General features: G+C 45.8%; 2 protein-coding genes across 5 annotated transcripts; one reads left to right on the top strand and one right to left on the bottom strand.

Annotated features, from left to right (window-relative positions):
• The first annotated feature begins 41,408 nt into the window (after nucleotides 1–41,408).
• Nucleotides 41,409–43,645, top strand: LOC124665616 (GATA transcription factor 23-like). The gene is made up of 3 exons (XM_047203011.1): nucleotides 41,409–41,629; nucleotides 41,765–41,863; nucleotides 42,886–43,645. Exons 1-3 carry the CDS (start codon nucleotides 41,609–41,611, stop codon nucleotides 43,153–43,155), a joined length of 390 nt encoding a protein of 129 aa, XP_047058967.1. The 5' UTR covers nucleotides 41,409–41,608; the 3' UTR covers nucleotides 43,156–43,645.
• A 7,992-nt stretch (nucleotides 43,646–51,637) lies between these two features.
• On the bottom strand, nucleotides 51,638–54,675 carry LOC124660705. 4 transcript variants are annotated; one of them, XR_006989946.1, is made up of 9 exons: nucleotides 54,365–54,675; nucleotides 54,205–54,271; nucleotides 54,069–54,108; nucleotides 53,865–53,997; nucleotides 53,425–53,496; nucleotides 53,241–53,321; nucleotides 52,696–52,757; nucleotides 52,397–52,600; nucleotides 51,638–51,880 (listed from the first exon to the last, which is right to left on the bottom strand). XR_006989946.1 is itself a non-coding variant. In XM_047198520.1 (8 exons), the coding sequence occupies exons 1-8, from the start codon at nucleotides 54,632–54,634 to the stop codon at nucleotides 52,531–52,533; spliced, it is 795 nt and encodes a 264-aa protein (XP_047054476.1). In that variant the 5' UTR covers nucleotides 54,635–54,675; the 3' UTR covers nucleotides 52,324–52,530. The 4 variants fall into 4 exon arrangements, 1 of the variants encoding a protein (XP_047054476.1); XR_006989947.1 differs by having other exon boundaries at nucleotides 51,638–51,863; XR_006989945.1 differs by lacking the exon at nucleotides 51,638–51,880 and adding an exon at nucleotides 52,057–52,291.
• Nucleotides 54,676–72,089: the final 17,414 nt, after the last annotated feature.

Here is a 72,089-nt window from a genome sequence, read left to right as displayed (position 1 = left end):
GACGAACCTCCAGAGCTCAACTCCTGCAGCTGGCTCAGATCGTGAGAAGCAGACGTGGCTAGCTAAGTATGCCACTCCAACAAACCTCCAAAGCTCAACTCCTGCAGCTAGCTCAGAGCTTGAGAAGCAAGCGTGGCTGGCTAAGTACGCCACTCCAGCGAATCTTCAGAGCTCGACTCCTGCAGCCAGCACCGCGGATCAGATCAGTACAATCTTGAGAGACCAGTTCGGCATGGTGCCGAAAAGGAGGGCAATCGGCTATTCCAAGCCGTACCCCAACGAGTACGATTTGATCCCACTACCACCCAAATATCGGCTCCCTGAATTCTCCAAGTTTAGTGGGTCGGATGGCTCCAGTTCAATCGAGCATGTGAGCCGATATTTGGCGCAGCTGGGCACGATCTCAGCATCAGATGAACTACGTGTGAGGTTCTTCGCACAGTCCCTCACAGGATCGGCTTCGGGTGGTACACATAGCTGCCACCAGACTCAATCCGGACTTGGAAGCAGTTGGAAGAACATTTCCACATGCAGTATCACTCAGAGGCTTCCGAGGCTGGCATTGCCGATCTAGCACAAGTACGACAGAAGCGCGGAGAAACGAGTGTCGGAATACATCCAGCGCTTCGGGACCGTTAGGAACCGATGCTATTCGGCTCGTTTGACTGAAAAAGAAGCAGTCGAGTTGGCGGTGGTGGGTCTCGCATCACCGATCAAGGATATGGCTTCCCAAGCAGACTACCCTTCACTGGCGCATATGGTTCAGAAGCTGTCATTATATGAACAGCGCCACCCAGAGTTGTACCAGGATAAATTCAAGCGTGCGGTAGTCCTGGTTGAGGCAGATGAAGATGAAGGCTCTGCGGGAGATCAAGAGGTAGCAGTGGCTGAATGGACTCGGGGGGCAAGCCCCGTGTCCTGCAAATGGGTTAAGCCACAAGGTCCTCCAAGAGGGTTTGACTTCGACGTGACCAAAGCTGAGCAAATTTTCGACCTCTTACTTAAGGAGAAGCAGCTAAAGGTACCCGAAGGCCACAAAATCCCCACGGCACAGGAGCTGAACGGAAAGCCATACTGCAAGTGGCATAACACGTTCACCCATACCACCAACGACTGCAGGGTGTGGCGTCAGCAGATCCAAATGGCGATAGAACAAGGGCGTCTAATTTTCGGCCAGTACGCCATGAAAGTCGACACACACCCTTTCCCCGCCGTTAACATGGTGGAGTGCACTTACCCTGGGAGGTGCCAGCCAGGTTTCTCGTTCAGCATCAACATGGTAGGACCTGGGCACCACTCTGGTAAGGACGGAGACGAGGGCAGCCGCTCTCATAACAAGGACAAAGAGGAAGCCGTTCCACGCGATCGGCTCCGGCACGATGGCAAGCGCTACATCACGAGAGGGAGAAGTGAAGAATGTGCGATATCGGCGACCTCTCTCGATCACCTCCTCAACAAATACGTGAGTCAATACGACCAACGCCGACGATACGACGACGATGACGAAAGAGATCGTCTGGCTAGCAGGGACGCCAGGAGACATCGTCGGCATGATCGCGACGAGGAGAGATATGAGCGCCATGCCAAGGAAAAGTCAAGTGAGCAAGACGACGTGGATAGGCACTCGGGACTGTCCCTTCTTCGGTACACCGCTGGGATTCGGGAATGAGCCGATTGCCTACAATCGGCAACTGCCCATAATGTAGACAGAAGAAGAAGGGTGCAGGAGACGTGTCAGTATTCAAACGTCTAGGGCCTCTCCCATCTCGGAACAAGCACGCTGAGTCCTCTCGGGTGGAAGATCTCGAGGAGTTAGAAGACGACGATGAAGAAGAAGAAGATAAGTACCACCGGCCAAGGTGGTGCCCTGATGGACTCAGTCGTTCCCAAAAGCGTAGGGTTCGGCGACTACGTGGTTTGGAGGAAGCCGAAAGGTTATACCTGCACACGTTAAGGAAGGCGCGGCCTGATCTGGCCGCGAAAATTCAGCGAACTCTGGACGAAGAAGGTCGACCACAAAAGAAAGAGTGGCGCCCCAAACAAAGGAAAGTCGATGATGAGACATCGGCTGGCACAAACATGGTGTTCATCCTTCCAGCGGAGTTTTGTGCTCCAGGATTAGACGAAGCACCTATGGCACAACTTGACTGCGGCCCACGGCCAGTTATCTTTGAGAAGCCACGAGAAAGGAGCTACAGACACCTGAAGGCCCTGTACCTACGAGGTTATATCAATGGGCAGCCTGTCAACAAGATGCTGGTGGACACCGGAGCGGCAGTCAACATTATGCCATACTCCATGCTACGTCGGTTGGGACGCTCTAGCTCGGATCTGATCCAGACCAACGTTACACTGAGCGATTTCAACGGCCAAGCATCTGAAGCACAAGGTGTTCTGAATGTGGATCTGACCGTAGGAAGAAAAACCATCCCTACGACGTTCTTTATTGTCGATAGCAAGAGCACCTATGCTATCCTGCTAGGGAGAGATTGGATCCACGCCAACTGTTGCATTCCATCCACGATGCACCAATGTTTAATACAGTGGGATGGAGATGAAGTAGAGGTCGTCCACGCAGATGACTCAGCCGAGATTTCAACATATTGGATGGAATGTCGTGAGCTGATGACACATTTTCGGTACATCAATTTCAATTGGGTCCCAAGGTCTCAGAATACCGACGCCAATGATCTCGCACAGATGGCGTCAGGATACAAGGACATACCAGACGGGTCAGAAGTTCAGGTGCAGTTCCTGGAACAGGATGACTGGAGAGCCGATATCTTCAATTACTTGAAGGATTCGGCTCGGGGGGCACCTAAACGGATAAGATACAAGGCTATGAAATATGTCCTTATAGGAGATGACATGTTCTACGGGACGTTGGAAGGGTTACTACTCAAATGCCCGGGACCAAGCGAGTCTAATCGGCTCTTACATGAGGTGCATGAAGGCGCTCGTGGAACTCACCAATCGGCTCATAAAATGAAGTGGCTGATTAGGCGATCAGGGTTTTATTGGCCCACCATGCTTGAGGACTGCTTCAAGTACTACAAGGGATGCCAAGCGTGTCAGATGTTCGGGAAGATTCAGATGGTACCCGCATCAGCGATGAACCCCATCATCAAGCCTTGGCCATTTCGAGGTTGGGGCATGGATATGATCGGCAAAATCCATCCCGCGTCGAGCAAAGGCCACGAGTGGATTCTGGCCATTACAGATTACTTCACCAAATGGGTGGAGGCCGTTCCTATGAAGAAGGTAAAATCGGAAGATGTTATCAATTTTTTCAAAGAACACGTCATTCATAGGTTCGGGATTCCCCAAACCATCACGACCGATGGAGGTTCGGTCTTTATTTCTAAAGAATTCAGAAAGTTCTGCGATGACATGGGGATTAAGCTGATCCGATCATCTCCATACTATGCTCAAGCCAACGGGCAAGCTGAAGCGTCCAATCAAAGCCTGATCAAGCTGATTAAGAGGAATTTTGACGAGAACCCTAGGGTGTGGCATGAGACATTGTCAGAAGCTTTGTGGGCCTATCGCATGTCATGCCATGGAGCTATAAAGACTTCGCCATACCAGCTTGTCTATGGGCAGGAAGCCGTATTACCTTGGGAAATTACGGCTGGATCGAGACGTGTCACGTTTCAGAATGACCTGACAGCTGAAGAATATGCAGCCCTGATGAGTGACACTATTGAGGATGCAACGGAACTTAGACTTTGGTCCTTGGAGAAGATTAAAGAGAACAAAGCCAGGGTAGCTCGTGCATACAATAAGAAGGTGAGACCAAAGGAGTTTCAAGTTGGTGATCTAGTATGGGAAGCCGTGTTGCCACTAGGAACCAAGGATAAATCATATGGTAAATGGTCTCCTAATTGGCACGGTCCTTACAAAGTCGTCCAGGTTTTGAAGGGTAATGCATACATGCTGGAGCAGCTGGACGGCGCTAAGTTCCCAGCAGCTGTCAATGGTCAACATCTCAAGAAATATTTCCCAAGCATGTGGGATGACGAACAGTGAAATGTGGGGGCCGATTCATGAAATCGGCCAGTAAAAAAAAATTTATACAAATCACAGCCGATGCGCAGACATCGACTTGAGAAATAAGTATACTAGTACAGCCGATGCACGGACATCGACTTCAGAATAATAAAAAAGCCGATGCATTGCCATCGACTCTAGAGGAACAAGCTCAATTGAGCAGGTTAACAGATCGGTTTCAGGCCGGAGATCATGACATCCGAGATGAATCTCCCAGTGGATTTGCTGAGGAGTTGAATCTGCGCGTTTGAGGTTGGAGGATGGTTTGGACATGGACTGGATCTGTTTGACCGTGTGAATAGGCAACTGTTTGGCCTCAAATCGTGTTTATAGTGCAGGCCGATGCCCTGCCATCGGCTCTTTGTGCAGCGACTTCGTTTGACAATCGGCAAAATTGACAAGAAAGCAAAATTAATAGGGGAATATTTTCTTCATTAATAATAGGATTTCTTACAAAGAAAGAGCCGATTGCTCAAGGGAGGAAGAACAAAAGAAAGGTCTATTGACCAATCTGCTACTACTACTACTAGGCCTGTACTAGTAGATCCTAGTCTACGGGCCGTCGCTGCCCTCGTCGTCGTCATCAGAGCTCTCGTTGGCGTTGCTGCCGGCGGGCTCCTCGTCGCTGCTCCAGTGGCCCTCATTGGGGGCCTCCTCATCTTCATCATCGTCGTCGTCGTCGTCGTCGTCGGACCCGGCGCGGAAGCGCTTCGCCGGCGGGTAATCCTCGAGGGAGTCGTCGTCGTCGTCTTCCTCCTCCTCTTCCTCGGAGGAGGTGTAATCGTCCCAGGAGAACGAGTCGTCCTCGCTCTCCGATTCCAGTTCCCCATCAGCGAGGAACTGGAGGTCTTCATCTCCGCTGGTCAAGGACTTGTCGTCCTCGGACCAGACGGAGGAGGCGTGGTCCTCCTGGTCCCACTCCTCTGGGGCGCGCTCGTCGTGCGCCGCCATCAGAGCCGCCATCGGATCCCACTACGGCGTGGGTTCGCGGGAGGAGGAGGAGGAGGAGGAGGAGAAGGACTGGGAGGAGAGATCCGACGAGGCGGAGGAGGAAGAGGAGGAAGACATTGCTCGAGATTGGGGTTTCTTGGTGCCGATGGCCGAACAGAGCAAGGGGATGAAGTGGCGAACTGTTTGGAGCGGTTAAATAAAAGGGGATATAGTGGAGATTCAATGCCACAGCAGTTTCCGAGGAAGTGGTGCCCAAAGAAAAAAAAATTGCCAGGTCACGCGGAGAAGTTGAGAAGGCAAGGCATCATGATGAAGGGTACTGCGACGATTCTGCTCTGCCACGACATGACCCGACGAAGAAAAAGCAGAGTGATTTTGGAATTATCATTTCCAAAACCAGGGGGCATGTGTTATCACCAGAATTTGACCGGATCAGAGGTGGGCCGCGATTAAGATGGGCTTGAAGAATATACACGGAAGATATACATGAATCGGCCTTGTATACAAAGTTTGGGCTAGTTTGCCCGTGTATCTCGTAAATATAGTAGGATACGTGTCGGTTAGATAGAATTTGGCTCGTGCACGGTTGGGATTATTCCCACGTTAGAAAGTCTACGGACTATAAATATGTATCTAGGGTTATTGAGAAAGACAACAATCACGTTCATCACAAACCAATCTAGGGCGCATCGCCAACCCCTTGTTTCGAGGGTTTCTTCCGGTAAGCATCATGCTGCCTAGATCGCATCTTGCGATCTAGGCGATATACGTTTATTCGTTGTTCATGCGTTGCTCGTGCTGAAGCCTTGTTGATGGCGAGCAACGTAGTTATCATAGATGTGTTAGGGTTAGCATTGTTTCAGTCGTGTCACATGCTTTTGTCCATGCAACCCTTAGATGTCTAGCCGCCCTTACACCTATCTTAGGTGTAAGGGCGGCACCTCGCTTGATCATTGTTTAGTAGATCCGATCCGTTATGATTGCTCCTTGTTCTTCAAGGATTAGTTTAATATCTGCATAGTTAGGCCTTGCAAACGGGTTGAAGGATCCGAGTAGCACGTAGGGTGTAGTTTGCTAGCCCTAGATGAGATGTTCGGGGATCAACTTCATGTTGGTTTTTAGGCCTTGTCTAGGGTTGGTTTATTATCACCGTGCGTGGCTGCCGGGCTCAATCACGCGTAGGATGTTCCGATTATGTGGTGAAAACCCTAAATCGTCGTAGGTCGTTTTAGCTTTATATTGATCAAGCAGGACCACCATGTGATCGTAGACCTCATACGAATCATGGGTGGATCGGCTCCTTGAGCCGATTCACGAGACAACCCGAGAGCCGATCGAGGCTCGTATTTAATGTTTACGTGTATGCCATGCAGGAAACTAAGCGAAGCAAATTCATCACCTTCCCGACCGGTATAGGTCAGGTGGCACGCCCTTGCACCAGCATCGGACGTGCGTGCCGAGGCTTTGCGGGCCGTCGCTCGAGGGACCAGGGCCAGCCGCAGTTCTGGGAGCCTCCCGGCTCTACTGTGTTGCCCGTCGTTGCTCGCCAGTGGGTTTCTGACCGCAACAGGTACTCCTTTTAATAGAGTACCGGAGCAAAGCATTAACACTCCGTGAACACATGTGATCCTCACATCACTACCATCCCCTCCGGTTGTCCCGATTTCTGTCACTTCGGGGCCATTGGTTCCGGACAGCGACATGTGTATACAACTTGCGAGTAAGACCATAAACAATGAATATCATGATGAAATAATAACATGTTCAGATCTGAGATCATGGCACTCGGGCCCTAGTGACAAGCATTAAGCATAACAAGTTGCAACAATATCATCAAAGTACCAATTACGGACACTAGGCACTATGCCCTAACAATCTTACACTATTACATGACCAATCTCATCCAATCCCTACCATCCCCTTCGGCCTACAGCGGGGGAATTACTCACACATGGATGGGGGAAACATGGCTGGTTGATTAAGAGGCGTCGGTGGTGATGGCGGCGATGATCTCCTCCAATTCCCCGTCCCAGCGGAGTGCCAGAACGGAGACTTCTGACTCCCGAGACGGAGTTTCGCGATGTGGCGGCGTTCTGGAGGGTTTCTGGCGACTTCGACTTCTCCCCGTGCGTTTTTAGGTCGAGGGAGATAAGTAGTCCGAAGGAGGGCGTCGGAGGCCTGCCGAGGGGGCCACACGCTAGGGCCGTGCGCCCCCCTCCTGGGCCGCGCCGCCCTAGGGTGTGGGGCCCTTGGGCCTCCACCTGACTTGCCCTTCTGGCTCCGTGAGTTTTCTGGGGAAAATAGGGCCTTCGTCAAAATCCCGAGGTTTTTCCTGAAAGTTGGATTTCTGCACAAAAACGAGATACCAGAACAGTTCTGCTGAAAACAGCGTTAGTCCGTGTTAGTTGCATCCAAAATACACAAATTAGAGGCAAAACAATAGCAAAAGTGTTCGGGAAAGTAGATACGTTTTTGACGTATCAGTGCGCTCTCGGGTTGCGGTGCACTCGCTCCTTGTATCGCTGTCCCCATGACTCCAACTCCTGCCATGGCCATGTTATACAATGCTTCTCTGGGATCTCCTGCAGGTGGCTTAAATGCCAATATGAAAGCATGTGTCGCCATATATCATGCTTCCGGTGTTTTGGGGATGATGTGCCATCTTGTATCTATCGACATAAAGGACATGTCGAGATTCTGTATCAGGTTCTCTCTTTCATGCCCAGGCACATGAGCTAGCCGAGATGTTCCTCTCGCGCGTGCTGCTCGGTGACTATCTCCCGAGGTTCCTGAGTGTTGGCTCAAGTTGGCTCTGCGCCTACTCGACGCTGAGGCTGCAGCTTTTCTCTACTCCAGTACAACTTTTTCTTTTTCTATCTCCCGTCTGGCATGAGCGAGTCTATATTGATACACTTGCATCTCTTGTAATGTAGTTGTGGTGGTCATCGGCTCCATGCCATTCATGTCCCTTGCTGCTCTGTCCCAGGCTACCTGCGGAAGTTGTAATTTCTCGCGCGGTGTGGGCCTGATGTATTTGCTTCCCAATCCTCGCGTGAGATCAGCGGGATCGATGTATGGATTTCCCAAATCATCGAAAGCCTCTGATGCTTCATCATCCTGGCGACTTGAGTCACCAATTGCGCAGACTTGATGATATTTTGTCATTGTGTTTTCATCTTCGGAGTCGGTGACACCGTCATAACGATCGGCGAATACCTCCCGAATAGAAGTAGATCTGTCGATGAAGTCGAAGCTGTCGATGCTCTCCAAGTCGCTGTCCAGATCGGAATCCATGAATGACCCGAAAGACATGTCGCCCAGCGAATCGGCGAGTTCTCCGCCAGCGGCGGGCTTGACGTAGCTTGGCGGTGAGGCCTCCTCGTTGCCTGACTCGATTGATGATGATGATCCCGAGAAATCGGAATCAACCCCTAACGATCCTGAAAAAATTGGTGCCGCTAGGCGATGTGATCCTTCTCTCCCGACGCGGAAGTGGAAGCTCCCGAATGTCATCTCCATTGGCTCCTCCAGATAGGCATATGCATCCATACGGGCGGGAGGGTGAGGAACAAAATCAACGAGAATAGTTTTGATCTGTTTACCTCCGTCCATCGCGTTGCTTGCCACCGATGAGGTTGACGATGTTGAACGTGCCATCGAGATCAGCTCCTTGTCGCCTCCAATTCCATAGACGGCGCCAATTTACAAGGTATTAACTTGTCAATGCCTACAAGTTGTAGACTAGGGTTTCACGGAAAGTAGAGGGCAAGTAGATCTCGAAGGTTTCAGCCGAAAAGGTGCTCGACTGTTAGAAACTAGGGTTTGTGTTGACAATGATTCGATTCTCTCTTTCTCCCTCGGCTCCCCTTTATATAGGAGGTGGAGCCGAGGTTTTTGTATCGTACAAGTTACAAAGTCCGGCAGACTTATTTGAGTCCTTCCCGTAATTATACAAGTCTATTATTCCTAATCTATTTCTATTTTCCATATCGATGCTTATTGGGCTTCCGAGCTCCATAAACTTCGGGTCGTGGGCCTTCAGTTATCTCCGGGTAACTTATTCGGCAGGCCCATCAGAGATGCCTATGTCAGTAACCCCATGCTGGCACTTTTCTTCTCCATCCCCGGAGCAGCCCATGCAGCCACCTCTCCTCTCCCCGCCCCTTCCTAGCCCAATCTAGCCTGGCCCGTACCGGTTCAGATGGAGGACGAGTTCCTCCTTATCGTCTTGTGGCACGCATCGACCGTGAGCTTCATGGTCCCCATGTCGTGCGCTCCTCTCCTTCCATCCCCCCTCAACCACCAAGCCGCTTTTCCTCCTTCTTATCCTCATCTTGGACCACGCCCAATCTTCTACTCCTCGCCCACGCCTCTCTCGCCCTCCCTTCTTTCTTCTACTGCAAGCCAGAATAAGGAGGGTTTTCTCCATGTGCGCTTCCGCCCAAAATTCGCCAGCGCCCCACCACCTCCGGCCACCCCGCTATCTTCTGAAGCCACCATGAGCTCTGCCTCGTCGTCGCGGTTATCCTCGTCCAAGAAAATCGAGCAGGAGACCTTCAAATTGAGCGCTACTTCTCCGTTACGCTTCTCTGACCATCGCCGTTCGTCGTCGATTCCGGCACCGCCAGTGGTCCTCTGACGACCTCGACCACACCATCTTGCTCACGGTGATTTCCTCATTCACCTGGACCTCTTGCCCGTGTCCTCTGCTCTCTGTCTCGTGTTGCTGACGGTGACCACCGATTCCTTCCGCAAATTCTCGTCGTCGGGATGGTTCCCAGGCCCCCCTTCGACCGGCGCCACCTCCATATTGTCTAGCTCGTCTCAGCGCACCTCCTACACCACTTCCCCGTCCCAGCTCGGCCTCCCTCGTCGAGGACATGATGGGTCCCAAGTGCAGGAGATCAATTGTAGTACCTTTCAATAAGAAAGGTTGTAAAACCCATGAGGAGTTAGCTGAAGGTATTGGTTAGCATAAATGACAAGAAAGAAGTAATAGTAAAGTAACGGTTTTGGTATTTTTGTGTGTATAGTTTGCAATAGAAATAAAGTGCGAAAAGTGAATAGAAAATAAGTAAATGCTCTTGATGAGAGAAAAGACCAATCCTCTATGCCGCAAGAGGACAAGCTCAAGTGTATGTGCATATATGAGACTAAAGTTCCCGAGGGCGGCATCTGAGTTCTAAACAACATGGTAAATATCTTGTCAAGCTTTATTCAATTAGGGGCGGAGCCTTAGTTAGGTACAGCCATAGACATGTGCAAATACACCCCTTATGATGGGTCCTAGAGCCATTTTCATGAGCAAGTATAGGAATCATTAAGACATAAATGTCCTATCATAGCCATATGATTTGGAGTCCCCGACATAAACCCCTCTAATGCAACCCATCGTGTTGGAAGATGGTTTCTATCATTCCGAGCTCTCCAGCACTAATGCATTACATCAAAGTGCAACTCTATGAGCCCATATAGGTGAAGTAATATGCAGTCAACATTTGCATAAAACCATCATAGAACAACATAAAAGATAGAAAACTTGACCAAATACTCATTGCACATCATATAGAATCATAGCCAGATCATCCTATGCCCTCAGGAACGTGGGGAACTACTCACAAGTGTCAAACATGATATGGACCAGAGGCATAATGATTACAACACAATCTGAATATATAATCTCCCCACCAAATAATGACAAAGTACCAATCACAAACATGCAATAACACTAAAAACAATATCTTTGGTTCAATTCAACACAAACTATGAGCGGGGGTGACGTCAATCTCGTAGATGGATATGGTGGTGATGATGGTGATGATGGATATGTTGATGGAGATGCCTCCTCCGATGCCAAGGAGGAGTGGGGATGTCGATGGTGTCGATTTCCCCTTCACCGGAGGCACCTGTGTAGCAGGATCTGCCCTCTCTCGGAGTAGGATAGGACTTTCGCCTCCGCCACCGTCTCAATAAATCTCGGGAAAAATATGGCTTAGGTTTTTGGGCGAAACGGAGCTTCTGGAATAAAAGGGGCCCTGAGGCGACGCTCGAGGCGCCAACGAGTGTGGGTGGCGCGCCCAACTACGTAGGGTGCCCCACATGTGCTCTTTGGCCATCATGGCCTCTCTCGCGTGGTTCTTTCGCTCACGGCCTTTCTTCGGGTGAAAAACGGATCAGGTATGTTTCCCTTGATTTTTAGCGATCCAGAAAGTCCCGAAACAAAAAAAATACGAAAAAGAGGTTTTCTGCCTCCCATGAATTAAATACCAAAGAAGGGAACTTTGTAGGAAAGTCCCGAAAATCATCTAAAAATGTATAAATAACAATGTATGAAGGCAAATAACAATGAAAACTAATCGTATATGTAGCAATAATGACGATACAAAATGCATGTATCAGGCCATCATCGACCAGGAGCATCTCCGCCGACCGCCGTTGCGCTCTCCTTCCTCTACGACGCCTCTATCGAGCCCTAGCAGATCCCCTCCATCCTCCTTGAGCACAACGGTGAGCACCGCCACGTTCCCACCCCTTTCCTCTCGTCCTTCATCACTATCGCGCCGCCACCAGCTAGCATTCGTCGATGTTTTCTCGCCGACGCATGCGAAGCCTATTAACATCTTCAGTTTCGCCAGGTTTCATCAACAACTCGTATGCCTCAAGGTTTGCCACGCTGGCACCAACGTGGCCACGGCCCCACCTGTCAGCCGACGTGGCTAGATCTCCTCCCGGTGAGCCTCTTCCCAGATCCGGATTGGATCTGGACGCTTTAGCGAAAAAAACCCTGATTCTTTTATTTACCAACCCGCAGTCCTTAGCGCTGATGCTTTTCACGATAAACCCTAGAACTTGTGCAAATAAAACCGGGGTCCTTACCCAGGATGGATTTTAAAACTGGGTCCTTTTCTAACTAAATAAAATATGTTAATCTATTTGAAATAACAAAAAACTAATCTGTTAATAACTTTTGAATGGTAACTCAAATAAAAATGTTTTATATATGAAAATTGGTCAGAAAAATATGAGAAATTCAAATATGCCATCCATATACTTGTTTGCACCTCGCATCATATCGAACAATGATAGTATTACATGTCCACTTAACATATATGCAGAGTATTTGGAATTCCGACAAGGGTTTTCCCCGTTCCGATTAAAATTGAAGTAGCACACGTATGCAATATCTTGCCATGCTAATCAACATTTAATATTGAAGGTGAAGAACAACTTGAACCATATAATTGTGTGATGGGATTCCGATTTCGCTTAACCCTGATAAGTGCATTGCATCATTGTTGCCATGTCATGCATATCATCCTGAGCATGCTGATTCTTATCTGTAGCGGTAAGGTTTGCATCCGATGTTTGTTCTAGCATTTACTTCTTCCTGGATAGGATCACGAAGTGGTGTTGTGAGATACAACAAGTCCTTATGTTGTTTTTCGCAGGCGAGCCCACCTTCTTCACCTATTTTACAGTTTTACTCTCGTTTCTCTCCTGCTATCCTTATGTTGTGTTTATGTTGGGTTCACGTGTTCTATTCCACTATTACCCATATGAGCCATGTTACCTATCCTCTACCTATAGCCGTTGTTTGTTGTTAGAGCCTTGCGAGTCGTAGTGCGTGTATAGTGTTCTGTTGTTTATCTCGATATGTTATCGGGATATGTTGGGTTGTTAGGAGGTTATCACATGATATATCCGTTGTTGGAGATACTCATGGTTTACTTAATGTTAACAACTAAAATTGCTAAGCAGTGGCATTTGTGAGCCTCTTTGTGAAAGCATCGGATCTTTGTCTCGCTAATGTCCCCTAGGACCCGAGTTCTTGTCATTTGTTTCGAGATTGAGCGCTCTACCCATACGTGGGGATTACTAGTGGGACCCGCCTCACCCATTAACTTTGCTCAAGTCTGTTGAAAAGGGGCCAAAACCTTGGTTTTATTTTCCTATTCCATGTATGCCATGCTTTACTTACTGTTATCTCCGGACGTTTACTTCATGTTGCCTTCGATTGTTTAAATTCTGTATTGTACCTTTGTGGGACGTTTAGCGAAGCGTGTGGTTTGCATGCCTAGCCGCTGGCGCAAACCCTGAGTCCGCCTCAGAGTACGTCCGAACTTCTATTACGGGTAGCTTAGTGGGGTGGCCCCTAGACTTTCTTGTTGATCTGGGAATGGTCTTGTTGTGAGACTCTTCCATAATTAAGCAGGTTCAAGCATGCGTATGGTTACATTTGGGCAACCCCTGCAGGGTGTACATCTTATCGATTAGCTGTGTCTGCGGTTATGGACGACTTGGAGAGGTTTAACTCGATCATAGAACAACTTACACCATATACTTGTTGTTAATAACTTGCGTAGTAATATAGCATTACTTCAAAAATATCTAATAAAATTTGTCAATCGTGTGAGTGGCCTTGCTGATACTTCTTCCTTTGTGAAGGGGGAATGCATCAGTTGCGGTATGTTTGCAGAGTATAGAACTGTTAGTTTATGCGCTCTCTCACGTTCTATGTTTATACGAATGTGGTAGCGTGTCTCTATTGGTTGGTACAAGTTTTTTTGCCGCTAAGCTCCACCATATAGCCGGACAATATATATTGCCCACCGGCGAGCACATCCATTCTAGTCTCGTTAAGTACGTGCCTTGGTACTTAATCTCGCCTTTCTTTCTCTTTTGTCTCCTCCCCCTTTTGTTGGCAACCATTAGCCCGACTTTTGACAGGTATGAGATGATGACGTTAGCAAGGTTACCCTTCCGGCTTGGCCTGGGCAGGGTTATGAACGCCACTGGATATCTTCAGGACTCTTAGTCAAATTTGTACCTTGTCCGTACCCGGACGTATTTGATTTTCTGTATGATTTGGATCTTTGTATTATATATTTGTATTCTTGACCTGTTTGGGTTGTTGTTGTAACATATGATTCTTGTGGGCTCTATTGTAAACCTGTTGTAATGTAACCGCTCGTGGTAATTCCTCTTTCATCACATGTGTGATTCATCGCACACGTCGTGTAGGAGGGCGTCTCAGAATCGATATCGTGCGGATTTCGGCGGAATCATTGGAGTCCTCATGGTACCGGTTTTGGGGCGTTACAGGCTGGAACGATGATCGCGGAGGTGAAGGCAGGTAACCTCGGCGTGAAGGAGGCAGCCGTCAGGATGGCGGTGGAAGCTGATGGCGTGTATTTCACACGTTCGTTGGGCAACCCCAAGAGGAAGGTATGATGCGCACAGCAGCAAGTTTTCCCTCAGAAAGAAACCAAGGTTTATCGAACCAGGAGGAGCCAAGAAGCACGTTGAAGGTTGATGGCGGCGGGATGTAGTGCGGCGCAACACCAGGGATTCCGGCGCCAACGTGGAACCCGCACAACACAACCAAAGTACTTTTCCCCAACGGAACGAGTGAGGTTGTCAATCTCACCGGCTTGCTGTAACAAAGGATTAACCGTATTGTGTGGAAGATGATTGTTTGCAGAGAAAATAGTAAAACAAGTATTGCAAGCAGATTTGTATTTCGAGTATTAAAAGAATGGACCGGGGTCCACAGTTCACTAGAGGTGTCTCTCCCATAAGATAAAAGCATGTTGGGTGAACAAATTACAGTCGGGCAATTGACAAATAGAGAGGGTATAACAATGCACATATATGTCATGATAAGTATAGTGAGATTTAATTGGGCATTACGACAAAGTACATAGACCGCCATCCAACTGCATCTATGCCTAAAAAGTCCACCTTCAGGTTATCGTCCGAACCCCTTCCAGTATTAAGTTGCAAAGCAACAGACAATTGCATTAAGTATGGTGTGTAATGTAATCAATAACTACATCCTCGGACATAGCATCAATGTTTTATCCCTAGTGGCAACAAGCACAACACAACCTTAGAACTTTCCGTCACCGTCCTGGTGTCAATGCGAGCATGAACCCACTATCGAGCATAAATACTCCCTCTTGGAGTTACTAGCATCAACTTGGCAGAGCCTCTACTAATAACGGAGAGCATGCAAGATCATAAACAACACATATGCAATAACTTGATAATTAACATAACAAGGTATTCTCTATCCATCGGATCCCGACAAACACAACATAGAGTATTACAGATAGATGATCTTGATCATGTTAGGCAGCTCACAAGATCCAACAATGAAGCACAATGAGGAGAAGACAACCATCTAGCTACTGCTATGGACCCATAGTCCAGGGGTGAACTACTCACTCATCACTCCGGAGGCGACCATGGCGGTGTAGAGTCCTCCGGGAGATGAATCCCCTCTCCGGCAGAGTGCCGGAGGAGATCTCCGTAATCCCCCGAGATGGGATCGGCGGCGGCGGCGTCTCGGTAAGGTTTTCCGTATCGTGGTTTTTCGCATCGGGGTTTCGCGACGGAGGCTTTAAGTAGGCGGAAGGGCGGAGTCGGGGGCCGACGAGGGGCCCACACCACAGGGCGGCGCGGGCCCCCCTTGGCCGCGCCGCCATGTGGTTTGGCCACCTCGTGGCCCCACTTCGTATGCTCTTCGGTCTTCCGGAAGGTTCGTGGCGAAATAGGCCCCTGGGTCTTCGTTTCGTCCAATTCCGAGAATATTTTGTTACTAGGATTTCGAAACCAAAAACAGCAGAAAACAACAACCGGCACTTCGGCATCTTGTTAATAGGTTAGTTCCGGAAAATGCACGAATATGACATAAAGTGTGCATAAAACATGTAGGTATCATCAATAATATGGCATAGAACATAAGAAATTATCGATACGTCGGAGACGTATCAAGCATCCCCAAGCTTAGTTCTGCTCGTCCCGAGCATGTAAAACGATAACAAAGATAATTTCTGAAGTGATATGCCATCATAACCTTGATCATACTATTTGTAAACATATGTAGTGAATGCAGCGATCAAAACAATGGTAATGACATGAGTAAACAAGTGAATCATAAAGCAAAGACTTTTCATGAATAGTACTTCAAGACAAGTATTAATAAGTCTTGCATAAGAGTTAACTCATAAAGCAATAAATCAAAGTAAAGGTATTGAAGCAACACAAAGGAAGATTAAGTTTTAGCGGTTGCTTTCAACTTGTAACATGTATATCTCATGGATAATTGTCAACATAGAGTAATATAACAAGTGCAATATGCAAGTATGTAGGAATCAATGCACAGTTCACACAAGTGTTTGCTTCTTGAGGTGGAGAGAGATAGGTGAACTGACTCAACATAAAAGTAAAAGAATGGTCCTTCAAAGAGGAAAGCAACGATTGCTATATTTGTGCTAGAGCTTTTATTTTGAAAACATGAAACAATTTTGTCAACGGTAGTAATAAAGCATATGAGTTATGTAAATTATATCTTACAAGTTGCAAGCCTCATGCATAGTATACTAATAGTGCCCGCACCTTGTCCTAATTAGCTTGGACTACCGGATCTTTGCAATACACATGTTTTAACCAAGTGTCACAATGGGGTACCTCCATGCCGCCTGTACAAAGGTCTAAGGAGAAAGCTCGCATTTTGGATTTCTCGCTTTTGATTATTCTCAACTTAGACATCCATACCGGGACAACATGGACAACAGATAATGGACTCCTCTTTAATGCATAAGCATGTGGCAACAATTATTATTCTCATATGAGATTGAGGATGTATGTCCAAAACTGAAACTTCCACCATGATTCATGGCTTAAGTTAGCGGCCCAATGTTCTTCTCTAACAATATGCATGCTCCAACCATTAAGGTGGTAGATCTCTCTTACTTCAGACAAGACGGACATGCATAGCAACTCACATGATATTCAATCAAAGAATAGTTGATGGCGTCCCCAGAAGCATGGTTATTGCACAACAAGCAACTTAATAAGAGATAAAGTGCATAAGTACATATTCAATACCACAATAGTTTTTAAGCTATTTGTCCCATGAGCTATATATTGCAAAGGTGAATGATGGAATTTTAAAGGTAGCACTCAAGCAATTTACTTTGGAATGGCGGATAAATACCATGTAGTAGGTAGGTATGGTGGACACAAATGGCATAGTGGTTGGCTCAAGTATTTTGGATGCATGAGAAGTATTCCCTCTCGATACAAGGTTTAGGCTAGCAAGGTTATTTGAAACAAACACAAGGATGAACGGTGCAGAAAAACTCACATAAAAGACATATTGTAAACTTTATAAGACTCCACACCGTCTTCCTTGTTGTTCAAAACTCAATACTAGATGTTATCTAGACTCTAGAGAAACCAAATATGCAAACCAAATTAGCAAGCTCTAAGTATTTCTTAATTAATGGGTGCAAAGTATATGATGCAAGAGCTTAAACATGAGCACAACAATTGCCAAGTATCAAATTATCCAAGACATTTTAGAATTACTACATGTAGCATTTTCCAATTCCAACCATATAACAATTTAACGAAGAAGAAACTTTGCCATGAATACTATGAGTAGAGCCTAAGGACATACTTGTCCATATGCTACAGTGGAGCGTGTCTCTCTCCCATAAAGTGAATGCTAGGATCCATTTTATTCAAACAAAACAAAAAACAAAAACAAACCGACGCTCCAAGCAAAGTGCATAAGATGTGACGGAATAAAATTATAGTTTCGGGGAGGAACCCGATAATGTTGTCGATGAAGAAGGGGATGCCTTGGGCATCCCCAAGCTTAGACGCTTGAGTCTTCTTATAACATGCAGGGGTGAACCACCGGGGCATCCCCAAGCTTAGAGCTTTCACTCTCCTTGATCATATTGCATCATACTCCTCTCTTGATCCTTGAAAACTTCCTCCACACCAAACTCGAAACAACTCATTAGAGGGTTAGTGCATAATAAAAATTCACATGTTCAGAGGTGACACAATCATTCTTAACACTTCTGGACATTGCATAAAGCTACTGGACATTAATGGATCAAAGAAATTCATCCAACATAGCAAAAGAGGCAATGCGAAATAAAAGGCAGAATCTGTCAAAACAGAACAGTCCGTAAAGATGGATTTTATTAGGCCACCAGACTTGCTCAAATGAAAATGCTCAAATTGAATGAAAGTTGCGTACATATCTGAGGATCATGCACGTAAATTGGCTTAATTATCTGAGCTACCTACAGGGAGGTAGACCCAGATTCGTGACAGCAAAGAAATCTGGAACTGCGCAGTAATCCAAATCTAGTACTTACTTTGCTATCAAAGACTTTACTTGGCACAACAAAACTCAAAACTAAGATAAGGAGATGTTGCTACAGTAGTAAACAACTTCCAAGACACAAATATAAAACAAAAATACTGTAGTAAAAACATGGGTTGTCTCCCATAAGCGCTTTTCTTTAACGCCTTTCAGCTAGGCGCGAAAGTGTAACTCAAGTAACATCAAGAGACGAAGCATCAACATCATAATTTGTTCTAATAATAGAATCATAAGGTAACTTCATTCTCTTTCTAGGGAAGTGTTCCATACCTTTCTTGAGAGGAAATTGATATTTAATATTACCTTCCTTCATATCAATAGTAGCACCAACGGTTCGAAGAAAAGGTCTTCCCAATATAATGGGGCAAGATGCATTGCATTCAATATCCAAGACAACAAAATCAACGGGGACAAGGTTATTGTTAACCATAATATGAACATTATCAACTCTCCCCAAAGGTTTCTTTTTAGCATTATCAGCGAGATTAACATCCAAATAACAATTCTTCAATGGTGGCAAGTCAAGCATATCATAGACTTTTTTAGGCATAACGAAATACTTGCACCAAGATCACATAAAGCATTACAATCAAAATCTTTGACTCTCATTTTAATGATGGGCTCCCAACCATCCTCTAGCTTTCTAGGAATAGAAGTTTCAAGTTTTAGTTTCTCTTCTCTAGCTTTTATGAGAGCATTTGTAATATGTTTTGTGAAAGCCAAGTTTACAGCGCTAGCATTAGGACTTTTAGCAAGTTTTTGCAAGAACTTTATAACTTCAGAGATATGGCAATCATCAAAATCTAAATCATTACAATCTAAAGCAATGGGATTATCATCCCCAAGGTTGGAAAAAATTTCAGCAGCTTTATCACAAGCAGCTTCAGCTAGTTTTAGCAGCTCAGTAATTTTGCGCGCTTTGCACTAGGAGTAGAAACATTGCCAACACCAATTATTTTACCATTGATAGTAGGAGGTGCAGCAACATGTGAATCATTAGCATTGCTAGTGGTGGTAATAGTCCAAACTTTAGCTACATTTTTCTCGTTAGCTAGTTTTTCATTTTCTTCTCTATCCCACCTAGCACGCAGCTCAACCATTAATCTTATATTCTCATTAATTCTAACTTGGATGGCATTTGCTGTAGTAACAATTTTATTTTCAATATCCCTATTAGGCATAACTTTCGATTTCAAAAGATCAACATCGGAGGCAAGACTATCAACTCTAGAAGCAAGAATATCAATTTTATTGAGCTTTTCCTCAACAGATTTGTTAAAGGCGGTTTGTGTACTAATAAATTCTTTAAGCATGGCTTCAAGTCCAGGGGGTGTATTCCTATTATTGTTGTAAGAATTCCCATAAGAATTAGCATAACCGTTACCATTATTATAAGGATATGGCCTATAGTTATTACTAGAATTGTTCCGATAAGCATTGTTGTTGAAATTATTATTTTTAATGAAGTTTACATCAACATGTTCTTCTTGGGCAACCAATGAAGCTAATGGAACATTATTAGGATCAACATTAGTCCTATCATTCGCAAGCATAGACATAATAGCATCAACCTTATCATTCAAGGAAGAGGATTCTTCAACAGAATTTACCTTCTTACCTTGTGGAGCTCTTTCCGTGTGCCATTCAGAGTAATTAACCATCATATTATCAAGGAGCTTTGTTGCTTCACCAAGAGTGATGGACATAAAGGTACCTCCAGCAGCCGAATCCAATAAATTCCACGAAGAAAAATTTAGTCCTGCATAGAAGGTTTGGATGATCATCCAAGTAGTCAGTCCATGGGTTGGGCAATTTTTAACCAAAGATTTCATTCTTTCCCAAGCTTGAGCAACATGTTCATTATCCAATTGTTTAAAATTCATTATGCTACTCCTCAAAGATATAATTTTAGCAGGGGGATAATATCTACCAATAAAAGCATCCTTGCATTTAGTCCATGAATCAATACTATTCTTAGGCAGAGATAGCAACCAATCTTTAGCTCTTCCTCTTAATGAGAAAGGAAACAATTTTAATTTTATAATGTCACCATCTACATCTTTATACTTTTGCATTTCACATAGTTCAACAAAATTATTGAGATGGGCAGCAGCATCATCATAACTAACACCAGAAAATTGCTCTCGCATAACAAGATTCAGTAAAGCAGGTTTAATTTCAAAGAATTCTGCTGTAGTAGCAGGTGGAGCAATAGGTGTGCATAGGAAATCATTATTATTTGTGCTAGTGAAGTCACACAACTTAGTATTTTCAGGGTTGGCCATTTTAGCAGTAGTAAATAAAGCAAACTAGATAAAGTAAATGCAAGTAAACTAATTTTTTTGTGTTTTTGATATAGCAAACAAGACAGTAAATAAAGTAAAACTAGCAACTAATTTTTTTGTGTTTTGATATAATGCAGCAAACAAAGTAGTAAATAAAATAAAGCAAGACAAAAACAAAGTAAAGCGGTTGAGAAGTGGAGACTCCCCTTGCAGCGTGTCTTGATCTCCCCGACAACGGCGCCAGAAAATATGCTTGATGGCGTGTATTTCACACGTTCGTTGGGCAACCCCAAGAGGAAGGTATGATGCGCACAGCAGCAAGTTTTCCCTCGGAAAGAAACCAAGGTTTATCGAACCAGGAGGAGCCAAGAAGCACGTTGAAGGTTGATGGCGGCGGGATGTAGTGCGGCGCAACACCAGGGATTCCGGCGCCAACGTGGAACCGGCACAACACAACCAAAGTACTTTGCCCCAACGGAACAGTGAGGTTGTCAATCTCACCGGCTTGCTGTAACAAAGGATTAACCGTATTGTGTGGAAGATGATTGTTTGCAGAGAAATAGTAAAACAAGTATTGCAGCAGATTTGTATTTCAGTATTAAAAGAATGGACCGGGGTCCACAGTTCACTAGAGGTGTCTCTCCCATAAGATAAAAGCATGTTGGGTGAACAAATTACAGTCGGGCAATTGACAAATAGAGAGGGCATAACAATGCACATACATGTCATGATAAGTATAGTGAGATTTAATTGGGCATTACGACAAAGTACATAGACCGCCATCCAACCGCATCTATGCCTAAAAAGTCCACCTTCGGGTTATCGTCCGAACCCCTTCCAGTATTAAGTTGCAAAGCAACGGACAATTGCATTAACTATGGTGCGTAATGTAATCAATAACTACATCCTCGGACATAGCATCAATGTTTTATCCCTAGTGGCAACAAGCACAACACAACCTTAGAACTTTTTGTCACCGTCCCGGTGTCAATGCAGGCATGAACCCACTATCGAGCATAAATACTCCCTCTTGGAGTTACTAGCATCAACTTGGCCAGAGCCTCTACTAATAACGGAGAGCATGCAAGATCATAAACAACACATATGCAATAACTTGATAATTAACATAACATGGTATTCTCTATCCATCGGATCCCGACAAACACAACATAGAGTATTACGGATAGATGATCTTGATCATGTTAGGCAGCTCACAAGATCCAACAATGAAGCACAATGAGGAGAAGACAACCATCTAGCTACTGCTATGGACCCATAGTCCAGGGGTGAACTACTCACTCATCACTCCGGAGGCGACCATGGCGGCGTAGAGTCCTCCGGGAGATGAATCCCCTCTCCGCCGGGTGCCGGAGGAGATCTCCAGAATCCCCCGAGATGGGATCGGCGGCGGCGGCGTCTCAGTAAGGTTTTCCGTATCGTGGTTTTTCGCATCAGGGGTTTCGCGACGGAGGCTTTAAGTAGGCGGAAGGGCAGAGTCGGGGGGCTGACGAGGGGCCCACACCACGGGCGGCGCGGGCCCCCTTGGCCGCGCCGCCATGTGGTTTGGCCACCTCGTGGCCCCACTTCGTATGCTCTTCGGTCTTCCGGAAGGTTCGTGGCGAAATAGGCCCCCGGGTCTTCGTTTCGTCCAATTCCGAGAATATTTTGTTACTAGGATTTCGAAACCAAAAACAGCGAGAAAACAGCAATCGGCACTTCGGCATCTTGTTAATAGGTTAGTTCCAGAAAATGCACGAATATGACATAAAGTGTGCATAAAACATGTAGGTATCATCAATAATATGGCATAGAACATAAGAAATTATCGATACGTCGGAGACGTATCAGAAGCCACCACACCCGGAGTCATCACCACAAGGAGGGGTGTGGCGAATCCAATGGCGGAAGCAAGAGGCATCACAAGCCCCCGCATGGTCTTCGTCACCACCACCCATTAAGGGAGGCAGAGGTAGAAGGTCAAGGTCACGTTCACGCTCCCCAGATGGCGGAATAGGCGAACACGGCTGCACCATGCGCGACGCTCGGGACCGTTTGAATGAGTACAACATTGGCTACACTGGTCCCAAGTGCTTTGCGAAGAGAATCCGCAAGGAGAAAACTCCAAAAGGTCTTGAGCTCAAGCTACCCAGAAACTGAAGCATTATGACGACAAGGAGAGGCGTGACACTTGGATCGATGACTACTACAACACCGTCGACTTCGCAGGACGAAATCCCAATATTGCCTGCCACATGCTCCAGTTGTACCTTGTTGGTCTGGCACGTGTATGGCCCAATGACTTCCCGGAGAAATCCATATTTTGTTGGTTTGACCTGAAGATAGCCTTCGAGGCACACTTCAATGGCACCTACAAGAGACCTCACACCACCAGCAATCCGCAGGCGCATTCGAAGAAGTCGGAAACCTCCCGAGAATATCTCTCTTGGTGGTTAGAGACAATAAACTCCTATAAGAACGTTGATGAAACAACGGCTATGTTGACCTTCATACGAGGATTGCAGAGGGGAAGCTTGCTCCAAGCACAAGTTGACGTGCGAACACAACGCACGAAGGCTAAACCTCAATGCTATGATCTCCATCGCCAACACTCACTCATCGCCGGATGATGACGGAGGAGGAGGAGACTTGCAGGCGAGCAACTATAACCCTGCACCAACAGAAGAAAAACAACAACGACAATAACAAGCAGAAGAACCCTTAAGAACAGAAAAGTGGCGGATCAGACTTGGTCGCCATGACATTCTAGAGAGGTCAAGGCGGAGGACGAGGCCACGGCCGTGGTGGCGGAGCCGGCAGGGGCCAGCAGCGCAGTGACGAGGTCATGACTGCTGGAACCCGCACTCCCCAAACATACGAAGCATATAGGGATATGTCGTGCTTGGCTCACTTTGATCCTACAACGGGCAACTCCACACACACCAACCGCCACTACAAGTGGGTCAACGACCTCAAGGCGGATCCAGAAGCAGGTTACAAGCGTGCCCGAAAAGCTCGGCCACGTGGCAAGGGAGGCAAAGGCAAGGAGAAAAAAAGGAAAACACTGAGGACATGGACGAGGATAGGGCTTCACCGGAACCCAAGGAGGGTACCTCAACAAACACCTCCAGTCCCTTCGAAAAGAATAGTTCCGGTGCATATCACAGTTTCCTCAGCACTCCCACTATGCGGGCAAACAAATCCGCCCTCCGAACTTTGAACACCACGGTTCCGACAGTTCCGCAATACGTCAAGTGGTCGGAGAAACCTTGCACGTTTGACAGAGGAAACCATCCGACGGTAATCCCCAAAGAGTGCTACACTTTGGTTGTTAGTCCCCGCATGGACGAGTATGAATTCTCCAAGTGCCGCATGGACGGCTGTTATCACCAGAATTAGACCAAGTCAGAGGTGGGCCGCGATCAGGATGGACTTGAAGAATATATATATATAAGGATTACGTGAATCGGCCTTTTATACCAAGTTGGGCTTAATTGCCCATGTATCTGTAACATATTAGATCGCATCTTAATTTAGAGATAGAATCTTACCCGTGCACGGTTTAGTGCACGCCCACATTAGAAAGTCCCCCGGACTATAAATATGTATCTAGGGTTTATGGAATAAACAACAACCAACGTTCAACCACAAACAAATCTCGGCGCATCGCCAACTCCTTCGTCTCGAGGGTTTCTACCGGTAAGCATCATGCTGCCTAGATCGCATCTTGCGATCTAGGCAGCACAAGCCTGCCTACGTTGTTCATGCGTTGCTCGTGCTGAAGCCTTTTTGATGGCGAGCAACGTAGTTATCTTAGACATGTTAGGGTTAGCATTGTTCTTCATGCTGCATGCTTTCGTAGTGCAACCCTTGCATGTCTAGCCGCCCTTACACCTATCTTAGGCGTAGGGGCGGCACCCCGCTTGATCATAGTTTAGTAGATCTGATCCGTTACGATTGCTCCTTGTTCTACAAGGATTAGTTTAATATCCGCAATAGTTAGGCCTTACAAGGGGTCGGAGGATCCAGCGGCGTGTAGGGTGGCGTTTGCTAGTCCTAGAACGGATGTTCCGGGGATCAACCTCGTGTTGGTTTTTAGGCCCTGTCTAGGATCGGCTTACGGTCACCGTGCGCGAGCGCGAGGCCCGATCGTGAGTAGGATGATCCGATTATGCGGTGAAAACCCCAGATCGTCGTAGATCTCATTAGCTTTACATTGATCAAGCAGGACCACCATATATTCGGACACCCCGTCTGAATCATGGGTGGATCGGCTCTTTGAGCCGATTCACGGGATAACCCGAGAGCCGATCGAGGCTCGTATTTAACGTTTACGTGTGTGCCCTGCAGGAAACTAAGCGAGGCATCATCCACACCTTCCCGACCAGGTATAGGTCAGGTGGCACGCCCTTGTGATAAACATCGGTGCGTGCGACCAGGAGGCTTTGCGGGCCGTCGCTCGGAGGGACTAGGGCCAGCCGCAGCCCTAGTTGTTCCCGGCTCTACGGTGTTGCCCGTCTCCGCCCGCCGGTGGGTTTCGACGTCAACACATTCTCGGCACGCCCGGTGGGACGGTCGACGACATCCACGACATCGCCATCTACATCCGAGATGGCGGAAGACACTCCGGTCACATACGCGGATCCGCCTCGATGAGCTCAAGAAGAAGCATGACGAGATCAAGGCAACCCTCGAAGCCGAACTCATCGGCTCCTTCCACCGAACCCGCACCCATGGCGTCAGGTGGAAGGGTTTCACACCCGAAGGCGCGCTCGATGGAGTGGACCTATCCGCTCCGTCAGAAGAACGCACCAGGTCGCTGCGGCAGGAGATCAACTACATGGTGGCTCATTCGCTGCACCGCCACTCTGAGAGCCTGGTGAACACCTTGGAGCGTGTCGCTCTGCGCGTCGTCCAGGAAATCATGAGTCACCGGTACTCCCCGTCGGGACCGGCTCTGGGGACTTTCAAAGGAGAGATGCCACTCCAGCCCCAGCCGTTCGCATGGGTAGCACCGGAACTGCCGAACTCATCGGCATATGTCGTCTACAAGGATGGTGGTGATCCTAGGGACTACCAATTCCTACCTGAGCCGCCTAAGGAGATCCCGCACGGATACACGTGCGCATACATACCGGACTGCAACGCCTGGGCACTCTCGAACCAGGCTGCAATATCAGCGGCCTCTGGAACGGCAGGAGGAACGTCAGGAGCCGATCCTGAGAAGCAATCGTGGCTGGCTAAGTACGCCACCCCGACGAACCTCCAAAGCCCAGCTCCTGCAGTTGGCTTAGAACCGGAAAAGCAAGCATGGCTGGTGAAGTATGCCACCCCGGCGAACCTTCGTGGTTCGACACCTTCAGCCATCACAGCGGATCAGATTTGTACAATTCTGAAAGATCAGTTCGGTATGATGCCGAAAAGGAAAGCGTTCGGCTACACCAAGCCGTACCCCAACAGCTACGAACTGATCCCGCTGCCACCCAAATATCGGCTCCCGTACTTCACAAAGTTTAGTGGATCAGATGGTTCCAGCTCCATCGAGCATGTGAGCCGATATTTGGCACAGCTGGGCACGATCTCAGCGTCAGATGAGTTGCGCGTGAGGTTCTTCTCACAGTCCCTCACAGGATCGGCTTTCGGGTGGTACACATCGCTACCACCGAACTCCATCCAAACTTGGAAGCAGTTGGAAGAGCAGTTCCATGAGCAATATCATTCAGAAGCTTCCGAGTCTAGCATTGCCGATCTAGCACAGCTACGTCAGAAGCGCGGAGAAACGGTGACAGAATCACATCCAGCGCTTCAGGAATCTTAGGAACCGATGTTATTCGGTTCGTATAACCGAAAAGGAAGCGAGCCGAGTTGGCGTAGCGGGCCTTGCAACACAGCTCAAGGACATGGCCTCCCAAGCGTATTATCCCTCGCCGGCGCACGTGGTTCGAAACTTTCAGCATATGAACAGCGCCACCCAGACCTGTACCAAGACAAGTTCAAGCGTGCATTAGCCCTGGTCGATGCAGAGGAGGACGAAGTTCCTGCGGGAGACCAAGAAATAGCAGTGGCTGAGTGGACTCGGGGAAGAACCCCCGTGTCCTGCAAATGGGTAAAGCCACCAGGCCCGCCCAGGGGATTTGATTTTGACGTGACCAAGACTGAGCAAATCTTCGACCTCCTACTCAAGGAAAAGCAGTTGAAGATACCTGAAGGTCTCAAATTCCCCACGGCGCAAGAGCTGAATGGAAAGCCATACTGCAAATGGCATAACTCGCTCTCCCATGCCACCAACGACTGCAGGGTGTGGCGTCAGCACATCCAAGCGGCGATAGAGAACGGGCGTCTAGTTTTCAACCAGCACGCCATGAAGGTCGATACCCAGCCCTTCCCCGCCGTGAACATGGTGGAGTATGCTTGCCATGCGGGGTGCCAGCCGGGTTTCCGTGCAATATCAACATGGTAGATCTTGGACACCACGCTGGCAAGGATGGAGATGAGGGCAGCTGCTCTCATAGCAAAGAAACAGAGGAAGCCGCTCCACGCGATCGGCTCCGCCACGACGGCAAGCGCTACGTCACAGAGGGAGAAGTAAAGAACATAAGATATCAGCGACCTCTCTCTGATCACCTCCTCAACAAGTATGTGGGTCAGTACGACCAACGCCGACGGTCCAGCAGTGATGATGAAAGAGTTCGTCTGGCCAGAGAAGCCAGGAGACATCGTCGGCAGAATCGCGATGAGGAGGAGCACGAGCGTTGTGCCAAGGGAAAGGCAAGGGAGCAAGACGACGAGGACAGGCACTGGGATTGTCCTTTCTTCAGGCACTGCTGGGATTCAGGAATGAGCCGATTGCCAACAATCGGCAATTGCCCAGAATGCAACCGGAAGAAGAAGGAGGCAGCCAACGTGTCCGTGCTCGAGCGCTTAGGACCTCTCCCGCCACAGAGCAAACGAGCTGAGTCCCCTCGGTTGGAAGATCTCGAAGATTCAGAAGACGAGGGAGAAGAAGAAGACAGTACCACCGGCCAAGGTGGTGCCCCGACGGACTCAGCCGTTCCCGAAACGCAGGGTTCAACGATTGCGCGGCCTGGAAGAAGCCGAGAGGTTATACTTGCATACATTGAGGAAGGCAAGGCCTCGATCTGGCTGCGAAGGTTCAGCGAACCCTGGATGAAGAGGGTCGTCCACGGAAAATGGAGTGGCGCCCCAAGCAAAGGAAAGCCGATGATGAGACATCGGCTGGCACAAACATGGTGCTCGTTCTTCCGACGAAGCTCAGTGCTCCACGCTTACACGATACATCCAAGGTGGACGACAGCAAGCGTGCCAACATGATAAAGTCAGAGATTGGGCTGGTTCTGTCTACCGGCCTGAACGAGTAGCAAGAACATGTCAATGAGCAAACATGGCGAGGCTGATCCTTGTGATCGGCCCCAAAAACTTTTATGAAGGGAACTTACAAAACCTTCACCGAGCAAGCAACGTGGAGGCCGATTCCAGCAATCGGCCAAAATTATCCTCACCCACCATTCTGCCTGGGTTCAACAAGTTATCCAACGGAGCCGATACCATCAATTCTCTTGACAGAATCGGCTCGGGGGGGCACCCAGGTGGATAGAACACAAGGATATGCAATGGAGGCGTCTCACCCTTTGGTGATGGGTATTGGAATATGGGGGCCGATGCACTAGTCGGCCGTAAAAAGATAAAAATCCGAAAATTCTTAAATTTTCGAGCACAGCCGATGCAGCAGACATCGATTTAAGGATATAAAAGCCGATGCATGGCCATCGACTCAAGAGGTATAACTGTCAGAGGGTCAGTGGAGCACGAAGAGAGACTATGATGGGAGAACTCCTCGATGGAGTGTTTCAATGGTTCAACGGCTCGGATCCTCTCTTCAAGAAACAACGCCAAGAGCAACCTGGACGTGCAGGTTGGGTCAAGGATGGATTGCAGTTCTGACCGGCAAGGTGCAGGACGGACTGAAGCTCGGGGGGCAGCTCACCCTAAAGGTTCTCTGCCTTGGAGAGCCGATTTTGCTGGGAATCGGCCGGCTCTGCATGGTAGTTCCCTCGGACATGGTCTAGCCCAAGTCCGTCTGTCTGAATGGCATGCCCTCGTCTCTGCTCGCCTTGACTGGGACTCGGGGGGCAGCTGGCCTGATGGATGCTCCGTTTTTAAAAGCCGATTGGGTGGCCATCGGCTAGTCCTGCACCGCGATTTTCGTCAAGGGTGGTGATCTGGCGGAACTTAAGTTCTTTATTCGAAAGAATGGGGGATAATTCATGAAGACCCGATGCGTTGCCATCGGCTCATCGAGAATCGGTTCAAAAGGAATCGACAGTGCCAAATTGGGGAAATTTCTTCATTAATAAACAGGATTTCTTACAAAGGAAGAACCGATTACTCGAAGAAGGAAGGACAAAAGGAGGGTCTATTGACCAATCTACTACTGCTAGGCCTATACTAGTCGATCCTAATCTACGGGCCATCACTGCCCTCGTCGTCACCCTCGGAACTCTCATCGGCACTGCTGCCGATGGGCTCCTCGTCGCTACTCCCGTAGCCCTCTACGGGGGCTTCATCCCCGTCTTCGTCATCGCTGCTGTCGTCGTCCCACCACATGCGGAGGCGCTTCGCCGGCGGGTAGCCTTCGAGGGAGTCATCGTCGTCGTCGTCGTCGTCTTCTTCTCCCTCTTCTTCAGAGGTGGGGCAGCCGTCCCAGGAGAACTGGTCGTCCTCGCTTTTTGGCTCCGAGCTCCCCATCGGCGAGGAACCGAAGATCTTCATCCCCGCTGGTCAAGGACTTGTCGTCCTCGGACCAAATGGAGGAGGCATGGCTCTCCTCGTCCCAGTCTTCCGGGGCGCGAATTTCCGGCGGCGTCTCGCGGGAGGAGTCGGACCCGTAGGAAAACTCGGAGGAAGAGGAAGAAGACATGGCGGCACAGAGGGTTTTTGGTGCTAATGCGAGGAGGACGAAGGAGACGCAAGCCGTTTAGAACGGTTAAATAAAGGGGATATAGTGGAAATTCAATGCCACAGCAGTTTCCGAGGAAGTGGTGCTTGAAAGAAAGAGAAAAGACTGCCAAGTCACGCGGAGAAGTTGAGAAGGCAAGTCATCATGGTGACGGATACTCGCGGCAGTTCGCTCTGCCACGACATGACCCGATGAAAGGAAGCGTAATGATTTTGGAAATGTCATTTCCAAAACCAGGGGGGCATGTGTTATCACCAGAATTTGACCAAGTCAGAGGTGGGCCGCGATCAAGATGGACTTGAAGAATATATATATGGAAGAAATACGTGAATCGGCCTTTTATACCAAATTGGGCTTAATTGCCCATGTATCTGTAACATATTAGATCGCATCTTAATTTAGAGATAGAATCTTACTCGTGCACGGTTTAGTGCACGCCCACATTAGAAAGTCCGCTGGACTATAAATATGTATCTAGGGTTTATGGAATAAACAACAACCAACGTTCAACCACAAACAAATCTCGGCGCATCGCCAACTCCTTCGTCTCGAGGGTTTCTACCGGTAAGCATCATGCTGCCTAGATCGCATCTTGCGATCTAGGCAGCACAAGCCTGCCTACGTTGTTCATGCGTTGCTCGTGCTGAAGCCTTTTTGATGGCGAGCAACGTAGTTATCTTAGACATGTTAGGGTTAGCATTGTTCTTCATGCTGCATGCTTTCGTAGTGCAACCCTTGCATGTCTAGCCGCCCTTACACCTATCTTAGGCGTAGGGGCGGCACCCCGCTTGATCATAGTTTAGTAGATCTGATCCGTTACGATTGCTCCTTGTTCTACAAGGATTAGTTTAATATCTGCAATAGTTAGGCCTTACAAGGGGTCGGAGGATCCAGCGGCGTGTAGGGTGGCGTTTGCTAGTCCTAGAACGGATGTTCCGGGATCAACCTCGTGTTGGTTTTTAGGCCCTGTCTAGGATCGGCTTACGGTCACCGTGCGCGAGCGCGAGGCCCGAATCGTGAGTAGGATGATCCGATTATGCGGTGAAAACCCCGCATCGTCGTAGATCTCATTAGCTTTACATTGATCAAGCAGGACCACCATATATTCGGACACCCCGTCCGAATCATGGGTGGATCGGCTCTTTGAGCCGATTCACAGGATAACCTGAGAGCCGATCGAGGCTCGTATTTAACGTTTACGTGTGTGCCCCGCAGGAAACTAAGCGAGGCATCATCCACACCTTCCCGACCAGGTATAGGTCAGGTGGCACGCCCTTGTGATAAACATCGGTGCGTGCGACCAGGAGGCTTTGCGGGCCGTCGCTCAGAGGGACTAGGGCCAGCCGCAGCCCTAGTTGTTCCCGGCTCTACGGTGTTGCCCGTCTCTGCCCGCCAGTGGGTTTCTGACGTCAACAACGGCGGAGCCATCATGAACATCATGTACCTGGTAACCTTGGAGAAAATGAACCTTACCAAGGAACAACTCAAGCATAGCACCATGTAATTCCATGATGTGGTTCCGGGTTAAAAGGAAAACTCCTTGGGCAGCATTAAACTTCCTATGGACTTCGGTGATGTTAATAACTACCGTGAGGATATGATCACATTTGTGGTTGTGCCCTTCAAAAGTTCCTACCACGTGATCTTCGGCAGGCCAACGTACCACAAGTTCCATGCTACAACAAGCTCAAGATTCCGGATCCTAAAGGTATGATCACTATATCGGAAGACTTCAAGAAGGCTAAAGAGTATGAAGAAGGTGAGGCCGCTTTCGTAGAGTACGTTATTTCTGGTGAGGACATGCAAGGCTACAGGGCCGCGGTGGATCTGGCTAAGATGCATACCACCAAGAAGCAGATCTCTGACCAGAAGACCACGTTCAAGGCCGAAGGTAGACCTCAAGGAAGGCAGTGCCAAGTCTCCGTTGACATAGGCCTGGACCCCAAATAGGAAGACGCACTCGTCGAGTACTTCCAAACAAACTTGGATATCATCCCATGGCAACCTTCTGACATGTCCGGAGTACCAAGGGAACTCGCCGAGCACTACCTCAACATAAACCCTGGTGCAAAGCCAGTGAAGCAAGCTATGCGGCGCTTTGGAGACAAGAAGCACCGCGCCGTAGAAATGGAATTAGCAAAGTTACTAGAGGCAGGTTTTGTAGTAGAAGTTATCCACACAAATTGGGTCGCAAATCTTGTCATTGTACCCAAAAAGAATTCTAAAATACTAAGAATGTGCATCGATTACTCCGGCTTGAACAAGCATTGTCTGAAGGATGTGTTTCCCTTGCCTCGCATTGACCAAGTCATTGAATCGACGGCCAGGGCGGAACTTCTGTGTTTTCTTGACGCATATTTCGGGTATCATCAGATCCGAATGTAGGAGTCTGACCAAAAGGCGACTTCCTTTATCACCCCTTTTGGCACTTACTCCTATGTCACCATGCCCTTTGGTTTGAAAAATGTAGGTGCCACCTACCAGCGTATGATCGAGTGATGCCTGAAGGACCAGATTGGCCGGAACGTGCACACCTACATCAACGACATCGCGGTCATGACCCGGAAGGTATCCGACCTGATCAGTGACCTCAAGGAAACTTTCGATAATCTCTCGAAGTAGAAGATGATGTTAAATCGGCTGAAGTGCGTCTTCGGCATACCAGCCAAAAAACTCCTTGGCTTCATTGTCTCCCACATAGGCATTGAGGTGAACCTGGAGAAGATCAAGGCCATTATGAACATCAAGGGGCCAACTTGTCTCAAAGATGTACAACGATTGACTAGTTGTGTAGCAGCAGTTAGTCGATTTGTTAGTCGTCTTGGCGAGAAGGCAATGCCCCTCTACAAGCTATTGAAGAAAGCAGACAAATTTGTCTGGGACGATACAGCAGCCACAACATTACATGAGTTGAAGAGAATACTCTCCTCCGCACCCATCTTGGCGGCACCAGCAGAGTCGGAGCCAATGCTCCTCTACTTGGCAGCTTCCAACAGGGTTGTCAGTATAATCATCGTGGTGGAGCGAAAGGAAGAAGGCTACGAGTATGGAGTCCAACGGCCCGTCTACTACATCAATGAGGTCCTCATGGATTCCAAGCAAAGATATCCTCACTTTCAAAAACTAGCCTATGGAGTATTCCTAGGATGTCGGAAGCTGAGACACTACTTCCAAGAGCACCCAATGACAGTTGTGAGTAGAGTTCCATTGTCAACCATCATCAACAACTCCGACGCAACGAGACGAGTAGCGAAGAGGGGAATAGAACTCTTCGCCCTCGACATCAACTACAAAGCTAGAGATGCAATCAATTCACATGTTTTGGCGGATTTCTTCGTCGACTAGACTGAAGCGCCAGAGGGCACACCCATTCCAAAACCAGAGCCCTGGGTCATGCATTTTGATGGATCCAAGAAACATCAAGGCTCGGGGATTGGAGTTACCCTGAATTCACCAACTGGAGAAGAACTACAGTATGTTCTGCAGATTCACTTTGAGGCCACTAACAATATGGCGGAGTATGAGGCTTACTACATGGACTGTGCATCACGAACGAGATCGGGATCAAGCACATCACATGTTGCGGAGACTCCAACCTGGTGGCACAACAAGTAGCCGGAACCTGGAATGTCAGGAATTCCTTCATAGCGGCTTACATAGATGAAGTTGACGAGATCGCCAAGTGCTTTCTCGGATACAAAGTCAAGTATGTCAGAAGAGACAACAACATAGCGGCAACCATGTTGTCCAAGCTCGGATCTGGCCGGAAGTCAATTCCACCCGGAATTTTCCTTGAGCACATGAGGACACCCTCGGTGAAGGGCGCTAACCCGGAAAACCCAGACGTGGTAGTGTCTCCGGCAAAGGAGGTGATGGTCATCACTCCAGCATGGACCAAGCCTTACCTATATTACATCATCGATCAGAAGTTGCCAGAGGGCGAGGTTCTCGCAGATCATCAGACGAGCAAAGTCCTACACAATAATTAATGGATAGCTCTACAAGAGAAGCACAACCGGAATTTTCCAGAAGTGTGACTCCAATGAAGATGGCATTTCAATACTCAGAGAGATTCACCTTGGCGATTGCGGGGATTATGTCGCTTCCAGGTTCCTCGTTGCAAAAGCCTTCACGCAAAGATTCTTTTGGCTGACAGCAAAAGCTGATGCTGAGAAGTTAGTCGGAACCTGTCGGGGCTGTCAATACTATGCTACACAACCAAATGTACCAGGTCAAGAGCTAAAGACCATCCCTATCACTTGGTCGTTTGCGGTATGGGGGCTCCATATGGTCAGAAAATTACAGAATTGTCCTCTGGCAGTTTTGAGTACCTCTTGGTCGCAGTTGATAAATTCAACAAATGGATCGAGGCCAAGCCAGTTAGGAAAGCCGATGGTGCTACGGCACTAAAAAAGTTCTATAGCCTCGTGGTGAGATTCGACATAGCACACAACATCATAAAGATAATGGAACGAACTTCGCACACTGAGAATTGAAGGAGTACTGTAATGACGTTGGGATTCGGCTTGACCTTGCATCTGTGTCTCATGCACAGTCCAATGGAGAGGGCAAGCGAGCCAACAGCCTCATACCAGTCGAAATCAAACCTCGCCCAGAAGCACCCCTACGTAGAGCAGTCGGAGCTTGGGCAGATGAGTTAGATGTTGTTTTGTGGAGTTTACGTATAACCCCCAACAGATCAACTGGTTTTACACCATTCTTCCTAGTATATGGAGCCGAAGCAGTGTTACATTTCAACATCATCCATAATTCCCCGCGAGTTTCCGCCTACAATGAAGCAAATGAAGATGAGACTCGACAACTATCTGTGGATCTGCTTGAAGAGGCTAGAGACTTAGTAGACCAGCGCTCCACCATATACCAGCAGAAACCGCGCCACTATCATAGCTGCCGTGTTCGGAATCTCTGGTTTAAAGAAGGTGACCTGGTCTCCATGGGAAGGCGCTTAAGTTGCAATGTCCATGGGAAGGACCCTTCGTCGTCAGTAAAGTATTGCATAACAGATCATAGTACCCCATAGATATCCGTGAGTTGAAGGATAGAAATAGAAACTTCCTCAGGAAGAGAAAGAGGGATGATCCGAGTGACATCTACGACGAGGCAGATCACCCTTGGAACATCGCACAACTACGTCATTTTCACACTTAGCAGTTACCATATTACATACCTTGTAATAGTTATGATACATGAGCAATGAAATAAAGCATATGGTTCAGTCTATGAGTATTTTACCTCCTTTAGTTGTTCATTTTTTGATCATGTATGTTCTTTCTGACTAAAACCGCATAGATGGAGCTTTCCGCCTAGGCGTGTATAAATTTTAGATTTTCAAAATCGTCTAGTAGGACGTAAACTTAAGTTTTCTGGGATATGTGTTTTCTCTTGCGAACTTGCAGATTCCTAGTAACGATTTCTGGCACCTAACGATGGGTGCTTGTTTCCGAGGTTCTGGATGGATTGCCATTAGGCTCCATCACCGCGGTGAGCTTTTCTGGCTTACAGGTTTTCCGGCTCGCGAAACGTCAAGTGAGTAAGCCGGAGAAATGCGGAAACCAACACTTGCACATATATATAAAATGGTACTATGTTCGTCCCATTACATACATGCGAGTTTTCCCTAGCTAATTCAAAAGCTTAAGTATTTAGTTTACAGACCCGCTCTGGGGCAAATGATACAGCTCATGGTTTTTATCTCAGGCACACATCAGCTAGAGGACTCCGACTTATCATCTCCCAAAGCATCGTAGGTGATGTCCTTGTCGGAGCTGCTACCGGAATGACTCGAGCTCAAGGGGGACTCCTCCTCCGCCGCTTCTTCACCATCCGGAGCAAGACCCATAGGAATCTCATACTTTTTAAACCATTCTTCATGGTTGATCTAGGAGGCGTAGAGGGAGTCGTACTCATGGACGTCTCTGATCAGCTTCTTCACATTGGTGCCCTTTGGAACTCCACGGGAAATTCTCGCAAAATCCATAAACTGAAAATGTGCTTTGCACATGACCAAGGCATGACCTGCGATACCGCGAGCAGAAGACTCCTGCCAGTCCCTGATGAGTTCCGGCACGGCAGACATAAGTTTTGTCATCTTGTCCGCAATCTTTGTGCTAGCTTGTTTCATGGATAGCTTTCCTGCTACTTTCCGGCAGGCCCCCATCAGATCCTTGATGGCGTTTCTGCCTTCGTCATGGGCCTCGGTCCGGGAGAGTCCGTAAGCGGCGTTGCGAACAAATCCAAGGGCAGCTACAAAAACACGTTGCAAAACAATTTTGACCAGTTTCCGCTTACACCCTTGAGAAAATTCGAGTATGATAGAACCAAGGAAAAAAAGAGAGTTTACGGAAGATGATGTCGTCAACCGCTTTCGCTTCCGCCTCGGCAGTCTTCAGTTGTGATGACATTGCATGCACTTTCGCTGGCTTTCAACTTCTTCTCCAGCTCCGCCATGGCTAGTGCATGTGTTTCCTCCAACTTCCTTTTTGAGCTTTACCTCATTTTCTTGAGATTCCTTTAAGGAGGCTTGGACGGACTCATGCACGGCCTCGATCGTCTTGAGCTTGGCAGAGATGTCATCAACTGATGGCTTTTTGGGTAGCAAATGTGGAAAAAAATCACTTCTATGTTATAGTGATGGTCGGAGCAGAGAGAAAGTCAGAGGTTTACCTTGGCTAGCTCTTTTACTCGGAAAAAGCATAACCCAATACTTGGGGGCTAGTGTTACCTGTTGGATGGCCTTGTGCTTGGTGAAGAAGGTGCGGAAAGCATCATCGAAATCTTCCAGGTCCTCCTTTTCAGTTTCCTGGTTGCCCCAGACTTCATTCATCAAGTGCGTTATTTCATTATAACGCTGGTGGAGTGGTGCCCGACAAAGAATCGGAAAAATTGGGGATGCATTGAGGGCGTACCATCGACAACTTCCTTTCTTTGTGAGGCATCATCAACCGGAGCTTCAACCAAATTTTTATGTTCCTCTTCAGTAGAAGGCATCGAGTTGCTAGTTCCCTTGCTGGAGCCGCTAACTCTTCTGTGTCGTGATCAATTTGGATGACATCCTTTTCTTTGGTAGGAACGGTCGACGGAGCAAGCTTCGAGGGTGCCTCTTGCTTTGGTGTGATTGGCATGGGTGCTGGAGATGGTTTAGCCTTCTTCTTGAGATTTTCTACGATCTTCTTGCTGCATGCCCAAAAAAGGTTCACATAACAAAGGAGTCCATAATAAAAAGGTAGGTGGATAGCCGGAAAAGATCCAATACCTAGTCTTGGTAAAGAACTGTTCGATTCCTCCCTTCTTGCTGGTGTCTATCTCCTTGAGACAGAGCTTCTCTTTCTCCAATGTCCTGGTGGTGGCACTGGAAGTTTTTGAACCGCGAACTCCGCGTCCGCGCTGGGATGTGTTGCCGGGGTCAGATTCTCGTTTCCGCTTGGAAGGGAGAATTGGCTCGGTCTCGTCGTCCTTGTATGCGTCAGATGCGGGATCCGGGTTGGATGGTCTTGTGATGGGGGTCCAGACCAAGAATCTAAGGTCCTTCTCCTCTAGTGAATCAAACTGTAAAAAGTTAAGTCCTTGGGCAAATTAGCAGGCATGAAAGGAACATAGTCAAGTTGGAAAAATTCTTACGGAAGGACCAACGCCTCCTGTATAGATGTCATGTCCGTACACACTGGAGTGAACCTCGCGCGGAATCTTGATCGTGACCCGGAGCCACTTGTCCAGGGCATCGGAAGATAGATTGTCCTTGTTGGCGCACATGTTGTCTTCGCGGCCAGTGAAGAGGTACATTAGTTGTTCGCGGTGTTGAAGGGGTTGGATCCACTCGGTAAACCAAGACATGGTTAGATCTTTCCCCATCAACCCATAACTCACGAGCTTGGAGATCCGCTTGGCCATCTTTTCAACCTCTGGGAAGTCGGAGAGGTGGGGATTGGCGTTCCAGGCGGAGACTTCGGCAGTAAGACCATCCTTGAAAGGAGGGATCTTCCTTGTGCTTTCTGGCGTTTCCGAGTCATTCACATAAAATAACCCGGCTGACTAGTACCTCACGAACTCATGTCTGTCTGTTTGAGGGTAGATGCGGTCGCGCCAGATCTTGAAGGTTACGCTCCCGCAGTTTGTAAGCGTTTTGCCCTTGGGCACGGACTCCTTCTTGACGGAGAAATAATACTGAAAACCAAAGTCAGATCCGGCTTTATCCGTGGTGACCCTCGCATAGTGTAATGTGGTTGGATATGGCGAGGAGGCTATTCGAAGAAATGTTGTGGGGCTGGAGCTGGTACGTCTTGAGGATTTCCAAGAAGAAGTCGCTCGGCGGAAACGAAAAGCCTTGCTCGATCAATGCCTTCGTCAGCACCAGTTCTCCAGCTTCGGGCGCGGGGCAAGGAGCACTCGAAACCACTCGCCAAGTTCCGGGCTTAAGGAACCCCTCGGATTCCATGGCCCGTAGCTCCTCCTCCACTGCAGTGCAAGGCGACCACTGTCCCTTCACCTCACCCTCGCGGGTTCAGGCTTTGCATCTTTTGGCGGCTTCTTCCACCTTCTGTTCCATCTTCTCCTTCCCGGCTACTTCAGATGGATCCGTCATATGAGTGTCAGAGTCAATGGTTTTGCCGGATCTCTGAGTTGGGTCCAAGCGGACGGGAATAAGGGGAGGAGGGGCGACGGCGAGAGGTGTGATCACCAGAGGATCCGGCTGAGGAGGAGAAGACATGTGCATAAAAGAGGCTATTGTCAATGGACTAGCCGAAAACTGTATGAACTCATTCACATTACCCTATTCACCACTACGAGCCCGGGTAACAAAGCTTGAAGATGGAGAACTCGCCAGAATAGTTGCCGCAGTGGTCGAGCTTGCCGGCGACGAGGTTTCAGCACGGTGGCTCACTGAAGTTAAGAACACATATGAACACGGCGCGGAGAAGGAACTCCGGCGAAAGTCCGGTGAGGATCCGACACGGCGGCGTGAGGAGCTTGGGGGCGGCGCTTGAGTTAGAGCATTGAAATGGGGGAAATTACTGAGATTAGGGTTCAAACCCGATGACCTCGATATTTATAGCCGGGGGATGAGATTCGTGCTCCGCATCCTGTGGTTGGAACGCAACTATCGCGCCGTTGGATGTGTGACACATGTCGTAAACCCTAGTAAAATCGGTAAAAAGGATTAATTACCGTTGGAATTACTCGTGAAATCGAAACCTAAATTGGCGGAGCAATTTCTCCCCATGGGTTCCGGGTAAGATCATGGTATTTGATCTGAGACCTTACATGAAAAGCATCGGAGAACAAATTTGAAGATTTGGTCGATGGATTTATTCCCTTGACAAAGGAGCATTTCCGACAAAGAGTTTGGAAAAGCATTTTTGAAATCAGAGTTCTTCAAGATTTCCAAGACTTTCGGGGAACAAGCCGGAGATTTCTATGACATGAGCAAGGTGGAAGACATGGTGAGCCTCGGAGAACTCTGGGCTACTTTTGTGGGTATACTTCATAGGTGTACCTTTGACAGGGTCCAGATCCTGCAAGCTCGGGTGGCCCACAGATGATGGTGGCATATGGCCCACCGGGCAGCCCAGTTGCTGTTGATTGAAGATGGAGGATGTCCAGCCCAGGATCAAGGAGCCGGATCGAACCCAATCCGCGCCAGGAGTCGGATCTGTGAAGGCCCATGAAGGTAACCGGATCCATGACGACAAGTTAGGTGTAGGTGGATCCTTGACGTGCACGGTAATGTATTATTCCGTAGTTAGACAACTTGTATTCTGGGTAGGACTCTCCGTGGAAACCCTATATCCATGCGCCTTTGTAAGCCGGATCCTGGGATCCCCAGAGGCACAACCACAACTCATTGTAACAACGCGCAAGCGCCCAGATAATTCCAGACAAGCAGTAGTAGGTCCTACCTCCGTGCAGTGTGATCCGAAGCTGGGTAAACGTACCACCGTTCCGATGGCTCTCCACCCTTTGGCCCCATCTTATTCCTCCTTCCGTGAGGATACCTACTCCAGGGTATTGTCGAGTAGGCAACGACATGAAACCTCCTTGTTAGGATGTAAACAGGCAGGATAACTTTCGCAGTGCATTCGGCTCCTAATTTGTAACCAACCAGATCGAGTTTACATGTTTATCCTCTATGTAAATGGCACAAATATAACACGTAAATAAATGTTTTCATTTAGTTTTACATGTCCTTTCAGTTAGTTTTACATGTTCAGTAAGCAAGTAATTATAGGCGGAGAAACAAGTAAAGAAATGGTAGGCACTGTATGCGACCAACCAGATTGAGTTTTACATGTTTATCCTCTATGTAAATAGCACCAATATGACGTGTAAATAAATATTTTAAGTTAATCCATACATGTCTTTTCAGTTAGTTTCACATTTTCAGTAAGCAAGTAACTATAGACAGAGACACAAGTAAAGAATTGATAGGTAGAGATACAACCAGCTAGATTGAGTTTATACATGTTTATCCTCTATGTAAATAGCACCAATAGGACATGTAAATACATATTTTTCAACTTACATTAAGTTCTTACATTCCCATTTAAATGGTTTGAATTACTTAGCTTAAATGTAAATAAAAGCACTAGGATATGTAAAAGCTTTATTTAAATTTTACATGATGGGCTTAGTTGCTTTTACACAAACTTTTATCTTGTAAGTAGAAACTCTAGTGTATGTAACAAACTATATTTGATGCACCACCATTTTTTTACATGAAAGTTTTGGTAGTTCTACACATTTATTTAAATGTAAGAAAAAGCACTAGCTTATGTAAGGGTAGTTTTACACATTTAATTTCCATGTAAGTAAAAGAACTAGTTTTGGTTTCCTGGATACCAAGGTGGCAATGTGCCCCCTCGCGAAGGTTATGGCTATCCTGACTGCTACAATGGCGGTGCACCAGGCGAATATAATCAACAGTAAGGTCAAGTATGAGGCAACCCAAACTACCAGTGTGGTGGCACCGAGTGTACAAATGAACTGATTTTCCTTGAAAGTGTTTCCAGTATAATTCCCTGGAAGATACGATGTGCAGTAGTATGAATCTAGCTATTGTTATGGGATATTTTTATTGCTTGTTCTAGTGACCTACATATTCGGTGACGCTGAAACTTTTAATGTGATATATAGCTGATGAATTTAGTTTGTCCACATCTCAACTTCTGTGATTTTCTGTCCAGAGCGTTATGTTAAGTTTAATGGATCCAATGAGTTCTGGTACCTATTTCCTGTTCTGTATCTTGTACTGTACTATGCCATGTATTAGTTGTCCTGCCTATTTTGTGTTGTGTCATCTACTCCTATTTTGCAAGATCATTACAGCTCGTGCAGCGATGGTAGAATGCAAATCAACACTGATGCAATGGGTAAACTTTTGTTGCTATGAATGGTTTTGAAGCTGGGCAGGTTGTGATGTTCTTGTTCCACCCGTATGGTGAGCATTTTTTATCCACGAGGGGAGTCATCATCTCTGCTGATGTGATCTAGAATGAAATGAATTATGGTCTGTATCCTATCTATCTGATCTGTCTGTTGTTGGAGATGTATATGATCTTATGTCCTGGTCTGCTATGTGTTATGGAGATGAACATGAGACTGTTGTTTTATCCTACCTAGTGGTTTGTGTTTGTTTTTGTAATGTGGTGTGAAATCCCCAGGTCATGACATATCATGTTAAATATCTTTTGTAATTCCAACTAAAAAAATCAGCCGACTTATAAATTAGACACTCCCTAACAAAATCGTCTAGGTCGACTGACTCAATCGATCGACACATGAAACCAAAAGGAAACCTCGAAGTTTCTCATGAAATTGCTTCCAAATGTCACGAAGAACAGCAATACACTTCGACATCCGACCTTGCCTTTTAAACCCAAACCAATCTGAAACGCCACGTCGCCGTCTCCCCTATCTGTCGCACAGATACGTACGCTGCCTCCTTTGCTTCCACGCTCCAACTCCGACCGCCTTAGCCTCTTCTCCTCGCTCCACTTCTCTTCTCTTCGTCCCCTTCCCACCAAAAACTACTCTTCACTGCACGCTGCAAGAAGCAGAGCAAGGAGGAAAAAAAAACAAGAATATTTCCTCTAACATATCCGGCCACCGATCTACGTAAGTGCGCCGTAATCCGGTGCCGTCTCCATGGGTTCCTCCGATCGGAAGGTACATCCGGCCGCGGTTCGTCGGCTCTCCTTCCCTTCCGCTGCTGTTGTTCCCCCCATGTTCTATCTGGTGATTGATCTTTGTATGGCCTCTCTTGGATCGATTTTGATTCCTTGGTGTTTGATCTCCCTGCAGGTGGATGGGATCGGGGTGGTGGAGGAAGGGAGGAGGAGCTGCGTCGAATGCCGCACCACCTCCACGCCCATGTGGCGCGGCGGGCCGACCGGCCGTAGGGTGAGTGCTTCATCGATCGCATCCATGTCTGCTGTATACTTCTGTTAAGATCAGGGCGGAACAGAATTGGGAAACATGGGCAAATAGTTTATTTGATCATCTTAAGGAACGTGGATACACAGATGGTCGGCAGCTAGCTCTGCTTTTGATGCGAATTTCCTTGCTGCTTGTTTTTGTATAAGTTATTCTTCTAGATAAGACATCCTACTTTAGTTCCTGATGTTCATGGTCATCCCGTATGTTCATCTTTGACTACAACTTAGGATTTGGGAATACACATGTCTTCTTAATACTGATGATCTAATTCATACAGAAGTTCTAGTTCGTTCAGGCATGTAAGAATAGGTATTAGTGATCTTGATGTGCGGCTCCATGTTAAATAAAAGCTCTACAATCTGAATAATGGAGTTCAATAAAAAGCAGTTATGACAAAATAGTATCAAGAGCTTCATGACCGAGTGAAATTGTTGCCTATTTAGTAGTACTATCTTGTTTCATCGTAGCCCAGCTGATGATCGAAACACATTTCACCATTGCTTATCTGTTCGCTCCAGTTCTTCAGTTATTGGTTCCTTATTAGGCAGTTGGTCGTCAATACAATCATTGCAACTGACATGCTTTCGGAAGATTCCTGAAGTTTCCTCTTACTGATTGGCTTGGAAAGATGGAATTTTTTCCCTTTGACAGGTTGTAGTTAGGTTTTGGTCGAATCCTAATATGACTTGTCTTGATGAACTTTTCTGTCTATTCAATTTGATCGGAACCTGGTGGTTAGGTGAGACGTTCCTTCCAACAGTGCTAACTACCGAGCCTAATTGTGTACAAAGGCGGGAGAGATACTTTATCCCTTACGCTTCTGCGAGTTGACTATTCTTCTTCATCCTTTTCCTTGGAGTGCTTCTGATGTACCATACTTTTTGATAACACTTAAAGAATACTGAGCATAAATAAAATCTCACTGTAATAGTATCATACGTTGAATGTAGCTTTCTAACTCCTCCTACTCTGATCTGCAATCCCAGTCTCTGTGCAACGCTTGCGGCATCCGGTACCGGAAGAAGAGGAGGCAAGACCTTGGCCTAGATCAAAAGGAGCCGCCGCAGCCGCAGCTCCAACATAACAGCGAGGAGGCGACAACAACTGATGTAAAAGACAGTAATAGCAACAGCAGCAGCACTAGCAGCAACTTGCAGGTGGTCCAGAAAAGGAGGTTTCTAATGGGGGTGGAAGAGGCTGCGTTGTTGCTCATGACATTATCTTCCCCACCTGCATCCACCTTGCTACATGGCTGACAAACCCAGCTGCCCACACCCAAATCACCAATGTACATACATACACACACACACACATAGATACAAAAACGCGCACTCTAACACGTGCGCGCTCACCAGCCGACGATTCCAGTCCAATCAAATAGCTTCATTGTTCGTCAGGATGAGATAAGGAATAGGGGGATCTCCTATCTCCAGATGATGTGATAGTGTGAGGGGCAGAGTTAATTGATGCCCATCTGATCTGATCTGGATCTGTCCCATGCTAATATGTGGCGTCACACCGTGGATTTTCATGCTGTCTGCCTTATCTCTTTGTTATTGTGGTAGGCTCCATGTGATCAGAGAGGTCCGTTGATCTCACTACAAACACTTGTTTCTTGTTTTTGCTTCTTTTTCCTTCTTTCGTTCTTTGGATGTACATCGATCTATAGGAGGGGTTGATGATGAAAAGGAAGCATCATCCCTCTTCTTCCTATAATAAAGCTGAAATATTATTTATTCAAGATCATTTACTTTGAGTTAGTATTTACTGATCTACCTGTGTGGTATTGCAAAACAGCAGCTTCTGGGGAAAAATATTATTCACCAAAACCGCCTTATCGTCTCTTTTGTTTACATTGCCGAGCATGAGAAACAAGCACAAATATAAGAGGTTATGGTCGCTCTTGCTAGTGCCAGTCCTTAAAAAATGTCACATGAAGTAGACGGTTGCGTACCACCTATGCCAGGCTGCTAGTGATTGGATACTATCAACCTACACATAATGCCCAACTAATACAATTGATGTAGTTGGTTTTGTATGTTGCAACCATTTGTTTGTTCTCCTGCTACCAGCTAGCACGTTTTGATTGATCTTCAGAATGAAGGATGTCAACCGTATTACCACCGGAAACCTAGCAAAATTCCCTCCACATTCCTCGTTTCTTTTAAACATAAGGCCGTAGCCCTGCCTTAAATTAATAAGGCCGTTGCCGGCAAGAGGATACAAGATGCTGAAAACCAGCTCAGGAACCGAAAACTACAAACGGAACAAGAAAAGGAGTGCAACACAGCTTGAGCTCCGAGACCATTGTCCAGTCTTGTGATCCAACTAGAGAGGCGTCGAAGCTGGTGAAGAAGACCGCCATAGAGGGAACCGCACCATCGTCAACCTCCAGAGGCCAAGCAAAGCCCGGGCACCATCCGTTTCCACCTCCAAAGAAAGCTTCCTGCTTTCTCGCCCCGGTTCGGAGGGCACCGTACCTGTCGGAGGTAGATCGCTCTCCCTGAGCACGCATGGATAATGGAAGTTACCGCCATGGAGAAAGACTCCGAGCACTCGCCTCGCCGCGCCGTCACCCACGAACATCATAGCCACCCGTAGCAAAAACCACCAAACCGGACCAAGCTGCCAGGAGTAGGCGAAGACGATGCATACCAACCTCTGCCGAGCTCATCCACACAAACCCACTATCTCAAAACGGCGCCTCCAACGAGGGAACGGCACCACCCGAGCGCCGCCACCGTCCAAGCCAAAGCTTTGGGTTTTCACCCGAGATAGATAGGGCAGGGAGGGAGGGGATATCACCTCGATGTCGCCTTCAGGAAGGAGAACGGCGCCATCAGCGTCGTCGACGTCGCGGCCGCCACTGTCGGCCAAGGATTTCCCCCGGTCCAGAGCCCACATCCGACCACACCCCGCAGCCACCGGAGGCAGTCCGGGGCCGGGGAGGTGCGACGAGCACCGCAGGAGGGGGAGCCACCATCTTCAGATCTGGTACCAGAGGCCCATCGGGGCGACCTCCACACCACGCCCACACCCGCGCGGCCGTCGTCCTCCCTACAGCAGCGCATGGGGGGCCGGAGGAGAGATCCCCGCCACCCCCATCACCGGCGTCGCACGGCCTTGCCGGCGGCCGCCTCCGGGGGCGACGAGGGGAGAGGAGGGGGAGGGGGAGGCAGCGGCGGCGGGTTTAAGTTTTCCCCCCGGTCGCCTGGAGGGACGACGCGAGGGAGAGGTCGGGGGTCGATCCATTCCTCGTTTCTTCGAACTGGTAGTAGCATTCGATGGGTGAGACGGTGTACATGCCTCAAATACCGTGCTGAGCAAGCGGTAAACGACATTAACAGATCACTTGACAGGATAGTTCGATTCACTTTGTATTCCTACATGCTGCTTACATGTATTATTCCTAACATGCTTTCATATTTTATACAGCTGGCCCAGTTAAACTTTTTCGATAAAGGGAATATATTAATATTAAGAGATATCAATTACATCCAACAACAGCGCAATACCATAATGGCAGCGCAATACCCTAATGGCAGCACAATACCCTAATGACAGTACAAATGCATAAAACCAAAATAATTAGAAATAAAAAATAAAATTCTAGCTACAGTATTCTAGCTCTAGCATCAATAATACATCCACCACCAAGAAAACACCTAAACTTCGAAATCTCCAAAAGCAAAGCCTCCAAAAAGGAAACAGTGCACACGTATCATCGTCTCGTCATCGCCCGATCAAAAGATCTTAGTTTTTCAGCCTTAAGATAGTCTTCGCCCTTAAAATAATATCTTCAACAAAGTCATTGCCACACACAACCAGTTAAGGTTAGACCTTGGATTGTCACCCTGATAGGTAAGACTCTGAACTTCACATACGTTGCCGCCCCCACTTGCATACGGTTGTTGCAAAACGATGTTGTGAAACCAGAACACCAAGCAAGTCTATCAGCAACACAGAGACTTGAACCTTCGTGGATAGTCCTCCAATCCGGCCTTCATGATATTCCCGCCTCTGATTCACCATGGACCAGAATGACATCTCATGGCAACACAGAACAGAGTTTCGTGTTGCTCCCTCCACAACCAAACGGTCATAATAAAAGCATGGGTGCTCACGACCGCATACCACCCGATCCAGCAATCTCGAGGCATAAGGTGCAAGGTTACATTCACCAACGGCGCCTTCCGGATCTCAACAATCCGGCCATATCAAGGACCAGCCTCGGGAAGGTCTGCATCTTCGCCCAAGAGGTACCCTAGGACATCCACCTTTATTGAAAACCGCACCAGCAGCCCCGACGCCACCGGTCGATGACCGATGAGGAGAAGGACCGACAAAAAGCCGAATAGAGAGCGCCTGGCCGCCAGACATAGAGCAGATCATCTCAGGTAGAGGCCGACCAGGAGCCTGAGCCCAGTCGCGCCGCCTCCACCAAGCCTCCACCCACAGCTCGAGAAGCCTAAGCGCCGCCCCGGGATCCCGATGCCCAGCGGCGCCTCGCCTATCCAGATCGGCTTGCCCCGCGTAGACGTCGTCGGTGCCCCTCATCGCGCCTAGCCGCACCACCGCGCCGCCACGGTCGGCTCAACCCCTCGCCCCACCCCTCCGCCACGGTTGATAAGCCTCAAGTGTTTGATTTTATATTGTTGATCTGGTGTGCTGGTTTTTTGAAGGTTACGTTTATCTATTACAGTATGGAGGGCTCAGGAGAGGACAACGGCACACCTTCGCGCTAGTATATGTAATAGTTGCTAGGTAGTCTATGGACCAATTTGTAATCTTTATTACTTTTTAAAAAATTTGCACTGCTATCGATGATAATGCTTCCTGAATCAAATCACTCGAGCGATCCTCGATAATATCTTTTCGAATCGGTAAAGAAAATTTCAAATTGGTCAACCATGTCATGCAATTTGCTTCAGAGCTTGATAGACCATAAGCTAATCGATTCACAACTCGGGTCACGTGAGGACCTTAGTTCTAAAGAAATGGCATGTGCATTATACTTCAGAATACAAATGGCAACTTGCTCATTGTGTCTCAACTCTCAAAGTGGGTATATCTGACTTGGTAAACTCCTTTACCAAAGTGAGAGCATCTCCACTCGTCCCCCATATGGGCTCCGACGCAGCCGTTTTAGGGCCTATATGGGGCGCCGGCGGCAAAACAGAAATAGGGGCTGGGCACCTCCCGATCATGGCCTCTACGCTAAAAATAAATGAATTTTTGAAATTTAACACAATTCATAGAAACCGTTCGGCCATACTTGACCAATATTTATACAAATTTAAAAACATAGATTATTTTTTTTGCCTTTGACGGCGGTACATCGCTGCCGCGTAGTCCTCGTCATCGTCGGGCTCCTCCTCCTTCGGCTGCGGGAGGTAGCTGTTGCAGCCATGGCCGGCATCCCCTAGTCTCCCGCGCGGCCTACTGGACGGACCAGCCTCGTCGTCGCTTTCGAGGTTGATGACGAGGCCGAGGTGACGGCGGCGCTCCTCCTCCGCGCAGCGGTAGTCCGCCGCGCTCCACGCCTCGGCGAACTCGTCCGTCACCGCGAAGGACTCCAGCTGGGCTTGGCGTAGCCTAGGAAACTCCTCTGGGCCGTCCTATGCCTTGACGATGGAGGCCGTCGCCTTGTACTCCGGCGGCGGAGTCCACTCGCGCTGGCGCGGCAGGGACGGTTGGTGCCGCTCGCGGACGACGAGGGCGCCGCCGCCACCGCCATGGCGGCGCCTGCGAGAAGGTGGAGCCTCCTCCGGCTCGTCCTTCACCGTTGTCGGGACCCTTGGAGACGGCATGTTGTACGGCGAGTGCCTCGACGAGGACCCGCGCGCCGAGGACCCGCGCGAGGAGGACGACTAGCGCGACGAGGAGGAAGTCTGGCGTCGTGCCGCCCACTGGCCGCCATTGCCTCACGGCAGCGCCAGCTGCAACTGTCGTGGCGGCATCTGCAGTGGCGGGCCGTTCCCGTCGGGGATGTAGCGGAGGACCCACGCGAGGGTCCTCCCGGGCGCGCTCCACCACCGCCGTCGTCCACTGATGTTGTAGTTAGCCGATGGGTCGCCGTTGCCATCGTAGGCGGCGAGGTGATATGCGCGCTCCCGCGGGAAGAAGAGCGTCCATGCGTCGTCGGTGGCCGGCGACCACTGCAGGTCGATCCGCTCCTCCGCCGTCATGTGATCCCAGAAGTGGTCGCATATTGCCACGGTCCGCTCGTTCCCTGTCGACACAGGCGGGACCGGCAAGCCGCCGCGGCTAAGCGCCCATCCCCCCGGATATCTCATGTCCGGCGGGACGGGGTAGCGCGCGTCCCAGAGGGCACGCGCCTCAGCGACTTGCAGGGACCGACGGCGCCTACTCTTTCTTGGTCTTGGTGGTCCATGGCTAGGGGCGCTAGAGGACGGCGCAGAGGAGGAGAGGGCGAGGTCGATGGCTAGAATGTGCGGTGAGGGAGGCGCGTGGTGGTTTATATAGTGCCGAGGAAGCCCGTTGTCGGGCATTAACGCCACCGCTGAAGACGAGCAGGCGGCGCTGAAGACGACCAGGAGGCGCATTAACGCTAACGTGATGCGGCGCGGAAGGCGAGCAGGCGCAGAAGGTGAAGCAGCCTTTGGCGGGCGCGAAAGGCAAGGAGGAAGACGACTCCGCCGAGGCTGACGAGACGGGTCCACAGTATGCAGGCGTTTCCCGTGGCTTCTTCCCGCGTCGTTCCCACTAACACGCGGCGTGCCGGCGCCCTCGCTAGCCTCCCTTTCTACTAGGTTCGGCCTGGGAGCGCCGGATGCAAAGTTGGGACGCGCCGGCTAAAAAACATTTTTAGAGGCTGTGGCTAGACAAGATTTTAGGCCCCAACACTTCCTAAAGATCTATAAAGGCCTTTGGAGAGAACGGGTGGAGATGCTCTAAGTACTATCGGATTGATATCATCATGCACATGACTTGTGGAGTCGTACACTACTCAAGGATATGTATCCTCGTAACCTTATTGACTAGGGACAATAATTACAAGCATCATATAATATATAGTTTCACAATCGAATCACGTGTGCCGTGATACATATCATTGATGATGTTTAAGAAAAATACTATTAAACTATTAAATACATGAGAAAATATCATCGCCTCTAGGGCATATTTTCCAACATTAAGGCCGCTCAAGGCATGTTTAAGAGATGAGGTTCGCGCACTTAAGGGGTTAAAATTGTTAAAGTGTGTAAATAGATTGTACTAGCTATTTTTATGGACTTTTGCTTGTCTTGGCTAGTGCATGAAGCATGGCTTGGTACCAGCGCACGAGTACGAAGTTTGAATTTATCCTAAAATTCTTGTTCCACTCTCTGCGCTCACGTGTTGGCTCTTGAGTCTGTACCTTTGAGACCATTCTTCTTCTATCCACATGTTAACTCCCCGTCACACGCAAGAGGATGTGTTGAAGTGTATAAGTGTATTGTCTAGTCATTTTCATTTTTTGTTATGTTCATAGTGCCCTTGCTTAAGGTGGTAGCTGAAATCACAGTTTTCGGATGAAAAAGATCAACCTATGGTTGAAGTACGAGATGTGTATTTTTCAATTGTTTTAGACACTTTTTTTTTTGACAATCAATACCACATATATTCATAGTAACAAATAGTACATGGTAGAGATACATGAACTGACTCCAACGATTACAAAATAAAGTCTAAAAGATAGTAACAAATCTTCGAGGTCTTCTAATTCTTTCTTCTTCCGGAACACAATCTTGTACTCTTCTGAAGGCAGCCAAAGATAGATAATGAACCATAGACCTGTAAATACCGACGAAAGTTCTCCCATAATTTTTTAAGCCACAATGCCAAGGTTGTGTGCACGCACGCAACCATTAAAGCGATCATACAACATCGGCAAGAGTACCAACACCGAGTATATCGGGGAATAATAACCAACTAGCTTTGTCATCATCGATGGAGAGCCGAGAGTACGAATCACCATTGTCGAGGACGTAGCAGCCGGGACAAAAACTGCGAGGATAATCCTCCTCGCGGCAACAACGACAAAAGATCCAAAATCGATCTGGCGAAGCAAGATCCGAAGACCCATACCTAGAAAATTTTGATTGTTCAACACCATCATTGACGCCGGGAAGAAGATCTCGTCGCCGAACGAAAGACCGAAGATCACTTATTGCAGACGATGCCATCTCCATTGAGGGGAAACCAACAAGAAGGCGGCTACCAAAATCCTAACATAATCTAATGAAAACAATACTTTTATTTGAAACTCCACGCATAGATCAGGTTCCCTACTCCTCCTGACGCCGGCAAGCCGACCGGAGGAGGGGGAACCAATCTATGGAGGAGGATGAACTGGAGGCGGCTAGGGTTAGAGCGGCGGCTGAGAGAGAGACCACGGGTATTTGCCTAAGTTAGTGCACGGTAATTGTTTTAGACACTTGATTGTGTTAAGTCGGTGGAATTTCTGTCGCGAGGCAGACGGCCTTCAGTTGTACTTTCTCCCCTCGCTTTGCTTACACTATTGAATAAGGAAAGGGCCGGCCCTGACCCATGGCAGCCATGGGCGGCTGCCTAGGGCCCAGGCCGTTGGGGGGCCCAAAATTAGGTTGTTTACTATGGACTGAAAATAAAAAGATAAAACAAGACTATAAACGAACAAGGCCAGCTAGAAAAGATGCAAGAAGTAAGAGTAGCTCATGTCCTGGTCAATTCAATCCAACTTCGATTGGCAGTCTTCCACGGCTACGAGGCCACTGCTTAGCTGCTTCCCTCAATCGATTCCCTTGAAAAACATAGACGTCGATTGAGTGTTCCGTCTGTTCGTCTCTAGTCTCACCAATCGTCTTGCCTGACCGCTCGTCCGTTTGTCTCTCGTCTCGCCGATCGCCTAGCTCGACAGTTCTGCTGCCTCTCATCATTTGTCTCTCGTCTCTATGTGATTGTGTCTCTTAGATTGCCTCGCCCCGCTCGACCTGCCGTCCTGCCCTCCGTGAGTTCATGATTAAATCTCTTGTCTAATTCTTCGTCTAATCCATGACTTATTTATTTAACTGGAGTTTTAATTTCATGTAAATTTCTTCACAATTATATGTGTTATAATGCCAAAACAATTATTACGTGCTGCGACAAAGAGAAAGCTAGACAATCAATTTATTGAAACGCAAAGAGGTGCTTTGAATAAGTATTCTCAAATGATATTCGGTGCTGCGAAGAAGCATTTTTGCGAAGCATTGAAGCGCAATTGTTAATGGAGTCTTTGGTTTTATTTGAGATAATTAAACTAGTAGAAAATACTTTATATTTTCCTACCATTTTATTATCATTTCTATCAGATATGCATATAAGCGTATACATATAGTTATATACTCCCTCCGTTTCATTCTATAGTGCCTATAGTTTTTTAGCACGGAAATTAGCGCAAGAGTATTCTTTACATAAGACCCCCTGGCTTAACGATTTGAGATCAGAGTAAAATGAGGGAAATCGATAACTTCCTAAATTAACATAATAAATCCCACAAATCTCTCTAGTTGACTCTCCATATATGTGCAGCCAGGTTCTACTATTAAGGAAAGAAAAAACAATGCTTTCTAAATCTAAGGAATCGTTGGGGTCATGCATTAGGAATCTCAATTAATTGTTTCCTTTTTGTATGGATTTTTTTCATGCATATCGTGTGGGAGCTGACCGGTAGAGGGGGTAATTGAAAAAAAGCCAATCTACAACCTTATATTCTGAAACAAATGCCAAAAATCTATAGGCATTATTATAAAAAGGAACGGAGGGAGTATCTAGTTATGCGTACACATATGTTAGTCTTAAGGATCTTTTTGTTGATTTCGCCCAAGGGCCTTGAAAAACATAGGGCCGGCTCTGGGAATAGCATATGGATATGTTCATCGGGGACGGGGGCTATTTCCTCCTTTCCGAATTATACCTTGATCTTTGCTCCTTGACAACCCTACTTCCAGGCATGGACTATTGATTAATCGCATATGAAAAACAACAACACAAAAAAAATCTCTTGTCATAATATAGATAGTCTTTGTATAAGAAAGAAGGACGTACAATTATTGAGATGAAAATCAACCACACACAAAATCTTTTGTCATAATTTAGAGTCGTGTGCAATTATCAACATATGAACAAACATCACACGAAAATCTCTTGTCGTAATTTAGATAGCCTTCCAAATAAGAAAAGATGTACAATTCAGTTCAGATATTAGACTCTATCAAGGATAACAGAGAAATTGTTGAAAAGTGATACAATCGTGTTTCATGGAACGTCGTGCAACAAAACAGTAGTCTTGGTTCCTTTCCAGCAGTTAATCATTTTGTATTTTCTCATGTTTTTCTTCAAGCAAGCAATAGTGTTAGTACTTGGTCCCTATCAAATTTATTCCGTCAGTTGACATCGAATGCAAATGACAAATGCAACAAACAATAGTTTAATGTTAGAAGTTAGTACACGTGTATTAAGACAGTATATTACCTGGCAAAACATAACTTGAATACCGTATATCCCCACATTTTGTGCCATGGAAGAATAGACCTAAGGTGCTGTCTATTTGCTGACTCCAATCCAATGGCAATGATTAAATCATCTTTATGACTATGTCAAGATTCCTATCCCTCAAGAGTCCAGTTGCGACACTGACAGTGAACCGATGCGAGGAAAGCCATGTAATCACCAGACCTATACCAAGAACTATACTGTTAATTAAGTGTCAATGAGCTGCTACTTAGTATATCTGTACTATGAACCAGGTGTAAGGGGAAGGGAATTAGGACCTTGATCCATAAGGTGACTTGCATGCAGCAACAATATGAGATTTTGCCAAATCTGCATTCCTCTATTCCGTAAATAGTGAAAATAGTAAGTAATTAGATTATTATATGTTTCAGAAATAAGGAGTTTATAGATCATATAAATCCATGACCATGGATAAAAGATTACGGAATTTGCAAAATATTAATTAGCCTGGTTGCAAGATATGCAAATTGTTCCAGTTCTAACACAAACTAGAAGCTATGGAGTACAAACAAAATCTGATGAACAATATTTTCAAGTATATGTTGCTTTCTGCCATTACGTGTTAATTGGATTTATTTATACCTGTAACCTTCAACAAAGTGGATGTAAGAGGACAGGTGATTCGACAAACTAAAGATGTCTAGATGTCATTCTACTAAGAAAGAAAATTTGTAATACCGGATGTAGCAGATTAGTTTAACTCCTTTTCAGGAAAAAAAAAAACAGATTAATTCAGCTACAACTATTAGGAAAGCTGCAAAATAGCATAAAACAGAATACAGAGAGATTGCTCGATTTATACCTGAGATTCATAGTAAAGTCCAGCATATAATGATGCATAAAAGAGTTCGCCATCAGAACTACTAGAAAAGTTTGAAGCAAACTGGAGAGTGGAGACAAAGAAATCATGATAAGGCAATGTCAGTCTCACAGAAATCTATAAGGACACAGACTAGATATATGCATTCTACTTCAAATAAAATCACCTTCTCAGGGTCCCCGCCATCTTTGAACAAGGCGTAAGCCTCATGCATTACAGGTCTTCGATCTAAACCAACCTGAAAGTGAATTTCACACCAAGTTATCAACATTTTTTAGTATGCAGGCGCAGCAGCCCCTTTTTGTTTGAAATACGAAAATGATTGCAAAGAGTACCAAAAAGTACTACATTGGAATATGGTATGCTCAGTATCCCTACCAAATTTGATTCGTACAAAAACCACCTATATGTTTCAACTCAATCTTCAATTTGTCGATGAATTTATAGTTTTGTTATGTTTGACGTTTGGTTTTCAGGTGTCCTTTTTAGCTAGCTTGACATCAAAGTTCTCCAATTGTGCACTAACGATGGTATTTTATTATGTTGAATGCATTAGCTATAGTCACGGTATCACTGAATTACACTGAAAAAAAAAACAGAACTTGCCTCCAAGAAGCGCTTCCTTGCTTCCTCTACCCCATACAGCTGAGCTTCACACAGAAAGCACCATATCGACTCCTCGGTGTCATTGGGGTTTTGAGCAACATCCAGCCTGAACTGCTCCGCGGCGTCTTCGAACCTATTTCAAGTACACAGCCAGTAAAATGATGGATAAACCAATGGATTAGTGATTGGATTATATGTATGCACCTGTCTAAGTAATACAACGAAAGCCCCCTCTGCCAGAGATCTGAAAACACAAACGCACATAGTTGCAGCATGTTCATCTTCTTCATCCGAAGTGATAACAGGTGTAGGTGCGCAAGGGTAAGTTAGCACCACATACATGCTTTCTGCCGTGGATCCAACTCAATCGCTCGATCGAACTCCGCCACTGACCCAGCCACATCTCCCTGACATGTCGAAAAATTGGCTCAGGGGCTCCTCTGTAATTACGGAAATGGAATGGGAAAGGAGCGCAAAAGGAGGTCCTGTTATCATCTGACCTGCTTGAAGAGCTGCATGCCTCGACGGACGGCGAGAGTAGCGGCGGCTGCGCCGCCAGCTCCGCCGGAGAGGAGGTCCCAAAGGCCAGCAGCTGCCGGTACGAGGAGCCTGCGCGATATTGCGGTTGCGGGGGTGGCGGCCGGCGGAAGCGAAGAGCGGAAGAGTTTGGGGGGCAGCGGTTGGGCCCAGCGGACGTGGCCGCAGGCTCCGGTGGCCGACGGGAAGGGGAAGGAGGCCGGAGAACGGAGAGACAGAGAAGTGGATGTCATTCTGGAATTTGGATGGAAGCGAGAGCAGCCGTTTTCCGTCTGGAGTGAACGAGACGATAGCCGGGTTTAGCCTACGCGATTGCGTTACGATTGCCTGCCACTCAAAATTTATTTTTCGCAACTTTCGTGCTTCCTCGGCTAAAAAAAAATTTCAGTACATTTTAGGCCATATTTAACGGCCTACTATCAGTAGCGGACCCAGAAAAATATATGAGTGGGAGCATGTGTCCTCAGTGAGCTACACTTGGGTCCGTCCCTGCTACCATATTTTGAATATCAAGAATATTCAAAGCAGTCCGTGTACAGTGCGATCATAGAAAGCCACGTGGCTCATGCCCATTTACCGTGACTGTGCATCCAAAGGACACCCGCAAAAAAATAAGAGACGCGAAATAACATTAACCTTAAATATGGCCCTAAAAGTCCACATTGCATTAAAAACCATTAGATTATGGCGGCGGAGGTGCTGGTCGGCAAGTTGCAGTCCTCGTCGATGATGATGATGAAGGCCTGCGGCGGCTAGAGCTGCACTGGAGCAGGCGGTGTTGCGGCCTGGTCTGCTGACATTGGATGGCCTAGTCGAGGCTATTCCACTTTGCGAGCTCATCCGGTTTGGTGAGCTTGATGGCCTCCTCCTCAAGGAAGGCCCAGCGACACATAGACCATGGCATCTCCCATATCGCATTTAGAAGGTCGGGCTCAGGAATAGAGCGTAGACCGATGGAGGCGTGGGCACATGTTTTTCCGAGCGAAAGAGGCAACGATGCATGTGGGTGTCGATGCTCTCTTGGGGGTGGCATTGTGGGTACCTACTTCGTGTTAGGGCTTCGGGTGAAAACCCTTGATCATCGATCTCGACGATGGTGGCGCGGCATGTCGCTACTCTTTTGGGGCGCTGTCGTGGAGCTCTATTCCCCTCGGTCTCCTTCTTTATGTTGGTGGCAAGTCTTGCTTTCGCCATTGCAACCGAAGATATATGAGGTAGAACATAATACATTGCGGCTATAAAATTTCCTTGATAACCTCGGACAACTGCTCCCAAAGCACCTGCCGAAACGTCTTCATGGAAAGTAGCATCCATTTTTAACTTGACATGACGTGGTTCAGGTCTCACCCATTTTGCGTTACCAGCCCGAATAACATGTTGATCTTCCTTTGCTACATTTGTTGTAATGGCCTAGATGGAAAGTTTGCATTTGTATAAGGGAATAACATCCTTGTTATGAGTTTAACATTGAGGCATCCACCATAAATCCAACAAGTTATTGAGATAGTTTCCTTGAGATTTACAACATCTAAATAGGGGAGGGAATTATCAGCCAACTGAAGTAGGTACTCTAGAACCGCTGATCCCGCACTATCCACAATCAGGGCCTCCTCTATGATACCTCCGAGGCTAAAACCCTCCACATCTTATGAGCTACACGACATCAAAAAAAGTGAATGGAGGATATCTTATGCTTCTTGGTTGCAAATAGGACACAGATGTATTTTACATTTGATTGGCCATGATACACTTGAGAGGAACAATTCCATGAAGAGATCGTCATATGATCTTTTTACTTTACTTGGGATTTTTACCTCCGAAAAGATCCTCCATACTAGGTTGCTTGCTAATCCTCCTGGTAATGCTAGTGAATTTCCTTGCGCTCCAAACTGGGCTCTCCATTGGTTGCGGTATCCTGAGCGAACTGTATACATACCATGTTTAGTATGTGACCACGCTATCAAATCACCGAAGTCTTGGCTATTCAGTGGGATCTGGAGAGTTCGACCCACATCCATGGAGTTCAACAAAGAACGGATTATTTGCTCGTCCCATCGCTCGTATCCACATCTATAAGTTCACTGACTCTAGCGTACCCTATTGTCCCACGAAGTGTGGTTAATTTCCTACTAAGGCTTAAGGGTATCCAAGAATCAGCCCAACCCTTTCACCATTACCGGTACACCGAATATATCCTCTCTTCAAAGTAGTCAAAGCAGCTATAATACTTTACCAAGTAAATGAGGACCCCGCTTTGAGTCTAGCCTTGATCATATCTCCATGGGGATAGTACTTGGCTCTCAAAACTTGGGCACATAAGGAATCGGGATCCTTAATTAACCCCGAAACCTGTTTTGCCAACATAACAGATTAAAAGAATGGAAACCTCTATATCCCATACCTCCCTTTTTCTTAGGATTCCATAGTTTCCCCCAAGAAAACCAATGCATTTTATTGCTATTGTTACCATCTCCTCACCAAATCCGAGAGATAGCGTACATCATACTCTTGCAAACACCTTTTGGAATTTTGAATACCGACATTGCATAAACATGAATAGCTTGCGCAATAGCTTTCCGCAAAATTTCTTTGGCACCAATAGATAATATGCAGAATAATTATTTCAATAAAATCCTTAAAACAATCATTTCTATCTGCTCCCACCAAGGGAGGAAGACCAAGATACTTATCACACAAAGCATATGTGTCAATATGTAAGACCTCACAAATTTCTTATCTTAGAATGACATGAGTATTGGGGGAGAAGAATATACTCAATTTTGCCAAACTCACCCGTTGTCACGAGTTTGTACAATAGGAATCTAAAACTTGTTGTATGGAAGTTGCATTGGTCATATCAGCTCTCATGAGAATAAGGGAATCATCAGCAAGTAGAAGGTGTGAAACTGACGGTGCATTCCTGCGCAATCTTACCCCGGCCCATCAATGCCACCAACTTCTTGTTCATACAACAATAAGCTCGAAAGTCCTTCAGCACAAAAAAGGAACAAATAAGGGGAGAGAGGGTATCCCTGGCGAAGACCCCTAATCGAAGTAAACATATCGGTCTCCTCAGAATTAAACTTCACTTGATATTTAACAAAGTTCACAAAGGAGATGAGGTTAAAGGACATAGAAGAGCTCAAAGTGGTCGAGGAATGCAAGGCAGCGGCCACGGAGAGAAGGGTGACGACCTAGGAGAGGAGGGTGGTGATACGTCTCAAATGTATATATAATTTTTGATGCTCCATGCTTGTTTTACACCAATTCATATATGTTTTTCTTACACTTCGTTGCACTTTTACATGATTTCTAGCACTAACCTATTAACAAGATGCCACAGTGCCAGTTTCCTTTTTTCTGTTATTTTTGTATTTCAGAAAAGTTGTACAGGATATTCTCGGAATTGGAAAAAACAAAAGCCGAAGTCAATATTTTACCGAAACGAAGACGCAGTCCAGAGGGGGGTCGAAGAGGCACCATAGGGCGACCACACCTGCCCTTGGCGTGGCCAAGTCTGCGCCCGCGCCAAGGCATGGTGTGGGACCCCCAGGCACCCCACCGACCTAAATCCTACGCCTATTTATGCATCTTCTCCGTAAAACCCTGGATACCCGAGCCTCCATCCAAGAAAAGTTTTATCGCGGCCGCCATCGCAGAACCCATCTCGGGGGGTTCTGAAGCTCTTCCCGGCACCCTGACGGAGGGGGAAATCATCGCTGCAGGCATCTACATCACCATGCCCGCCTCCAAAGTGATGTGTGAGTAGCTTATCCTTGGACTATGGTTCCATGGCAGTAGCTATATGGTTGTCTTCTCCAATTTGTGCTTCATGTTTAGATCTTGTGAGCTGCCCTACATGATCAAGATCATCCTTATGTAATCCTACATGTTGTGTTTGCTGGGATCCGATGAATATTGTATACTATGTTGAGGTCGATTATATATTCATGTCATATGTTATTTGTGATCTTGCATGCTCTCCGTTGCTAGTAGATACTGTGTCCAAGTAGATGCTTATGAATCCAAGAGGGGGTATTTATGCTCGATAGTAGGTTCATGCCTCTAGTTTTCTGGAAGAGTGACAATAACTTCTAAGATTTTAGATGTGATGTTGCTACTAGGGAGAAAACAACAATGTTTTATCCAAGGGTAATTCTATTGTTTACTTTACACACATTGCTTAATGCGATAATCTGTTACTTGCAACTTAATACTGAAAGGGGTTCGGAGGATCATCTGAGGGTGGATTATTAGTCATAGACGCAGTTGGATTATGGTCTATGTATTATGCTGTAATGCCTAAAAAACCTTATAGTAATCATCTTGTCATGTATGGTCGATATTATGTCAATTACCCAGCTGTAATTTGTTCACCCAACATGCTATTTATCTTTATGGAGAGACACCTCTAGTGAACTGTGGACCCTGGTCCTTTCCTTTACACTGATAAATTCAACCACCGCAATCATGTTATGTTTACTTTCTGCAAACATCTCTTTCCACTCGATACGTCTAATCCTTTGTGTTCAGCAAACCGGTGAGATTGACAACCTCACTGTAAGTTGGGGCAAAGTACTTTGGTTGTGTTGTGTGCAGGTTCCACGTTGTTGCTGATGCCGGTGGTGCGCCCTGCCACTAGTCAGCTAGCAACACCTTCAGAAGTCACGCCTTTCTCCTACTGGTCGATTAAACCTTGGTTTCGTACTGAGAGAAAACTTGATGTTGTGCTCATCACACCTTCCTCTTGGGGTTTCCCAACCGCTTCCACAACAAGTGCCAACAAGATTGTTTGGCGCCATCACCGGATCACTATCAAGATTTTCTGGCGCCGTTGCCGGGGAGAAAGAGGATTTCTGTAAGGGGAGTCTCTCATATCTAATATCTTTACTTTGTTATTGTTTTGCTTAGTTTACTTTATTTTGTTTTGTTTGCTTTATCATATCAAAAACACAAAAAAATCAGTTTCCTTTTATAGTCGTCTTTATATCGAAAACACACAAAAAGTAGTTTCTTACATAGTTGTTATTTTGTTTCTAGTTTATTATGTTGATCCCTAAGTACGATCTGAAGGACCTATCTGTAGGTAGTGGTTCTATAATTGGGAAAGATAACATTGAAAAATTCTTCAATCATGTTAGTAAGCATAAAGATATTGAGGATAAATCCCTGGTAGAACTTGCTCCTAATTATGAAACTGCTGCAGCCTGTTTAGTTAAAATGCTTGAGGCTAGATTTGTTAGCCTTAATCCTTTTATGCAGCAAATGTTTCTTAAACTCCATGAAATTGAGGATGATGAAAAGAAAGACTTTATCCTAGAAACTTTGCTTAGAGAATTTAAAGATGTTGTTATAGAAGTTAGGAACGTTTTTGATCGGTTTGAGATGTTAGGCTCATGTGTAGATATCTTTGGTACACTTGAAAAAATACACCAAACCAAAAATAGGAAAGAAGGTAAAATACCAATACCTTTCAAATTAGTAGCAATGCATGAAGCTTGGGAAAAGAATTTTGATTGGATTATTCCTGAAAATCCATTTGATGAAAGTAGTGAACCTAAAGTGCAGAGAAAGGGTCTTCTAAAACACAGATTGATAAAGTACAAATCCTTGTTGAAAATACTTATTGCATTGATCTTAATGCTTCTTCACTTGATAATACTTGATGCTCGCTCTTTTTCTGCGCCTAGCTGAAAGGCGTTAAAGAAAAGCACTCTTGGGAAATAACCCATGTTTATTTACAGTAATTTTTCTTTTTGTTGAGTCTTGGAAGTTATTGCCTCTGTAATAACCTCTCCTTATCATTTTTATTTCTCCTCGATTATTATCTAACGGTCGTTAGTTGACCACTTTTCGAGATGAGTAACAGAGGATTTTCAAAAAAATTGATCTTTATCTACTGTTCTGTTTTGACAGATTTCTGCACTATTTGCATTTGCCTCTTAAATCTCTTTCTTTTTGAGTTCTTTTGATCAATGAGCTTTTTGAAAGGTTGCTACAGTAGCTAATAATTTAATAGATGTTTGATATATGTTAGTATTGAACCCTAGTTTATTTTGATTGTACTAATGCTGCTAATAGAGAATTGTGTGAAGTTTTGTATGAAGGAAGTTTTCAAGTGTAGGGGAGAAGAATGAAGTGATGAGATGAAGAATGGATAAAAGATCAAGCTTGGTGATTCCCCTGCACGCCAAAAATATTCAAGAGGTAAAAGTGTCAAAGCTTGGGGATGCCTTGGGCATCCCCTCTTCATCAACAAAGCAACATGTCATCTCTCTATGCGTTATATTTTTATTGCTTCATACGCTATGTGTTGTTTTTCGAGCATCTTTATTTTGTTTTTTGTTTTGTTTTGTTTGTTGTAGCATATGTTGGATCCCGGCACATTTGTTTTGCAGAAATACCTGCTCCGTTTTAATTGCATAGAACGCTCTAGTTTTCGCTCTTATTGTTCTGCGAGTGTTCTAGTTTTATGGTACTGCGTTTAGTTCTTGTTCTTTCACTCGAATTTTGTTTAGAGCTAGTTAGTATTATTTATTTATGTATTATTAGCTCTCTGATCCATAATTTATTTCATCTCTAATATTTATTTCAAATAAGTTGATTGGTGTTGGATACGAGTAAAATATTTCATGGCTATAGTGATGCAAAGGAAGCTTGTCTAGACTGTGTCATAGACTTTGGCATGTCATGTTGGATGTTATTCTTGTCATATGCTTAGTATTTATTGTTGTAGCATGACTTGTCTCAAATGGCTGAGAGTCCATAATGTGACATTGAAAGAATCATGTGTTGTTTCAATCATAAAAGCATACTATTGTGGTATTCTCCTTTGATGCTTTATTGGGTTGACTTGGCGCATGCTTATACCATGTTATGACTATAACCAGTCAACTAAAGCCTTTATGATCATTTAGTTTTTGACTTGTGATATAACTTTATGCTTTTATTGATAATATTTTGTCGCTATGCATGATTATGGCCGCTCTCTTAGTTGGTTGCTCCCAGTATTTTGCTAGCCTTCGCCTGTGCTGAGTATGAACTCTACTCGTTGAATGGATCGTTAGCGAACAAGGGGGTGAATGGTTACTACACAAATTTTATACTTTTTCAATTTTAGGCGCGATGCGGAAGTAAATGTGGCAACTTTGATGATAGTGGTGATCCTAGTATGATCCTAGCGATGCAACGAGTAAAGGAACCGAACAAAATAGTAAGAGAGAGGGAGCGGGACAACCGGGGTAGTGGAGACAAGGCGAGGTTTGTTTCCCGCAGTTCCTCCCACAAAAGGGAGTACGTCTGCGTTGAGGAGGTGTGAACCACGAAGGCTCAACGGCCACACATGCCTCACCTTGTTCCTCGAGAAAGCCCCACGAAGGAGCTTCCCCTTCTCCACTAAGTAGCCGGTCGAGGCGGCGGTTCCTTCACAAGGTTGGGGCGAGCTCCACAAACACCGGAGGCTCCCAACACCCTATGGGGCTAGCACAACTCCAAGCTAGCCTCCACAGGAGCTCTTCTTCCAAGATCCCACCATAGGAACCCAAACTCCAAGATCCACTAAGGACTAGATGATACTGGTGAAATCTCTCTTGGTAGAACTATAGATCGGGGTCTCATCCACCACTCCTCAAAGTTTGGGAAAGATTGGTTGGGTAGGGAGGGAGGGAGATCCTCAAGCTTGAGCTCAGCAACAATGGAGGAGAGAGAGAGAAGAGTTGAAACGAGCTGGGGAAGAAGGGGACCTATAAATCCAACCGTTACGTGCAGTTTCCGCACGACCGGTACTACCGCTTGGGGAAGCGGTAGTACCGCTTTGGATTCAAAATCGGCTTATAGATCTGCCACGTGGGCTCAAAGCGGTACTACCGCTGCCGGTACCGCTGAGGTACCGGCAGGGCCTCTGCGAGCCCCGGACTCCCTCCCGGTACCAGAGCGGTACCAGGGCGGTAGTTCCGTAGCTTGAAGTTACGGTACCAAAGCGGTACCTTGACGGAAATACCGCTTGGGAGCGGTACTTCCGGTCGAGGTACCGTAACCCATACTGTGAGCCCTTTCTCAGTGCAAAGCCCGGAGCGGTACTGCTGACCGATACCAATAGGGATACGGTACTACTGCTCTTGGTACCGGTAGTACCGATCAGGCAGAAACTGCTTTTTTCTCTTTCCCTCTCCAACCATGTCACTGATACATCTCAAACGTATCTATAATTTCTTATGTTCCATGCTAGTTTTATGACAATACTCACATGTTTTATATACACTTTATATCATTTTGATGCATTTTCCGGCACTAACCTATTAACAAGATGCCGAAGCGCCAGTTCCTGTTTTCTGCTGTTTTTGGTTTCGAAATCCTACACAGGAAATATTCTCGGAATTGGACGAAACAAAAGCCCACGGTCTTATTTTCCACGGAGCCTTCCGAAGTTCGAAGAGGAGAAGGAGAGGGGCGATGAGGCGGCCACACCATAGGGGGCGCGACCCCACCCCTGGCCGCGCCGCCTTATGGGGTGGGCCCCTCGAGCGTCCCCGACTCTGCCCCTTCGCCTATATAATCTCTCCGTCGCGAAAACCCTAGTACCGAGAGCCACGATACGAGAAAACATACTAAGATGCCGCCGCCGTCAACCTCATCTCGGGAGGTTCTGAAGATCACCTCCGGCACCCTGCCGGAGAGGGGAATCATCACCGGAGGGCTCTACATCACCATGCCCGCCTCCGGACTGATGCGTGAGTAGTTCATCCTTGGACTATGGGTCCATAGCAGTAGCTAGATGGTTGTCTTCTCCTCTTGTGCTATCATGTTTAGATCTTGTGAACTGCCTATCATGATCAAGATCATCTATTTGTAATGCTACATGTTGTGTTTGTTCGGATCCGATGAATATGGATTATTGATCTATCATATATGTGTTGTTTATGATCTTGCATGCTCTCCGTTGCTAGTAGAGGCTCGGCCAAGTTGATACTTGTAACTCCAAGAGGGAGTATTTATGCTCGATAGTGGGTTCATGCCTCCATTGAATCTGGGACGGTGACGAGAAAGTTCTAAGGTTATGGATGTGCTTGTTGCCACTAGGGATAAAACATCAATGCTTTGTCTAAGGATATTTTTATTGTTTACATTACGCACGAGTACTTAATGCAATTGTCTGTTGTTTGCAACTTAATACTGGAAGGGGTGCGGATGCTAACCCGAAGGTGGACTTTTAGGCATAGATGCATGCTGGATAGCGGTCTATGTTCTTTGTCGTAATGCCCTAAGTAAAACTCATAGTAGTCATCATGATACGTATGTGCATTGTTATGCCCTCTCTATTTGTCAATTGCCCAACTGTAATTTGTTCACCCAACATTCTATTTATCTTATTGGAGAGACACCACTAGTCAACTGTGGACCCCGGTCCATTCTTTTACATCTGAAATACAATCTACTGCAATCATTGTTCTCTGTTGTTCTTTGCAAACAAACATCATTCTCCACACCATACGTTTAATCCTTTGTTTACAACAAGCCGGTGAGATTGACAACCTCACTATTAAGTTGGGGCAAAGTATTTTGATTGTGTTGTGCAGGTTCCACGTTGGCGCCGGAATCCCTGGTGTTGCGCCGCACTACACTCCTTCACCAACAACCTTCACGTGGCCTTCATCTCCTACTCGGTTCGATAACCTTGGTTTCTTACTCGAGGGAAAACTTCGTCGTTGTACGTATCACACCTTCCTCTTGGGGTTCCCAACGGATGTGTGCTTCACGCGTTATCAAGCACTTTTTCTCGGCGCCGTTGCCTGGGAGATCAAGACACGCTGCAAGGGGAGTCTCTCACATCCAATCTCTTTACTTTGTTTATTGTCTTGTTTTGCTTTACTTTATTTTCTGTTTTGTTTGCTTTCTTTATATCAAAAACACAAAAAAATTAGTTACTTGCATTTACTTTATTTACCTTTTGTTTATTTCATCATGTTTCCCCCTAAGTTCACTTTGAAAGATATATCAGTAGGGCGTGGGTCTATCATTGGAAGAGATAATATAGAAGAATTTTTCACTCATGTTAGTATGGTTAAAGATTTTGAAGATAGATCCTTGGTAGAACTTGCTCCTACTTATGAAATTGCTACTGCCTCTTTAGTGCACATGTTGGAAGCTAGATTTGTTAATCTTAATCCCATAATGCAACATATGTTTCTTACACTCTCTGATATGGAAGAAGGAGAGAAGAAATATTTTGTTTTAGAAACCCTTGTTAAAGAATTTGGTGATGCAGCTAGAGAAGCTAGAAAAGTCTTTATTCAACATAAGATGCTTGGCTTTTATACCAATTTTGCAAATACCCTTGAAAAGATGAAAAAAGATAGACTAAAGTACACTAATAAAGTCAATTGTGAGGGGGAGATTAAAGTACCAATACCTTATAAGCTCATAGGAATGCATGAGGCACTAGAAAAGAATTTTGATTGGATTGTTCCTAAAAATTTATTTGAGGAAGATAGTAAGCCTAAAAGTAATGAAAGAGGAGCCTCTGAAACTTACATAGATAAGATACAATGCATTGTTGAGAAAACTCCCAAATCCTCTGTTGATGCTTCTTCTCTTGATGATACTTGATTTACACTTTCTGCGCCTAGCTGAAAGACGTTAAAGAAAAGCGCTTATGGGAGACAACCCATTATTTTATTTCTGCAATTTTTGTTTTATATTTGAGTCAAGGTGCTAGTTACTACTGTAGCAATACCTTTGTATCTTTACTTTATTGCATTGTTGTGCCAAGTAAAGTATTTGATAGTAAAGTTGATACTAGATTTGGATTTATGCGCAGAAACAGATTTCTAGCTGTCACGAATTTGAGTAGATCTCTCTGTAGGAAACTCTAAAAAATCTGCAAAAATTCATGAGTGATCCTCAGATATGTACGCAACTTTCCTTCAATTTGAGATTCTTCATCTGAGCATGTTAAGTGCCTCGAAAAAATTCATCTTTACGGACTGTTCTGTTTTGACAGATTCTGCCTTTTATTTCACATTGCCTCTTTTACTCGTGTTGAGTGGATTTCTTTGCTCCATTAACTTTCAGTAGCCTTGGGTAATGTCCAGAAGTGTTGGGAATGATTGTGTCCTCTCTGAACATGTGAATTTTTGATTATGCAGTAACCCTCTAATGAGATTGTTTTGAGTTTGGTGTGGAGGAAGTTTTCAAGGGTTAAGAGAGGAGGATGATATAATATGATCAAGAAGAGTGAAAATTCTAAGCTTGGGGATGCCCCGTGGATCATCCCTGCATATTTCAAGAAGACTCAAGCATCTAAGCTTGGGGATGCCTTGGGCATCCCCTTCTTCATCAACAACTTATCAGGTCACCTCTAGTGAAACTATATTTTTATTCCGTCACATCTTATGTGCTTTACTTGGAGCGTCTGTATGCTTTTATTTTTGTTTTTGTTTGAAAAAAATTGGATCCTAGCATTCCTTGTGTGGGAGAAAGACACGCTCCGCTTTTTCATATTGAACACTGGTGTTCTTAGCTTTACTTTTAATGTTCATGGCGAAGGTTGAAAACCGCTTCGTTTATTGCTATTTGGTTGGAAACAGAAAATGCTTCATGTGGTAATTGGTATATTGTCTTGAATAATTTGATACTTGGCAATTGTTTTGAGCTCTCAACTAGATCATGTTTAAGCTCTTGCATCATGTAGTTTAAACCTATTAGTGGAGAACTACCGTAGAGCTTGTTGAAATTTGGTTTGCATGATTGGTCTCTCTAAAGTCTAGATATTTTCTGGTAAAAGTGTTTGAACAACAAGGAAGACAGTGTAGAGTCTTATAATGCTTACAATATGTTCTTATGTAAGTTTTGCTGTACCGGTTCATACTTGTGTTTTCTTCAAGCAACCTTGCTAGCCAAAGCCTTGTACTGAGAGGGACTGCTTCTCGTGCATCCAAAACCTTGAGCCAAAACTTATGCCATTTGTGTCCACCATAACTACCTACTATGTGGTATTTTTCTGCCATTCCAAAGTAAATTGCTTGCGTGCTACCTTTAAAAATTTCATTCCTTGTCTTTGCAATACATAGCACATGGGAAAGTAGCTTAAAAACTATTGTGGTAAAGAATATGTCGCTTATGTATCTTATTTCTTATAAGTTGCTTGTTGAGCGGTAACCATGTTTCTGGGGACGCCATCAACCTGTTACACCTTTGTTGAATATCACGTGAGCTGCTATGCATGTTCGTCTTGTCTGAAGTAAGGGAGATTTTCCATGAGGTTAATGGTTTGAGTATGCATATTGTTAGAGAAGAACATTGGGCCGCTAACCAAAGCCATGTATCATGGTGGAAGTTTCAGCTTGAACATTAATCCTCAAATCTCTTATGAGAATATTATCTGTTGTTGAATGTTTAAAGCATTAAAGAGGAGTCCATTATCTGTTTTCTATGTTGTCCCGATATGGATGTCCTCAAGTTGAGATCTATCAAAATCGAGAAATCAAATGTGATTTATCTCCTTGGACCTTTGTACAGGTGGCATAGAGTTACCCCTTTGTGACACTTGGTTGAAACATATGTAATGCAATGATAATCCATGGAAATCCGAGCTAATTAGGACAAGGTGCGAGCACTATTGGTATTCGATGAATGAGGCTTACAACTTATAGGATGTTTTATGCATAACACATATGAATTATTACTACCGTTTACAAAATTGTTTCCATGTTTTCAAAATAAAAAGCTCTAGCACATGAGTAATCCCTGCTTGCCTCTGCGAAGGGCCTTTCTTTTACTTTATGTTGAGTCAGTTTACCTACTTCTTTCTATCTTAGAAGCAAACACTTGTGTCAACTGTGTGCATTGATTCTTACATACTTGCTTATTTGCATTCATCATATTATTTTGTGTTGACAATTATCCATGAGATATACATGTTGAAAGTTGAAAGCAACTGCTGAAACTTATATCTTCCTTTGTGTTGCTTCAAAATCTTCTATTAAGAATCTATTGCTTTATGAGTTAACTCTTATGCAAGACTTATTGATGCTTGTCTTGAAAGTACTATCCATCAAAAGTCTTTGCTATATGATTCAGATTGTTTAGTCATTATCTTTACCATTGCTTTGAATAACTTCATTCATGTCATATGCTTTACAATAGTATTGATCAAGATTATGATAGTAGCATGTCACTTCGAAATTATCCTTGTTATCGTTTACCTACTCGAGGGCGAGTAGGAACTAAGCTTGGGGATGCTTGATACGTCTCAAACATCTATAATTTCTTATGTTCCATGCTAGTTTTATGACAATACTCACATGTTTTATATACACTTTATATCATTTTGATGCATTTTCCGGCACTAACCTATTAACAAGATGTCGAAGCGCCGGTTCTCGTTTTCTGCTGTTTTTGGTTTCGAAATCCTACACAGGAAATATTCTTGGAATTGGACGAAACAAAAGCCCACGGTCTTATTTTCCACGGAGCCTTCCGTAAGTCCGAAGAGGAGACGAAGAGGGGCGACGAGGCGGCCACACCATAGGGGGCGCGGCCCCACCCCCGGCCGCGCCACCTTATGGGGTGGGCCCCTCGAGCGTCCCCCGACTCGCCCCTTCGCCTATATAATCTCTCCGTCGCGAAAACCCTAGTACCGAGAGCCACGATACGAGAAAACATACTGACACGCCGCCGCCGTCAACCTCATCTCGGGAGGTTCTGGAGATCGCCTCCGGCACCCTGCCGGAGAGGGGAATCATCACCGGAGGGCTCTACATCACCATGCCCGCCTCTGGACTGATGCGTGAGTAGTTCATCCTTGGACTATGGGTCCATAGCAGTAGCTAGATGGTTGTCTTCTCCTCTTGTGCTATCATGTTTTGATCTTGTGAGCTGCCTATCATGATCAAGATCATCTATTTGTAATGCTACATGTTGTGTTTGTTGGGATCCGATGAATATGGAATACTATGTCAAGTCGATTATTGATCTATCATATATGTGTTGTTTACTTCTCAAAAAAAAAGTGTTGTTTATGATCTTGCATGCTCTCCGTTGCTAGTAGAGGCTCTGGCCAAGTTGATACTTGTAACTCCAAGAGGGAGTATTTATGCTCGATAGTGGGTTCATGCCTCCATTGAATGCGGGACGGTGACGTAAAGTTCTTAGGTTATGGATGTGATGTTGCCACTAGGGATAAAACATCAATGCTTTGTCTAAGGATATTTGTATTGTTTACATTACGCACAGTACTTAATGCAATTGTCTCGTTGTTTGCAACTTAATACTTGGAAGGGGTGCGGATGCTAACCCGAAGGTGGACTTTTTAGGCATAGATGCATGCTCGGATAGCGGTCTATGTTCTTTGTCGTAATGCCCTAAGTAAAACTCATAGTAGTCATCATGATATGTATGTGCATTGTTATGCCCTCTCTATTTGTCAATTGCCCAACTGTAATTTGTTCACCCAACATGCTATTTATCTTATTGGAGAGACACCACTAGTGAAATGTGGACCCCGGTCCATTCTTTTACATCTGAAACACAATCTACTGTAATCATTGTTCTCTGTTGTTCTTTGCAAACAAACATCATTCTCCACACCAGACGTTTAATCCTTTGTTTACAGCAAGCCGGTGAGATTGACAACCTCACTGTTAAGTTGGGGCAAAGTATTTTGATTGTGTTGTGCAGGTTCCACGTTGGCGCCGGAATCCCTGGTGTTGCGCCGCACTACACTCCTTCACCAACAACCTTCACGTGGCCTTCATCTCCTACTGGTTCGATAACCTTGGTTTCTTACTGAGAGAAAACTGGCTGATGTACGTATCACACCTTCCTCTTGGGGTTCCCAACGGATGTGTGCTTCACGTGTTATCAAGCACTTTTTCTGGCGCCGTTGCCGGGGAGATCAAGACACGCTGCAAGGGGAGTCTCTCACATCCAATCTCTTTACTTTGTTTATTGTCTTGTTTTGCTTTACTTTATTTTCTGTTTTGTTTGCTTTCTTTATATCAAAAACACAAAAAAATAGTTACTTGCATTTACTTTATTTACCTTTTGTTTATTTCATCATGTTTCCCCCTAAGTTCACTTTGAAAGATATATCAGTAGGGCGTGGGTCTATCATTGGAAGAGATAATATAGAAGAATTTTTCACTCATGTTAGTATGGTTAAAGATTTTGAAGATAGATCCTTGGTAGAACTTGCTCCTACTTATGAAATTGCTACTCGCCTCTTTAGTGCACATGTTGGAAGCTAGATTTGTTAATCTTAATCTCATAATGCAACATATGTTTCTTACACTCTCTGATATGGAAGAAGGAGAGAAGAAAGATTTTGTTTTAGAAACCCTTGTTAAAGAATTTGGTGATGTAGCTAGAGAAGCTAGAAAAGTCTTTATTCAACATAAGATGCTTGGCTTTTATACCAATTTTGCAAATACCCTTGAAAAGATGAAAAAAGATAGACTAAAGTACACTAATAAAGTCAATTGTGAGGGGGAGATTAAAGTACCAATACCTTATAAGCTCATAGGAATGCATGAGGCACTAGAAAAGAATTTTGATTGGATTGTTCCTGAAAATTTATTTGAGGAAGATAGTAAGCCTAAAAGTAATGAAAGAGGAGCCTCTGAAACTTACATAGATAAGATACAATGCATTGTTGAGAAAACTCCCAACTCCTCTGTTGATGCTTCTTCTCTTGATGATACTTGATTTACACTTTCTGCGCCTAGCTGAAAGACGTTAAAGAAAAGCGCTTATGGGAGACAACCCATTATTTTATTTCTGCAATTTTTGTTTTATATTTGAGTCAAGGTGCTAGTTACTACTGTAGCAATACCTTTGTATCTTTACTTTATTGCATTGTTGTGCCAAGTAAAGTATTTGATAGTAAAGTTGATACTAGATTTGGATTTATGCGCAGAAACAGATTTCTAGCTGTCACGAATTTGAGTAGATCTCTCTGTAGGAAACTCTAAAAAATCTACAAAAATTCATGAGTGATCCTCAGATATGTACGCAACTTTCATTCAATTTGAGATTCTTCATCTGAGCATGTTAAGTGCCTCGAAAAAATTCATCTTTACGGACTGTTCTGTTTTGACAGATTCTGCCTTTTATTTCACATTGCCTCTTTTACTGTGTTGAGTGGATTTCTTTGCTCCATTAACTTTCAGTAGCCTTGGGTAATGTCCAGAAGTGTTGGGAATGATTGTGTCCTCTCTGAACATGTGAATTTTTGATTATGCAGTAACCCTCTAATGAGATTGTTTTGAGTTTGGTGTGGAGGAAGTTTTCAAGGGTTAAGAGAGGAGGATGATATAATATGATCAAGAAGAGTGAAAATTCTAAGCTTGGGGATGCCCCCGTGGATCATCCCTGCATATTTCAAGAAGACTCAAGCATCTAAGCTTGGGGATGCCTTGGGCATCCCCTTCTTCATCAACAACTTATCAGGTCACCTCTAGTGAAACTATATTTTTATTCCGTCACATCTTATGTGCTTTACTTGGAGCGTCTGTATGCTTTTATTTTTGTTTTTGTTTGAACAAATTTGGATCCTAGCATTCCTTGTGTGGGAGAAAGACACGCTCCGCTTTTTCATATTGAACACTGGTGTTCTTAGCTTTACTTTTAATGTTCATGGCGAAGGTTGAAAAACGCTTCGTTTATTGCTATTTGGTTGGAAACAGAAAATGCTTCATGTGGTAATTGGTATATTGTCTTGAAAAATTTGATACTTGGCAATTGTTTTGAGCTCTCAACTAGATCATGTTTAAGCTCTTGCATCATGTAGTTTAAACCTATTAGTGGAGAACTACCGTAGAGCTTGTTGAAATTTGGTTTGCATGATTGGTCTCTCTAAAGTCTAGATATTTTACGGTAAAAGTGTTTGAACAACAAGGAAGACAGTGTAGAGTCTTATAATGCTTGCAATATGTTCTTATGTAAGTTTTGGCTGTACCGGTTCATACTTGTGTTTTCTTCAAACAACCTTGCTAGCCAAAGCCTTGTACTGAGAGGGACTGCTTCTCGTGCATCCAAAACCTTGAGCCAAAACTTATGCCATTTGTGTCCACCATAACTACCTACTATGTGGTATTTTTCTGCCATTCCAAAGTAAATTGCTTGCGTGCTACCTTTAAAAATTTCATTCCTTGTCTTTGCAATACATAGCTCATGGGAAAGTAGCTTAAAAACTATTGTGGTAAAGAATATGTCGCTTATGTATCTTATTTCTTATAAGTTGCTTGTTGAGCGGTAACCATGTTTCTGGGGACGCCATCAACCTGTTACACCTTTGTTGAATATCACGTGAGCTGCTATGCATGTTCGTCTTGTCTGAAGTAAGGGAGATTTTCCATGAGTTGAATCGTTTGAGTATGCATATTATTAGAGAAGAACATTGGGCCGCTAACCAAATCCATGTATCATGGTGGAAGTTTCAGCTTGAACATTAATCCTCAAATCTCTTATGAGAATATTATCTGTTGTTGAATGTTTAAAGCATTAAAGAGGAGTCCATTATCTGTTTTCTATGTTGTCCCGGTATGGATGTCCTCAAGTTGAGATCTATCAAAATCGAGAAATCAAATGTGATTTATCTCCTTGGACCTTTGTACAGGTGGCATAGAGGTACCCCTTTGTGACACTTGGTTGAAACATATGTAATGCAATGATAATCCATGGAAATCCGAG

This window comes from Lolium rigidum, chromosome 6, assembly GCF_022539505.1.
Source record: "Lolium rigidum isolate FL_2022 chromosome 6, APGP_CSIRO_Lrig_0.1, whole genome shotgun sequence".
In the NCBI taxonomy this organism is placed as follows: Eukaryota; Viridiplantae; Streptophyta; class Magnoliopsida; order Poales; family Poaceae; genus Lolium; species Lolium rigidum.
The sequence above is the reverse complement of the archived record's forward strand: the minus strand, read 5'-3'. Positions and strand labels throughout refer to the sequence as shown.

Bases quoted from the DNA above. Each gene is read 5' to 3' on its own strand.
- LOC124665616 (XM_047203011.1), top strand. From the start codon at position 41,609: ATGGGTTCCTCCGATCGGAAG. The intron at 41,630-41,764 runs GTACATCCGGCC...ATCTCCCTGCAG, and splicing joins TGGGTTCCTCCGATCGGAAG to GTGGATGGGATCGGGGTGGT. The intron at 41,864-42,885 runs GTGAGTGCTTCA...CTGCAATCCCAG, and splicing joins GCGGGCCGACCGGCCGTAGG to TCTCTGTGCAACGCTTGCGG.
- LOC124660705 (XM_047198520.1), bottom strand. From the start codon at position 54,634: ATGACATCCACTTCTCTGTCTCTCCGTTCTCCGGCCTCCTTCCCCTTC. The intron at 53,998-54,068 runs GTGCATACATAT...TACTTGAAATAG, and splicing joins TCGTTGTATTACTTAGACAG to GTTCGAAGACGCCGCGGAGC. The intron at 53,322-53,424 runs GTGATTTTATTT...TCCACTCTCCAG, and splicing joins ATGGCGGGGACCCTGAGAAG to TTTGCTTCAAACTTTTCTAG.